Source organism: Oratosquilla oratoria, unplaced genomic scaffold (genome assembly GCF_046742065.1).
Source record: "Oratosquilla oratoria isolate Oo_2021 unplaced genomic scaffold, ASM4674206v1 SCAFFOLD67, whole genome shotgun sequence".
Taxonomy (NCBI): Eukaryota; Metazoa; Arthropoda; class Malacostraca; order Stomatopoda; family Squillidae; genus Oratosquilla; species Oratosquilla oratoria.
Genome location: NW_027467731.1, coordinates 556,217 through 627,536, shown reverse-complemented (window position 1 = coordinate 627,536; position 71,320 = coordinate 556,217). Strand labels below are relative to the sequence as shown.

General features: G+C 40.6%; 6 protein-coding genes across 6 annotated transcripts in view; 5 read left to right on the top strand and 1 right to left on the bottom strand.

Annotated features, from left to right (window-relative positions):
• Nucleotides 1-973, top strand: part of LOC143023868 (uncharacterized) — a 1,237-nt gene extending 264 nt beyond the window's left edge. The window contains exons 2-3 of the mRNA XM_076182526.1: nucleotides 66-194; nucleotides 692-973. Coding sequence (XP_076038641.1) covers nucleotides 66-194; nucleotides 692-828 — 266 coding nt within the window. The 3' untranslated portion in view covers nucleotides 829-973. The remainder of the gene's footprint in view (nucleotides 1-65; nucleotides 195-691) is intronic.
• A 7,467-nt stretch (nucleotides 974-8,440) lies between these two features.
• LOC143023867 (uncharacterized) lies at nucleotides 8,441-9,747 on the top strand. The gene is made up of 3 exons (XM_076182525.1): nucleotides 8,441-8,640; nucleotides 8,771-8,893; nucleotides 9,391-9,747. Exons 1-3 carry the CDS (start codon nucleotides 8,505-8,507, stop codon nucleotides 9,525-9,527), a joined length of 396 nt encoding a protein of 131 aa, XP_076038640.1. The 5' UTR covers nucleotides 8,441-8,504; the 3' UTR covers nucleotides 9,528-9,747.
• A 23,511-nt stretch (nucleotides 9,748-33,258) lies between these two features.
• On the top strand, nucleotides 33,259-34,465 carry LOC143023872 (uncharacterized). The gene is made up of 3 exons (XM_076182529.1): nucleotides 33,259-33,462; nucleotides 33,593-33,718; nucleotides 34,211-34,465. The coding sequence occupies exons 1-3, from the start codon at nucleotides 33,327-33,329 to the stop codon at nucleotides 34,345-34,347; spliced, it is 399 nt and encodes a 132-aa protein (XP_076038644.1). The 5' UTR covers nucleotides 33,259-33,326; the 3' UTR covers nucleotides 34,348-34,465.
• A 14,968-nt stretch (nucleotides 34,466-49,433) lies between these two features.
• LOC143023871 (uncharacterized) lies at nucleotides 49,434-50,709 on the top strand. Its single transcript, XM_076182528.1, has 3 exons — nucleotides 49,434-49,631; nucleotides 49,762-49,887; nucleotides 50,382-50,709. Exons 1-3 carry the CDS (start codon nucleotides 49,496-49,498, stop codon nucleotides 50,516-50,518), a joined length of 399 nt encoding a protein of 132 aa, XP_076038643.1. The 5' UTR covers nucleotides 49,434-49,495; the 3' UTR covers nucleotides 50,519-50,709.
• Nucleotides 50,710-56,949: 6,240 nt separating this feature from the next.
• Nucleotides 56,950-58,112, top strand: LOC143023873 (uncharacterized). Its single transcript, XM_076182530.1, has 3 exons — nucleotides 56,950-57,148; nucleotides 57,280-57,402; nucleotides 57,857-58,112. Exons 1-3 carry the CDS (start codon nucleotides 57,013-57,015, stop codon nucleotides 57,991-57,993), a joined length of 396 nt encoding a protein of 131 aa, XP_076038645.1. The 5' UTR covers nucleotides 56,950-57,012; the 3' UTR covers nucleotides 57,994-58,112.
• A 2,094-nt stretch (nucleotides 58,113-60,206) lies between these two features.
• On the bottom strand, nucleotides 60,207-61,935 carry LOC143023874 (uncharacterized). The gene is made up of 3 exons (XM_076182532.1): nucleotides 61,735-61,935; nucleotides 61,359-61,463; nucleotides 60,207-60,680 (listed from the first exon to the last, which is right to left on the bottom strand). The coding sequence occupies exons 1-3, from the start codon at nucleotides 61,877-61,879 to the stop codon at nucleotides 60,607-60,609; spliced, it is 324 nt and encodes a 107-aa protein (XP_076038647.1). The 5' UTR covers nucleotides 61,880-61,935; the 3' UTR covers nucleotides 60,207-60,606.
• Nucleotides 61,936-71,320: the final 9,385 nt, after the last annotated feature.

The window sequence follows — 71,320 nt, the reverse complement described above, 5'->3', positions numbered from 1 at the left end:
GGTTATAAGTGTGCAAATACATAAAACAACGCTTTCCTATGACGGTCTCTCTCTGGTGTCATCAGACTGGTGGACGAAGCGCGCTCTCCTGCCGACCATTGATCAGGTAGCGCCTTCTTTATCGTCGTCGTCGTCGTCTGGTCCTCGGCCCATCAACCGCCCACAGTCCAACAACGTCCCGGATATCACCGCTCGTGCGTAGACGTCCAAGCTCTGTATCTTCCTCTCCTTCCTATTATGATGATTCTCCTGTTGCTTGCTCTTTGAAAAAAAAATATATATCACCTCAGGACTTTCTACTGGAATGTCTCATTACCTTCAGTGCACTTTATTTAATCCACTTTCTCTTATTCTGTTTTTAGCATTCTTTGCCTTGAGGCATCTCCTCTTTCATTTTTTTAGCGTCCTTCATATTTACCATTCATCCAATTCTATGTATATAATCTTTTCCCTGAACTTGTTTGTTCATTGCAGCTGACGTAATTTTAGACTAACAACTTCTTCCTCTTTCATCTTTTCGTCTTTATATCCCAAACCTTGGTACATTTAACTATACACTCGCTTGTTTTGTAAGAACATATAATTTCATCCCTATCGTTTTCCGCTCTCGCTCTGACTTACATCTGGCCTTCTATGACCTTCAGTATTCTTGCAGGAGACAACTTTTGATCAATTTTTTTTTACTTTGCAGTCGACTTCTGCGAGCGTCTTGGTTACTTCGGCAGGATCCTCGGGGCCGCCGGACCGCAAGGAGGACTCAAGACGGTCCTCCTTCGCCCCAACCTCGCCTGCATCTGCGCCGATGCCCCGGGTGAAGACATGGCCTGAATGATGGTGCAGTTCAGTGTCGACCTCATCATGAAGAGAGCCATGATTTTCTTGTCCATTTGGTTTTAGTGACCCAACCTCCACACACACACAGAAAGAGAACTTAATAAAGAATTGAAGCTGGTACCTAATGTCTTTCTATATACGAGTGAAAAAAATATCGCCACAATAACTTTGCAAACTTTTAAGTCGTTACCCCCTCTACGTGAGAGCTAGGCATTATAGCCTTTATCATTATCACAAGAACTGTGTACAGTGTATCAATACTGTAATCTCTGACTATATGTTTTACACCGAATAAAAAGAGAGAGTCAGAAAGTAGATAATAAAACAAACATGGTCATATGGTTTGGGGCAGATCACTTAGCTTTGCGTTGGCAATTTTTTTTAATTGGAAAACTATCTATTTTCTAACTCATGCATAATACAAATTTTTACTAGATTTTTCATAACTCCACACAAAAATACTTCTGAATATGGGAAATGTAGCTTTGTGGTACATACATATACCAAAGGCTTTTTTCCTCCTTACACGGGAGGTAATCAGAAACAAAAAGGCATAGAAAGTACTCCCACCCATTCCATCCCCTACATACCCCACTCCCCTCCACCCTCTTCCCTCCCTCACATCTTGCCACCTCCTGGATGACGGTTCATCCCTGCATCCAGTCCACTGCCCTGGGTCAGAAGCAGTGTCACAAGGCACACCACATCCATAGCAAGGCCGCTTCATTATATCGGTGACACCCCTCTTCGTCCCCTCATGCAGAAAAGGAGAAGACGGGGAGAAATCCCTTCGGGCTGCGTCAATTTATTTTTCATACATATTCCCTCATCCCCCATCCTCCACCCCTTCACAGCATCGTCCATACACAACCCTTCTCCATTCACCCCTATCTTCTGTCTTCTCCAGTCCTTCCTCAACAGACATTCCTCTCTTTCGTAATGCACCTTATACCCCATCCATCCATCTCATCCTAGGAAACTCCCTCATATCCACTCCTTCCACCTCTGCCTTCCACACTTCTTTTACTAATCTTTCTTCACTCATTCTTTCCATGTGTCCAAACTATCCTAATACTCTTTCATCAACCCTATCTCCCAACTTCCTTTCCACTCCTGTTCTCCTCCTCACCTCTTCATTTCTCACTCTATCTAGCCTAGTAACCCCTATCATGTTTCTCAGACATTTCATCTCAAACACATTCAAACTTCTTCTCTCTTCCTCTCTTATGTTCCATGGTAATGGCTAAAACTATTGCAGACACCTGACTCGGATATGTCGGAAGTCTGTAAATGTATCCTTTGGTATATTTACACTGTTTCAAGACTTGGTGTGCTAATGTCGACTGACTGTGTGCAATATTCCAGCCTACTCTAGACATTTAGAATCCCAGAAGAGGAGGTTAAGTGGACGTTTTGAATTAGAATATTTTCTTGTGAGGCACCATAAGTCCACAGTTGACAAGTATTAGTAATCATGATTGCTTGGAAAAAGAGAACGATTAAGAAATTGATTACTTGTAGGAACCTTCTTGCAGCGCTTTCTCACAGATACCCAATAATGCCAATAACCCAGAGTTATTACAATATTTAAGAAAAATCCATTGCTCCTGAACTTGTGGTACGCGGATCCTTAGATAGTCACAGATTATCTCAAGTGGGGCCGCGGATCAAAAACTAATGGAAGTCAATGGATGCATTACGATTCAATTCAGTGTTGAAGCAATTTTCAGGAGGTTAAAGAACAGCAATATTAGATACGTGTGGTTAAAGAACAGAAATATGGGATACGTGAGAAAACATACTGAGAACCCTCGTGGAAATCAAAGTCTTTATTTATGTAAGTTTGGACACCAGAGGGGACTCCTCGTCATCGAAGAACGTTTCACTTACGTCATCGGATGTGACTTAAATTTTCTATTACAAATGAGGAATTTAATGAAATATCACATGGACTCGAATCTGCCTCATAATTTGCCGTAAGTTTACTAACATCTCTTTGATTATTGAATATCTGATCAACTTCTATATATAGCGGCCATCTCATTACCCAAATGATTTTTTGTCACTTAACTGAGTAGGTCAAGTTCAAGTGTCCTTGGTAGTAATTGTCATAAACCAATATGTGGTCTATTTACTGGTCTCGTGGTGTCAGACAAAGGTTTAATAAAAATGGGACACGGTCAAAAGGTTCCTTAATTTCTTTCACGTTGAGAGATGGACAACGATTCTAGAAGGACTCGTGGCACTAGCCCGCCAAGGAGATCGGGTCAACGTGTGAGGCCCGATATGCTGAGCTTTTTCTTTCTTTTTTTAATCCTTATTTTCAGTTTTCTATCTAATCAACTGTGACATTGAAAGTGAGATGGCTGGACGTGGGAGAGCAGCATCCTCACACGCTTTCATCACTCTCATCACATGCGTTTTCCCCATTTTCCCGTCTCTCAACCATGCGAAGATTGTCTCATAACTTTACCAATAATACTGTCTGTTACTATTCTACCAGTCTTTGGTGTTATTATATAATTCTCGCCCTTGCTACTTAGACTGTATCTCATCGAGTGCATGAAGTCATGCCAGAGTTTAGCGTTTCTTAAGTCATACAAATATAGAAAGCACGAGAAGGAAACATGAGGGATATTAAGAAAAATAAGAGTTGCGACTGGTGGCCGTTAGACTATCAGTCTTGCTTCATCACCCGTACAACCTCATGGTGGAATAAGTACAGCTTTTGCCTTACGGGTATAGTCAAGCCATTCAAACACAGTAATCATGCATTCATACAGTTATACCAATTTCTGGGGTATTGGCTGCATGTACTCTATTAAATGCAGTAGCAAGCAGCCAATACCTTAGGGACTATATGGATAAAACTACGGACTACAGCCACACATCCTTTTGTCTATGTTAGAGTAAAATCTCTACTCTTAGAAGAATGATGCTACATTTGTACTACGACTATCTCTCCGTTATGCTATTCTCTCTTAAAAGTGTCCTGTACCTCTTCTTTGAGAATACTTTTTTTTTTTTTACCTCTGTCCCCTGTGGTAGGGGGAGAAAAGAATTGTGCCTCCGTGTTTACAAAGGATTACAAAGGCGGAGCATGCCGACAGGAGACCTGACAGTTTGAGACAATTATTTCTTGTCGGATTCTCATTCAGTGTAAAATGTTTGTATTTTTTTTTGTGTCAATCCCCTTTAGAATCTTAAAGACCTGTATCAGATCACCTCTGAGTGTACTTTTTTTTTTTTTTTTTTTTTTTTTTTTTTTTTAGGGAAAACAGATTCATATGTTTAAGTCGATTTTCGTATGATTTATTTTTTATGTCTGGAATCAGTTTTGTGGCTCGCTGTTGTACTTTTTCCAATCTGTCAATGTCTTTAATGAGATTCGGTGACCATGCGGAAACAGCATATTCCAAATGTGAACGAACTAACGATTTATATAGCTTGTTAATAAGAGATGGAGTTTTGAAATAAAAAGATCACGCAATCAGTCCTAGAATCTTATTTGCTTTCTCAGAGGTTGAAATACACTGCTTAGATGACTTCAGATCGTTACTGATAATTACCCCTAGATCCTTCTCACTATCCACTTATGTTGACGAATTTCCAAATAACTTGTAATCGTACTTACTGTTATTTTTACCTATTTGCATAACCTTGCATTTATTTGTGTTAAATTTCATTAACCACTTTTCAGACCATTGCTGCAATTTATCTAAATTTTCTTGAATATCTAATTGATTTAAGTGATCATTTGCCATTCCGCATATTTTCGTATCATCAGTAGATTTGGAGGTAATAGATTTTAGTCCGTGGTCTTTATCATTTATATATACTATGAATAGAAGTAGACCAAGAACGGAACCCTGAGGAACTCCACTCGTAACATTTTTCCATTTAGAAGTTTTTCCATTTAAAACAAATCTCTGTTTTCGATCATTCAACCAATTTCTAGTCCAACTTAATAGGCTACCACTTACTCCATGTGAAGCTAATTTAGTAAGTAGCCTTTCGTGGGGGACGGTATAAAATGCTTTTGCAATATTTAAATGTATCAAATCTATATTGTTTCTTTTGTCATAATTCAAGATGACTGTGTTGTAGAATTCGAGTAAGTTAGTCACGCAAGAACGTTTCCGTCTGAATCCCTGTTGGCTATCATTTATCAAACAGTTCTTTCTAAATGATGTTCGATAGCATCTCTGATGATAGTTTCCATCCTTTTTCCTACGATTGAAGTCAAGCTTATAAGCCATGCGAGTCAAGCAATGTGACAGAGTAGGACGTAGGACTAGTATCCTGCTCTCTGCAAAATTATCCTTCAAGAAGTCAAGGCATAAGAAGATCTGGGAGGAGATTTCCAACCAGAACCATAAGATTTGGGTCATTAAATGTACGTGGGTGTGGTACAAATAAGCGTAAAAGGGAAGAGATAGAAAATATGCTTTAGAGAAAATGGATATATCAATATTAAATCAAAGTGAAAAAAGAGGTTTGATTTAGAGTTTGGGAGTGTGGTGGGGAGGGTGTTGGGAGTGATGAGGGGGCCAGGAAGGGAAAGGGTGCCTCTGCTGGCATATGATGAGATAGGCAAGAACCTGCTGGAGCAAAAGTAAGTATCTTTAAGGTTGATATGGATAAAGGTGAAACTGGGAAAGGAGATGTAGGTTTTTGTAATCGCATATGGGCCTGCTAGTGAAAAGAGCTTAGAGGAAAGGGAGGCTTTTTGGATTGATTCAAATGAGTGTTTAGAGAGTTTTCGGAGTTAAGTCAATGTAGTAATATTGGTAGATCTTAATGCTAAAGTAGGGGTTGAACCAGTAAGTTGAGTGATTGTGAAGTTTTGGGGTATAGGGTAAATATCATAGTGGAAAGTTGATAGTGGAGACGTATTTAGAGAGTTGATAATAGCTAACACAAAGTTTAAGAAGAAAACTAAGTATAAGTACACATGGGAAAAGGTGGTTGGTGAAAGGGTGATTCATAAGTCATTAATGGGCCATGTAGTGGCATCCAAAAGAAGGATATAAAGAGTTTTGGATGTCCATGTTCTTAGGGAAGAAACTGAGAGAATATCAGATAATTTTTAGTGGAAGGTAAGTTGAGAGTGTAAGATAAGTGGAGAAAGAAGAAAGGGGCGGAAGGTAGAGAAGTGCTTAGAGAAAATATTGTAAATAAGAAGGAAAAGGAGCAGGAGTACCATGAGAAGCTAAGAGAAGTGTGAGAAATGGTGAAGGAGAGAGTAGAGGTGGATGTAGAAGACGAATGGGTGTGTTTCAAGGAGGAAGTGACAAAGTGTGCAAAGATGGTATGTGGAACAAGGGAGATGGGAGGGAATAGAAGGAAAGGTAGTGATTGGTGCGATGATGACGTGAATATAGTAGATAAAGAGAAGAAGCGAGCATTTAGGCAGTGGTTGCAAAGTAAGTCTCAGGAACGATATGAGAGGTACAAAGGAAAAAGAAGATAAGCAAATTCAAATAAAGGACGCAAAAGGGAGAATGTGGAGGAGGGTAGGGAAGGATTGGTGGTAGCAGCGGGAGGCAATAAGAAGTCATGGTGATGGAAGAAGAAAATTAAGTAAAAAAAAAAAAAAATTAGGTGCTAGTAGTTTTGAAAATGATGAAAGCAGGTAAGGCACCTAGGTTAGATGGGTGTCATGCGGAGCGTCTGAAGAAATGAGGTACAGCAATAGTGGACTGTCTAGTAAGGCTGTTTAATGTGTATCTAAGGGAGGGTATGTTATCGGAGGACAAGGGAAAACGGGACAGATGTCAGTGTAAGAGGCTCGTAGATGAGGCTCGTAGATAAAGTTAGATAAGTGAGGTACATAAAGGGGTAGGTGGCGAGAATTTCATTTTCAGGAGTTGGGTGTTTGGTAAACAATTGTTCGTAGGCAAAGATATTGCACAAGCTCGCTCCCCGCCTAAATGTTTATAAACAGCCGTCGAAGACCTGATTTCATTGCTATATAATGTTCATTTTATGCTGATATAATAGTATGTAACCTAAGTCTGTGGTGCATTCATTTTGAGATTACTTGAGTAAGCAGTATTGCTTAAAGGCTTTGTAACAGCCTTTCTGATTGGAAAAAGGGTGGAGAAGGAGGAGGAGGAGAAAATTCAATTGGTTCATGAGAGTAAAGTCACGCCCTTAGGGGAGGTACTTAGATGTAAATGTAAAGATCACTGGACCAAAGAAATCATGACGTCAATGCGAAGTGACCTAGTGAACAAGTTGAGGATTCGGGAGGGGGGTTCTTGGTGTAACTCACAGAACCAAGTGTAATAGTATTCGAAAAGAAAAAAGAGAAAAAGCTCCGTTTAATTCCTCTCTCGTGGACAGAGTAAGACTATTCACTAATCCTACAAATGAAAACAGAGAGTCACTAATCATACGTAACAAGACAGTGTTGAAAAGAAAGTAGAAAGTAAGAGACGTAATATAAAAGAGAAACACAAAAGAAAGTCGGTCCATAGAGACGATACGAGAGTGGTGAAATGGAACCAAAGAAGGGGACAGGGAAACGGAGTAACAGTGAGTGTAGTAATTTCAGGGGGATCAATTTACTGAATTCAGTTGAGAAGGCTTATGGGAAGGTTTTAATTTAGAGGATGGGGAGAGGAACAGAGGGAGTAATTGAGGAAGAACAGTGTGGGTTTAGGAAAGAAACGGGTTGCGTGAAAGAAATTTTTGTGGTAAAGTGGATTTGTGAAAAGGCTTTGGCAAAATGTTTTTCTGGCCCTTTATGAATTTGGAGAAAGCTTATGGCATGTTAGATAGGAAGGCACTGTGGAAGGTATTATATATATATACATACATATATATATATATATATACACATATATATATATATATATATATATATATAGTAGATATTAATACCGAAGAACCCACAGTTGGAATAAAAGGAAACTTTAGAATAATGTGTAACTTCTATATTTCGGCTAATAGCTATAGCCCTCTTCAGGAAAATACAGATTAAACGCAGAGCTATAACAGGACGACTCGTCACGCCGGGCGGAGGCAGAGGTGAGGGGATGTGTGGGACATAATCTCACGGCTATCTGTGAGCCTCTTGGTTAAGAATTATCACCCTCCTGACCCTGCTTACCGCCCGTTTCACTCATGACCTCACACCTCCACCCACACATCCCCTCACCTCTGACTCCGCCCTGCGTGATGGGTCGTCCTGTTTTAGCTCTGCGTGTTCTCCCTCTACTCACATCTCATTGTATTTATGTCCCTGCAAATGCTTGTAATCTGTATTTTCCTGAAGAGACCTATAGCTATTATCTTTGAACTTCGTTCATATCAAATAGAAATCCTTCCTGCTGTTTTCCAAAGTGGCCTCTGATTGGTCACAGTTATTCCTATGACGTGTACTTGTGTGATTTGGCTCTACACCAACCCCAATGTTAGACAAACGTACCCTTCGAAAATCTCCGAGGTGAAAACCAATAATGAAATCCCGAAACCCTTGAGATGGAGGACTTCCTCGACATCGGTCATTATTAGGAATTCTGAAGCAAGAAGAGGGAGGGGGGGTTATCCTGTATAAAAACAGGTGACGGATGGACATCCACGCACTCCCTCACTGCTCCTCCAACACCAACAGCAGGTGCCATCCTCAGTCCTAACTCTTCTGTATTCATAATTATCCAAAGATGAAAGGAAGTGTTGCCACAAATATCCTTGTGCTAGTGATCAGCCTGTACACTGTCCTGAGTCACCACGAAGGAGTTCGAGCAGTCAAGAGCCCTGGAACACGAGGAGGTGATACGGTGGTCGCCAAAAGGAACAGTAAGTTTTGTTGCCTGGTCTCACCTCGACTGAAAATGTCAAACAGGGTCCATAGTGATCCAAGTTGTTATAGGTGTGCAAATACATAAAACAACGCTTTCCTATGACGGTCTCTCTCTGGTGTCATCAGACTGGTGGACGAAGCGCGCTCTCCTGCCGACCATCGATCAGGTAGCGCCTTCTTTGTCGTCGTCGTCTGATCCTCGGCCCATCAACCGCCTACAGTCCAACAACGTCCCGGATATCACCGCTCGTGCGTAGACGTCCAAGCTCTGTATTTACCTCTCCTTCCTATCAAGATGATTCTCCTGTTGCTTGCTCTTTGGAAAAAAAAAATCCATCACCTCAGGATTTTTTATTTGAATGTCTCATTACCTTCAGTGCACTTTATTTAATCCACTTTCTCTTATTCTGTTTTTAGTATTCTTTGCCTTGAGGCATCTCCTCTTTCATTTTTTTTAGCGTCCTTCATATTTACCATTCACCCAATTCTATGTATATAATCTTTTCCCTGTACTTGTTTGTTCATTACAGCTGACATAATTTTAGACTAACAACTTCTCCCTCTTTCATCTTTTCGTCTTTATATCCCAAACCTTGGTACATTTAACTATACACTCGCTTGTTTTGTAAGAACATATAATTTCATCCCTATCGTTTTCCGCTCTCGCTCTGACTTACATCTGGCCTTTCATGACCTTCGGTATTCTTGCAGGAGACAACTTTTGATCAATTATTTTTACTTTGCAGTCGACTTCTGCGAGCGTCTTGGTTACTTCGGCAGGATCCTCGGGGCCGCCGGACCGCAAGGAGGACTCAAGACGGTCCTCCTTCGCCCCAACCTCGCCTGCATCTGCGCCGATGCCCCGGTTGAAGACATGGCCTGAATGATGGTGCAGTTCAGTGTCGACCTCATCATGAAGAGAGCCATGGTTTTCTTGTCCATTTGGTTTTAGTGACCCAACCTCCACACACACAGAGAAAGAGAACTTAATAAAGAATTGAAGCTGGTACCTAATGTCTTTCTATATACGAGTGAAAAAAAATTATCGCCACTATAACTTTGCAAATTTTTAAGTCGTTACCCCCTCAACGAGAAAGCTAGGTATTATAGACTTTTATCGTTATCACAAGAACTGTGTACAGTGTATCAATACTGTAATCTCTGACTATATGTTTTACACCGAAGAAAAAGAGAGAGTGAGAAAGTAAATAATAAACAAACATGGTTATATGGGTTTGGGGCAGATCACTTAAATTCGTGTTGGCTTTTTTTTTTTTTTTTTTTTTCTTCAATTGGAAAACTTTTTATTTTCTAACCCATTCTAAATACAAAGTTTTACTGGATTTTTCATAAATCCACACAAAAATACTTCTGAATATGGGAAATGTAGCTTTATGGTGCATACATACATACATATACCAAAGGCTTTTTTTTTTCCTTACACGGGAGGTAACCAAAAAGAAAAAGGCATAGAAAGTACTCCCACCCATTCCATCTCCTACATACCTCACTCCCCTTCACCCTCTTCCCTCCCTCACATCTTACCAACTCCTAGATGACGGGTCATTCCTGCATCCCGTCCACTGCCCTGGGTCAGAAACAGTGTCACAAGGCACACCACACCCACAGCAAGGCCGCTTCATTAATTCGGTGACCCCCCTCTCCGTCCCCTCATACAGAAAAGGAGAAGACGGGGAGAAATCCCTTCGGGCTGCGTCAATTTATTTCTCATACATACTCCCTCACCCCCCCATCCCCCACCCCCTCACAGCATCATCCATACACAACCCTTCTCCATTCACCCCTATCTTCTGTCTTCTCCAGTCCTTCCTCAACAGACATTCCTCTCTTTCGTAATGCACCTTATAGCCCATCCATCCATCTCATCCTAAGACACTCCCTCATATTCACTCATTCAACCTCTGCCTTCCACACCTCTTTTACTAATCTATCTTCATTCATATTTTCAATGTGTCAAAACTATTCTAATACTCTTTCATCAACCCTATCTCCCAACTTCCTTTCCACCCCTGTTCTCCTCACCTCCTCATTTCTCACTCTATCTAGCCTAGTAACCCCTATCATACTTCTCAGACATTTCATCTCAAACACATTCAAACTCCTTCTCTCTTCCTCTCTTATGTTCCATGGTAATGGCTAAAACTATTGCAGACACCTGACTCGGATATGTCGGAAGTCTGTAAATGTATCTTTCGGTATACTTACATTGTTTCAAGATTTGGTGTGCGTTATTCCAGCCTACTCTAGACATTCAGAATCCCAGAAGAGGAGGTTAAGTGGACGTTTTGATTTTGAATATTTTCTTGTAAGGCACCATAAGTCCACAGGTGACAAGTATTAGTAATCATGATTGCTTGCAAAAAGAGAACGATTAAGAAATTGGTTACTTGTAGGAACCTTCTTGTAGCACTTTTTCACAGGTATCCAATAATACCAATAACCCAGAATTATTACAATATTTAAGAAAAATCCATTGCTCCTGAACTTGTGGTACGCGCATCCTTAGAGAGTCACGGATTATCTCAAGTTGGGCCGCGGATCAAAAACTAATGGAAGTTAGTGGATGCATTACGATTCAATTCAGTGTTGAAGCAATCTTCAGTAGGTTAAAGAACAACAATATTGGATACGTGAGGTTAAAGAACAGAAATATGGGATACGTGAGAAAACATACTGAGACCCTCGTGGAAATCAAAGTTTTCATTTATGTCAGTTTGGACACCAGAGGGGACTCCTCGTCGTCGAAGAACGTTTCGTTCACGTCATCGGATGTGACCTAAATTTTCTATTACAAATGAGGAGTTTAATGAAATATTACAGGGACTCGAATCTGCCCCATAATTTGTCGTAAGTTTACTAACATCTCTTTGGTTATTGAATATCTATTCAACTTCTATATATAGCGGCCTCCTTATTACTCAAATTATTTTTTGTCACTTGACTGAGTAGGTCAGGTTCAAGTGTCCGGGGTAGTAATTACCATAAGCCCATAAGTGGTCTACTTACTGGTCTCGTGGTGTTAGGCAAAGGTTTAATGAAAAGTGGGACACGGTCAAAGGTTCCTTAATTTCTTTCACGTTGAAAGATGGACAACAATTCCAGAAGGACTCGTGGCACTGGCCCGCCAGGGAGATCGGGTCAACGTTTGAGGCATACAACTATTGCGCAATCAGAAGCCCGATATGCTGAGATTTTTCTTTCTTTTTTTTAATCCTTATTTTCAGTTTTCTATTTAATTAACTGTAACATATAAAGTTAGATGGCTGGACGTAGGAGAGCATCATCCTGACACGCTTTCATCTCTCTCATCACATGCGTTTCCCCATTTTCCCGTCTCTCAACCATGCGAAGGTTATGTCTCATAACTGTACCAATAATACTGTCTGTTACTATTCTTCTAGTCTTTGGTGTTATTACATAACTCTCGTCCTTGTTACTAAAACTGCATCTTCTCGAGTGCATGAAGTCATGCCAGAGTTCAGTGTTTCTTAAGTAATGCAAACATAGAAAGCACGAGAAGGAAACATGAGGGATATTAAGAAAAATAAGAGTTGCGACTACTGGCCGTTAGACTATCAGTCTTGCTTCATCACCTTTGCAACCTCATGGTGGAATAAGTACAGCTTTTCCCTTACGGGTATAGTCAAGCCATTCGAACACAGTAATCATGCATTCATACAGTTATACCAATTTCTGGGGTATTGGCTGCATGTACTCTTTTGAATGCAGTAGCAAGCAGCCAATACTTTAGGGACTATATGGATAACCCTAAGGGCTACGGCCACACATCCTTTTGTCTATGTTGGAGTAAAAATCTCTACTCTTAGAAGAATGATGCTACATTTGTACAACGACTATCCCTCCGTTATGCTATTCTCTTTTAAAACTGTCCTGTACCACTTCTTTGAGAATATATCTTTTTTTTTTTTACCTCTGTCCCCTGTGGTAGGTGGAGAAAATAATTGTGCCACCGTGTTTACAAAGGATGGCAAAGGCAGAGCATGCCGACAAGAGACCTTTTGGTCCATAAATAGGTCGGATGCAAAAAATATATATAGGAATGATAAATAAATAAATAGAAAATAAAATAACAATTATAATATGAATAATGATAAATACATTAAATGAATGCATAGGTGTTAAATAATAAGCAAGCAGGTAAATAGTAAATAATAATAAATTGACAGATAAATGATAATAAATGAAAATCAAGCAAATAAACAAACAGACAAATAACAAACAAATAAACAATTAATATGAAATAAATGGCAGTCATTATAGCATCTTACTTAGATGTTTATCTAAACAAATCTTAAAGCTTCGAACTGAACTACATTGCACTGCCTCTGCAGGAAGCTTATTCCGTTCATTAACTACATGGTTAGCGAAGTTGTTTCTACCCACTTCCAAATCAAATCTATTTCCTGACAGTTTCAGACCATTATTTCTTGTCGGATTCTCATTCAGTGCATATTTTTTTTTACTTTTGATGTCAATCCCCTCTAGAATCTTAAAGACCTGCATCAAGTCACCTCTGAATGTACGGTTTTTTTTTTTTATGGAAAACAGATTCATATGTTTTAGTCGATTTTCGTATGATTTATTTTTTATATTTGGAATCAGTTTTGTAGCTCGCCGTTGTACTTTTTCCAATCTGTCAATGTCTTTAATGAGATTCGGTGACCATACGGAAACAGCATATTCCAAATGTGGACGAACTAACGATTTATATAGCTTGATGGACTTTTGAGATCAATAGATCATGCAATCACTCCTAGAATCTTCTTTGCTTTCTCAGAGGCTGAAATATACTGCTTAGATGATTTCAGATCATTACTGATAATCACCCCGAGATCCTTCTCACTATCCACTTTTGTTAACGAATTTCCAAATAACTTGTAATTGTACTCACTGTTATTTTTACCTATGTGCATAACCTTGTATTTACTTGTGTTAAATTTCATTAGCCATTTTTCAGACCATTGCTGTAATTTATCTAAATGTTCTTGAATATCTAATTGATTCAAGTGATCATTTGCCATTCCGCACAATTTTGTATCATCAGCAAATTTGGAGACAAGAGATTTTAGTCCGTGGTCTATATCATTTATATGTACTACAGATAGAAGTGGCCCAGGAACGGAACCCTGAGGAACTCCATTCGTAACATTTTTCCATTTAGAATAACTCTCTGTTTTCGATTATTCAACCAATTTCTAGTCCAACTTAATAGGCTACCACTTACTCCATGTGAGGCTAATTTAGTAAGTAGCCTTTCGTGGGGGACGGTATCTAAAGCTTTTGCAAAATCTAAATATATTAAATCTATATTGTTTCTTTTGTCATAATTCGAGATGACTGTGTTGTAGAATTCGAGTAAGTTAGTTACACAAGAACCTTTCCGTCTGAATCCATGCTGGCTATCATTGATCAAACAGTTACTTTCTAAATGATGTTCGATAGCATTTCTGATGATAGTTTCCATCCTTTTTCCTACGATTGAAGTCAAGCTTATAAGCCATGCGGGTCAAGCAATCCGACAGAGTAGGACGTAGGACTAGTATCCTGTTCTCTGTAAAAGTATCCTTCAAGAAGTCAAGGCATAAGAAGATCTGGGAGGAGATTTCCAACCAGAACCATAAGATTTGAGTCATTAAATGTACGTGGGCATGGTACAGATGAGAGTAAAAGGGAAGAGGTAGAAAGTAAGCTTTAGAGAAAATGGATATATCAATATTAAAGAAAACAAAAGTAGAAAACGAAGTAGGGAAGGGATAGAAAGTATGCTTTAGAGAAAATTTCTCTAAAGTATGCTTTGGAGAAAATGGATATATCAATATTAAATAAAACAAAGTGGAAAAAGAGGTTTGATCTTAAGTTTGGTAGTGTGGTGGGGAGGGTGTTAGGAGTGATGAGGGGGCCAGGGAGGGAAGGGGTGCCTCTGCCTACAAGTGATGAGATAGGAAAGAACCTTCTGGAGCAAAAGGAAGTATCTTCAAGGTTATGGATAAAGGTGAAAGTGGGAAGGGGAATGTAGGTTTTTGTAATCGCATATGGGCCTGGTAGTGAAAAGAGCTTAGAGGAAAGGGAAGCTTTTTGGATAGATTCAAATGAGTGTTTAGAGAGTTTTCGGAGTTAAGTCAATGTAGTAATATTGGTAGGTCTCAATGCTAGAGTAGGGGTTGAACCAGTAGATTGAGTGGTTGTGAAGTTGTGGGGTATAGGGTAAATATCATAGTGGAGAGTTGATGGTGCAGACGTATTTAGAGAGTTGATAGTAGCTAACACAAAGTTTAAGAAGGTGGTTGGTGAAAGGGTGATTGATAAGTCATTAATGAACTATGTAGTGGCATCCAAAAGAAGGATATAAAGAATTCTGGATGTCCATGTTCTTAGGGAAGAAACTGAGAGAATATCAAATAATTTTTAGTGGAAGGTAAGTTGAGAGTGTAAGATAAGAGGAGAAAAAAAAAGAGGCGGAAGGTAGAGAAGTTCTCAGAGAAAATATTGTAAATGAGAAGGAAAAGGAGCAGGAGTACCATGAGAACCTGAGAGAAGTGTGAGAAATGGTGGAGCAGACAGTAGAGGTGGGTGTAGAAGACGAATGGGTGTGTTTCAAGGAGGAAGTGACAGAGTGTGCAAAGATGGTATGTGGAACAAGGGACATGGGAGGGAATAATTGGTGGGATGATGACGTGAATATAGTAAATAAGGAGAAGAAACGAACACTTAGGGAGTGGTTGCAAAGTAAGTCTCGGGAAGCATATGAGAGGTACAAGGGAAAAAGAAGATAAGCAAACTGAAATTAAGGACGCAAAGGGAGAATGTGGAGGAGGGTAGGGAGGGATTCGTGGTAGCAGCGAAAGGCAATAAAAAGTCATGGTGATGGGAGAAGAAAATGAAGTAGAAAAAAATGAGGTGCTAGTAGTTTTGAAAATGATGAGAGCAGATAAGGCACCTAGGTTATATGGGTGTAATGTTGAACGTCTGAAGAAAGGAGGGACAGTAATAGTAAACTGTCTAGTAAAGTTGTTGTTTAATGTGTATCTAAGGGAGGGTATATTATCGGAGGACAAGGGAAAACGGGATAAATGTCATTGTAAGAGGCTCGTAGATGAGGCTCGTAGATAAAGTTAGACAAGTGAGGTAGATAAAGGGGTAGGTGGCGACAATTTCATTTTCAGGAGTTGGGTGTTTAGTAAACAATTGTTCGTAGGCAAAGATATTGCACAAGCTCGCTCCTCGCCTAAATGTTTATAAACAGCCGCCGAGGACCTGATTCCATTGCTATATAATGTTCATTTTATGCTGATGTAACAGTATGTAACCTAAGTCAGCGGTGCATTAATTTCAAGATTGCTTGAGTAAGCAGCATTGCTTAAGACTTTGTAACAGCCTTTCTGATTGGAGAAAGGGTGGAGGAGGAGGAGAAAATTCAATTGGTTCATGAGAGTAAAGTCACGCCCTTAGGGGAGGTACTTAGATTTAAAAGTAAAGATCACTGGACCAAAGAAATCGTGACGTCAATGCGAAGTGACCTAGTGAACAAATTGAGGATTTGGGGTGGGAAAGTTCCTTGGTGTAACTCACAGAACCAAGCGTAATAATATTCGGGAAGAAAAGAAAGAAAATTAAGCTCCATTGAATTCCTCTCTCGTGGACAGAGTACGACTATTGAAAAATCCTACAAAGGAAAACAAATAATGACTAATCATATGTAAAAAGACAGTGATGAAAAGAAAATAGAAAGTAAGAGACGTAAGATAAAAGAGAAACACAAAAGAAAGTCGGACGATAGAGACGACAAGAGATTGGTGAAATGGGACCAAAGAAGGGGACAGGGAAACGGAGTAATAGTGAGTGTAGTGATTTCAGGGGGATCAGTTTGTTGAATTCAGTTGAGAAGGCTTATGAGAAGGTCTTAATTTAGAGGATGAGGAGAGAAACAGAGGGAGTAGTTGAGGAGGAATAATGTGGGTTTAGGAAAGAAACGGGTTGTGTGAAACAGATTTTTGTGATAAGGCGGATTTGTGAAAAGGATTTGGTAAAATATTTTTCTGGCCCTTTATGAATTTGGAAAGAGTTTATGGCGTGGTAGATAGGAGGACACTGTGGAAGGTATTATATATATATATATATATATATATATATATATATATATATATATATATATATACATTTATATATATATATATATATATATATATATATATGTATATATATATATATATATATATATATATATATGATAGAGGGAAGCTGTTAAGGGAAATCAAGAGTTTTATGAGAGTAGTAGAACCTGTGGTTTGAGGTAAAGTAGGGGCTAAATCAGAACTGTGTCATATTGCTATGGCTGTTCAATGTGTACATGCATGGGGCGGTACGGGAGGTATATGCGAGTGTAGTGAGCAGAGGATTGAAGGTGGTTAGAAATAATGGAAAGAAATTGGAGGTGAGCCAATTGTTTTGTGCGGACGACACCACGATTGTGGTAGGGTCAGAGGAGGGATTAAGACAGTGACGGAGTTTGGGAAGGTATGCGATGGAACATAATTAAAGGTAAACGTATGTAAAAGTAAGGTGATGAGATGTACAAGGGGGGGGCGGCAATAAGTTGGAAGTAAGGAGAAAGGCAGAAGGAAGTTAACAGTTTTAAGTATCTGGGTGTCGCATGTGGCAGGATGTGGAGGAATGGAGTTGGAGGTAATCTGTAGACTGAGTGAAGCAAGTCTTGGGGAGTTGAAGAGTTTAATGAGAAATAGGCATCTGGGAATGGATGCAAAAAGAAGATTGTATGAAGATATGATCGTGCCTACAACACTGTATGGGGTGGAGAATTGAAATTTAAGAGAGGCAAAAGGAACTTTAAATGTGTTTGAAATGAAATGTCTGAGAAGTATGGTAGTGGTTACTAGGTTGGATAGAGTGAGAAACGAGGAGGTGAGGGGGAGAGCGGGAGTGGAAAGGGAACTGGCAGATAGGTCTGATGAAAGAGTTTTGGGATGTTTTGGACACATGAAAAGAATGAGCGAAGAAAGATTACCAAAAGAGGAGTGAAAAACAGAGGTGGATGAAGTGAACTTGAGGAGACGATCGGGGATAAGATGAATGGATGGGGTGAAAGGAGATTTGAACAAGGGGGGAATATCTGTTAAGCAAGGAAGGGAGCAGGCAGTGGATAGGCGTGAATGGAGGATGGCTGTGTATGAATGATATTGTGACGCAGTCCGGTGGGATTTCTCCCCATCCTCTCTATTTTCCGCATGATGGGGCGGGAAGGAGGGGGTGTCATCGTGTAAGTGAAGTGACCCTGCTGTGCATGTACTGCGTCTTGCTGTACTTCTTCTGACCCTGGCGGTGGACAGGGAACAGGAATAATCCTTCATTTACGAGGAACTAAGGTAATAAGAAAACAAGGATGTTGGATGGGAGTAGAATCCGTGGGAGTGGATGCGTGCCTTTCATTTGACTACATCCCTTGTAAAGGAAAAGAAGCCCTTGGTATATAGAGGGTATCTAGATAGATACAGCTATACTCATCCAGATACAAACATTTCACCTATTGAACTTTGTATGTGTAGATATAGAATATGTTAAAATATTTCCTTAACAGACATCAGAGTGAAAAGGATTCAATTTTTCAAGAGCTTGGAAAGAATCTGGTGACAGACTCAGCACATTCCATACAGTGCACCATGATGTTGCAGGTTCAACCCGTATGTGTCCAGAATTCTTCATCGTCTGGGTAAAATCGTTTGACGTCGTGTTTAACACGAGCACAGATGGCAGTGTACAGAGGGATTGCTCTTTCATAATGATGACAGGCTAAAGGCAGACATGTGATCTCATTCAATCGGGATGAAGCCTCCGGGATGAAATGGTTTTGGTAGCTAAAAGATACTTTTCTATCTTTAGTCCTTGGAAGTTGACGAAGCAACTTTTTTAATCACTTAGTCTCTTAAATATCACTTGTTGTTCAAAAGAGTGTTTTTGTTAGGTACCGCGGGTAGATGTCTGGGGTAATTTAATGAAAAAACGAGCATACGAAGAAACGTGAGGACAGAGGATACAAAATAGGTTGTTTTTAAAATAGTGATATATTTATTGTCTAGTCGGCAGCTCATTTTTTTTTTTTGTATGAAAAGCTTTTACTTGATTACTATATATGTTTATTTCTAGAAATATTGCATGAATTGTAGTCAATAGTTAATGAAAAAACGAGCATACGAAGAAACATGAGGACAGAGGATACAAAATAGGTTGTTTTTAAAATAGTGATATATTTATTGTCTAGTCGACAGCTCAAATTTTGTTTTGTATGAAAGGCTTTTACTTGATTACTATATATGTTTATTTCTAGAAATATTGCATGAATTGTAGTCAATAGACATAAACTCAATCTTCACAACACAAACGAAAATGTCTCGCATCCGATCCTCGTTATGAGACGTTGTCTCCTGAGCTGTGCGACTCGTCCGTTTATCCCTCTCCATCGTCCTGTTCCTCAGAACAGTCTTGAATTCATTAATCACTTCAAGATTCTCAAGAGAGCTTCCACGCTCGATCCGATGATGGCAGCCTTTGTATAGCATGGAATTTACTGTAGAAATATGGAAAAGCAGTGTGACCGCATTTAGAACGTGTTATCTTCAGGAAGTTCTCTGCAGACACACGGAGTGTTCCCAGGAAGAAAAAAATGTCTTCGATTTTTCACTGGCGTGGGTACTGGAGTAGTAGAGGCGCGCACAAAGCTCGACTGAAGAAGCTAATACCACAGTCATATTCTGTTTAAAATGATCAATAGAAGCAAAGAATGTAAAACCAAGTAGAAAGAAATCATATAAATATACAGAAATGTGGACCTAGTAGGTAATACCAAAGAAAAATAATTAATCACTATAAGCGAAAAGCTAATATTTACATATCTGATACACTTGTGAAAATATCCTTCTTAAGATTATATAGGAATTTTGCATTACTACTCTGCGTTAGGTCCAAATAATGTGACTCGGCCACCTCCTTTATAGGACAAAAAGGCTATTGATTCATAGTATATAGGATAAGACTGCAGATATATGTAAATTCTCAAAACTATTTCGCTTAGAGTGCTGTCATTCCTGAATTACTCAGTCTAGGTTTTGTGAGGTTAGGTTTGGCTTGAATAGGATCATGTTTTTAGTTATTTTAGGTTAGGTTATTCAAGATAAGGATAGAATACAGGTTGGGAAATATTAGCCGGAGTTTACCAAGTACTTCCATATCGACGGCAGTACTGATCGACGATACATAACGAGGGGGACATGTGGCGTAACCGTCACTTAGATTTACCCAGAGACATATGTGAGGGGAAATAAGTTTAAGGGGGTATTTAAAGGGACAACATGTTGGAAAACCATGCAGGAGGTAAGGGGAAGAGGAGACGAGTGACAATGTCAGAGGCTGTGATACTCACGTGGTCTGGCTTCTGGGACACTGGTGCCGGCGGGCCACTGATCCGGGAGAGAGGGTCCTGAGTGCCCCGGAGTCGTGGGAAGAAGGGCTCGCTTGGACCACCAGCCTAAGAATGACACAAAATGGCTTTGATGATGCAAGTGTGTGTTAAATTAAAAAAGTAAGTTTTACTATTTCTGTTTTGCATTCATGGATATAAAGTGATGTAACTCTTCACTCTGTCCTTCATGATAAAGTGACAGTTAATTACATTCTACAACGTTCATTGAGTTGTCCTGCGGCCGTTCTGTAGCTTCAGTCTCCCTTTATTCTCGGGTGACCACAAGAAACTCAATGAAGGATCTAGAATACGAATTGATATCCGGTACCACTTACTGTTTGCCTTGTATCCCACTGCAGAGCCTCCGTTCTGGCTCCTGGCCACCCGTTCTTCTTGCTGACTGCGAACAGTGCTAAAGCACGTCACTAACACCACTCCAAGTGTGATCAGGTTGAAAAAAAAGTCTGTCTTCATAAACATATTCTTTTCAAGGGCAGGAGAGTACCAAAAGCTAAAAGAATCTGTCCATTAGGCGTTGCAACTAGAAGGTGGAGCTGAATGCGTTGTGAGGATGGTCATTGCTGGGTATCCTTTAAATAGGAATTGCCACTGCGTAGGTGGATCTAGAACTGTAATCACTTCTTGTAAGTTTTTTTTTTCAAGAGTTTCGTTAATTTCACTGTTGTCAACCTGCGTCAGAAGGTCGAGGATCCTTGTTGATGACGTTGTTCCTCCCAGCAAGATTATATTAAGAACAGGCAATGTCTCCTGAAATAGGCTGGGGCTCGATGTGGGGTTGTTAACGGTTCTCTCGAAATACCTTCCTCAAGTGGTTCTTCCCTTCCTAATCATTCGTCTGATATGAGCAATGATATTTTTGTGATTTGCCCGTTTAATTCAATCTGGGGTACCTAATCAGTGCTGATTATTCTGTCATTAAGCTGCTGAACCTAAGCAGTGATTAAACTAAATTTAAAGCATCTTTAAAGAGCAGATCAAACTTATATGACACAGTCCTTATCAGAATCGGTGGTACAGCAATTTTTTCACATTAGTAGAAATATTTAGGTTTATATAAACGTAGAATGGCTTTCATGTTTTACATATTAAGCATATATATCAATGCATGCGTGTAAGAAATTAATTTTATATTTATATTTCTATAGAACATGCAACGAGGATCTAGATTTGTTTTGCTTCCAAAACCCTTCTTTTTCACTTTATTTGTTTACATTTCATTAACACATGACTATAAATTACGATCGACGAACAAATAAGAGTGTTATGACGATTGACTGAGGATGCTGAGGAAAGCCCCTCAGGGGTTAAAGTGTCTCTACTTGATTCTTGGGTTAACCTCTCACCCTTGGATTCTTCTAAGAACCGAATACAACCATGAGCTCTTGCAGAACCTGTCGACGTAAATGAACATGTTGATAACATTGTAACGTGTGTGTTCAAGGAGTTCTTCCTGGTCAAATTTATATGTATTTTTCATTGATAAGCCCCATTACGTAAGGTTTACTGCATTGATTTTGTTTGCAAGTTCTTTTTAAATGCACTACTTTCAGCTGAGGAAAGCCCTCCCGCATTTAAAGAATGATCTGCTTCGATTCATCTTTTGAGTGTAAAGATTGATAAATATTCTGAACACTGACAGACGACTTCATTCATCTCACGGAAACTTCATTTAGCATTTAGCGTTCCTGGGATAGACTATCCTACGTTCTTACACAGATCAGAAGCCAATATCCCTGTTCTTAATATAGCATCGCTGAATGAACAACGTCACCGACAAGGACCCTCGACCTTCAAACACAAGCAGACAAGGAGCAAAAAATAAATAAATAAATAAATAAATAAATGCTGCCCAGGATCGGCCTGCCATGCGCAGGGGCACTGACAGCCCGTACTTAAAGGATAGCAGGACTAAGCATCGTCATAGTGCACTCTACCCTGCCTCCGAGTGTCAATCCACACTGGACAATTTTCGGCCTGTGGCATTCTCCTACCTTTAGGAAAAAATGCTCATGAAGACAGAAAATATTTTCAGCCTAATGACACTTGGAGTGGTGTTGGCGATGTTTTTTGGCACTACCCATAGTCAACACCAGGAGGCGCGGATAGCCAGGAGCCAGAACGGAAGATCTACAGTGGGATACAAGGCAAACAGTAAGTGCAACTAGATATCAGTTCGTATTCTACATCCTTCATCAAGTGCCCTGTGGTCGACCGAGAACGTAAGGAGAGTGAAGTCACAGGGCGACCACAAGACAATTCAACGAATGTGGTAGAATATGACCACTTTGTGTGGTCAGAATGTGGCCATTTTTTATGAAAAGTTACATCACTTAATATCTTTGAATGCAAAATAATGATAATGCATACATTACAAAGGAGGTAGCCAAAGTCAAAACGCATAATTCCACTCCCATCCATTTCATCCCATCACCCTTGCATTTACCTCCTGCATCACCACATTAAAGACCCATGGCGACATAACACATCCCTGGCAAAGTCCCGCCTTTACCTCAACCCATTCGCCCTCTCCATTTCTAATTCTAACACAGGCTCTACTACTCTCGTAAAACTCTTGACTTCTCTTAATAGCTTTCCTCCTATCCCATATATCTGCAATATCTCCCACAGTGCCTACCTGCCTACCATTTCATAGAGGCCCAAAAAACATATTAACCCTTAGCTAGAGCTTTCTCAACAAACTGAAACTACTACACACACATTTGTCCCCTTTTTTCTTGTAAAGCGGAACTATACAGGCACTCCTCCAGTCCTCCAGCACTTTACCTTCTTTTAGACAAACATTAAACAACCTCACCAGCTAGTCCACCATCTATGTGCCTCTCATTTTTAGACACTCCGCATGACACCCATCTTACCTGCTCTCAACATATTTATAACTGATTTCATCTCATCTTTTCTTATTTCTCCCCCATTTTTTCATTCATTACTGCCATTTTCTTAGCGCTTCCTACTGCAGTTACCTTTCCCTCCCTATCCTTCTTCACATTTAACAAGCCTCTAAAGTACTCTGCCTTATTTTGCAACCTATCTGTGAATGTTTTTTCTCTTCTACAACCTTCTTTACCTCATCATCCCATGATGATAATAATTATAATAATGATGGTGATGATAATAATGACAATAATTATGAAAGTTGCATTTACCGTCAACATACATTTGGATCGTCAAAGCCATTTTGTGTCTACTTTTTAGGTTGGTGGTCAAAGCGAGCTCTTCTTCCCACGACTCCCGAGTACTCAGCACCACCTCTCCCGGATCAGCGGCCCTCCGGCACCAGGACTTCGGAAGTCATTCCACGCATTCCACGTGAGTATGACAGAGCGTCTGGCACTGTCACTTTTCCCTTCTCCCACCTACATTATGTATGGTTTTCCAAACTCATTGTTCCTTCAAGAGTTCCCTTCAATTTCTTTGGGTAAATCAAGACAATACTGCCATTTAAGTGCTGTCCCGTGAATGTGTGTCGTTGATCAGTACTGCCTCTGACATGGCTGTATTTTATCAATCCCAGTCAATATTTGGCAATACCTATCTCATCCTAATATAAAATAGCCTAACCTAACCCAAAATAATCTGACTCTATCCAAACGAAATCTTATCTAATCTAACATCATCTAATTTAACCTAACCCAGCCAAAGACCTAAGATGACTCTGGACGATATCGTCGTCTTAATTTAAACTTGCTTACAATCTTATCCCATATTGTACTTACTAATGGCCTTTTCCTCCAAGAAAAGGAGGCGGGCGATTTCAAACATAAATTTGCATAAAAAAACACTCTTACCCACCCGTACTTTATTGATCAAACGCAGTGCAGCGAGGCGCACTTTCCATATCATCCTAAGAGTGCTATTTTCACAACAAGACCCTGTCAGATATGTACCCTAAGCATCAGCTCTTCGCTTTCAACGTCCCACCAATTTTCTCTGTTCAACATTATTTCTTCTTTTCACTTCCTATAAGGTCATGTTTTCTTCCTACTTGTCATTTCAATTTTTATTCCTGTTGATCACGTTATGCAGAATATGACTGTAACACTTCTCTATTCAGTGGAAATTTGTGTGCGCCTCTACCGCTCCAGCTCCCGCGGTACTGAAAAATTCACGACGATCTTCCTTCCTCGGAACACCCCGTGTGTCTGCATAGATGCTCCTGAAGAAAACACATTCTAAGTGGGATCACACTGCACTTTTCCATATTTCTACATTGAATGCCACGCTACAAAAAGACTACCATCACCGGATCCAGCGTGGACGCTTTCTCGAGTGTCTTGAAAGTGATAAATGTACTCAAGACTGTTGTGAGGAAGAGGACGAAGGAGAGGGGAGACACGAACTATCCGTACATCTCAGGAAGCAACATCTGACGATGAGGATTGGATGTGAGGCATCTTGGTTTGTGCTGCTAAAACAGAGATTATGATAATTGACCACCATCCCTGCAATAAATCTAGATTTTTTCTAGTCAAGTAAGGGTTTTTCCTGTAAAAAAAAAAAAAAAAAAAAAAAAAAAAAAAAAAAAAAAAAAAAAAAAAGGAGTTGCCGACTAGACAATAAAGATATCACTCTCTCAAACAACCTACCTAACCTCGCATGTCTTCATTAACTCTTCTGAGTAGCAAACAAAATTTAAGAGGTTAATTGTAACATCATTCAAACTGACTTCAAAGCAAAATTAAGCAGAATAAATAAGATATCGTTTAGAACTGCGGTTTAGACTAAAGAAATTAGAAGAAAAAAAAAAAAAACTAGCCGAATGTATCCTAGAAAAATTACTGGACACGGTAGAGCCCGTGAGACAACACCAGAAAACATATTGATTTTGAATCTAAAAAATATATACATATACATGCATATACCAAAGGCTTTTTCTCCCTTGCACGGGGGGTAGCCAAAAAGAAAAAGACACAGAAACCACTCCCAACCATTCCATTTCCTATATATTCCAATCCCCTCCACCCTTCTCCCTCCCTTTTATCTTGGCACCTCCTGGATGACGGGTCATCCCTGCATCCTGTCCACTGCCCTAGGTCAGAAGCAGTGTCGCAAGACAGAGTACATCCACAGCAAGGCCGCTTCATAAATTCGGTGACCCCCCTCTCCGTCCCCTCATGCAGAAAAGGAGAAGACGGGGAGAAATCCCTTCGGGCTACGTCAATTTATTTCTCATACATACTTCCTCACCCCTCATCCCCCACCCACACCCCCTCATGCATCACAGCATCATCCATACACAACCCTTCTCCATTCACCCCTATCTTCTGTCTTCTCCAGCCCTACCTCTACAGACATTCCTCTTTTGAAATGCCTCTTTCACCCCATCCATCCATCTCATCCTAGGACGCCCCTCATATTCACTCCTTCCATCTCTGCCTTCCACACTTCTTTTACTAATCTTTCTTCACTCATTCTTCCCATATGTCCAAACCATCCCAATACTCTTTCATCAACCCTATCTCCCAGCTCCCTCTCCAACCCTGTTCTCCTCCTCACCTCTTCATTTCTCACTCTATCTAGCCTAGTAACCCCTATCATACTTCTCAGACATTTCATCTCAAACACATTCAAACTCCTTCTCTCTTCCTCTCTCATGTTCCATATTTCTGCCCCGTACAGTGCTGTTGTCACAATCACTCCTTCATATAACCTCCTCTTAGCATCCATTCCCAGATATCTATTTCTCATTACACTTTTCAATCCACCAAGGCATTTACTCGCTTCACTCAATCTACATTCTACTTCCACCCTCACTCCTCCCTTTCCTGCCACCTTCGCACCCAAGCATCTAAAACTATCCACTTTCTCCAGTCTTTCACCCTTTATGCTCACTTCCAGCCTCCTGTCACAATCTCGCCTTGTACATCTCATCTCCTTACTTTTGCCCACATTTATCTTCAGCTTCATTCTTTCACACACCTTCTCAAACTCTGTCACTAACTTCCTCAATCCCTCATCTGACCCTACTACAAGCGCAGTGTCGTTAGCAAACAATAGCTGGCTCACCTCCCACTTTTCTCCATTTTCTTAAATCATCTCCAACCCCTGACCCATTATCCTTTACCTCAAACCATTCACTCTCTCCATTTCTAATCCTAACATAAGCTCTACTACTCTCGTAAAAACTCTTGACTGCCCTTATCAGCTTTCCTCCTATCACATATATCCACAGTACCTCCCACAGTGCCTTCCTGTCTACCCTGTCGTAAGCCTTTTCCAGATTCATAAAAGCCCAATAAACATCCTTCCCCTTTCCTATAACTTTCTCACATATCTGTCTTACCACAAAAATCTGATCTTCACAAACCCTACCTGTCCTAAACCCACACTGTTCCTCACCAATTACTCTCTCTGTTCCTCTCCTAATCCTCTCAATCAAGACCCTCTCATAAGCCTTCCCAACTACACCCAACAAGCTGATCCCTCTGAAACTACTACACTCACACTTGTCCCCCTTTCCCTTGTAAAGTGGAACTATACAGGCATTCCTCCAGTCTTCCGGCACCCTACCCTCTCTTAAACAAACATTTAATAACCTCACCAGTCAGTCCACCATAACTGTACCTCCTTTCTTCAGACATTCTGCATGGCATCCATCCAGACCAGGTGCCTTACTTGCTCTCATCATATTAACAGCTGCTTTCACTTCATCCTTCCCTATTTTTCCTTTATTTTCCTCACTCCTCACTCTCATTTTCTTAGCGCTTCCTACTGCAACTACCTTTCCCTCCCTATCCTCCTTCACATGTAGCAACTTTCTAAAATACTCTGCCCACCTTCCTCTCATTGCCTTCTCTTCCATTATCATCTCTCCAGCTGCACTTTTTGTCTTTTCTTTTCTACTTGATTCGACTCCACTTCCTCTTTTAATTTCTTTCCAAAACATCTTTTTATTACTTTCAAAATTTTCTGTCATACTCTTACCCCATTTCACATCTGCTCTCCTCTTTGCTTCCTTTCCCTTATGCTTTACTTCTCTTCTCTTTACTTTGTACCTCTCATACGATTCCTTCATCCTAATTTGCAGCCAACCTATAATTGCCTGCTTCTTCTCTTCTAGATCCTTCATTGCTTCCTCACCCCACCACTCACTACCCTTCTTTCTATTTCCTCCCGCCTTCCTTGTTCCACACACCATCTTTGCACACCTTATGACTCCCTCCTTGAACCATCCCCATTCCTCCTCCACTCCTAGTTCTATTCTATCCTTTACTCCCTCTCACTCCTTTCTCAACTTATGCTCATTCTTCCTTTTTTCTCATTTAAGCAGTTCACTCTAAGTACCTCCCTACCTTCTGCCCTTTTCCTCTTTCTCCACCTATTCTCCATTCTCAATTTACCTTCCACCAGAAAATGATTTGATATTCCCCCACTCTCGCCCCTTAGGACATGTGCATCCTTAACGCTTCCTACCACACTCCTGGTCACCACTATATAGTCCATTAACGCTCTATCTACCACCCTTCCAACCACCACCCTCTCCCATGTGTACTTATGCCTGACTTTCTTCCTAAACACTGTATTTGCTATCATCAACTCTCTTTCAAGACACATCTCCACCATCAATTCTCCACTACAATTTTTACCTGGAACTACATACTTCCCAATCACTCCGTCTATTGGTTCATTCCCTACCCTACCATTAAGGTCTCCCAATACAACTACATTGACATTTCTCCCAAATCCCTCTATGCACTCATTTATATCTACCCAAAAAAACTCCCTTTCCTCTACGCTCTTCTCACTACAAGGCCCATATGCACTTACAAAAACTCACATCTCCCTTCCCAGCTTCACCTTCATCTTCATCAACCTTGATGAAACCTCCTTCCACTCCACTACACGCTTACTTATCTCTTCATCTCTTCTCTCCCTCGCTCACTCTTCACTCCTGAGTACCTCCCAGCTACACTCCCAAACTCGCACTCGCCCTTCCCTTTCATTTTAGTTTCACTCAAAGCCAGCACATCTATCTTTCTTCTCTCAAACATACTGCCTATCTCTTCCCTTTTACTCTCATCTGTACCACATCCACGCATATTAAAAGACCCAAACCTTACGGTACTGGTTGGAAAACTCCAAGACCCTTATGCCTTTATTTTTTTAGGGATGTCCCCTCCTAATTCCATCCCCCGTTCCGTTTTTGTCGCCTTTTACGACTCAAGTGGAAAAGGCGGTAGCATTCTCTTCCCCCACCACAGGGCAGGCGAAAAAAGGAAATGAATATTCAGAGAAATGGTACAGGACAGTAACAGGGGGTTGGGGGACAGCATAACGGAGGGACAGTCGTAGCATAAAAGTATCATCATTTCTCTATGACAGAGTTTTTTCTCTATCACAGACAAAATGATGTGTGGCTTTCGTCCGTAGGGGCGCTCCATATAGACCCTAAAGTATCAACTGCCTGCTACTTTGCCACAATAACATGCAGCCAATATGAAATATTCTGTAACCATATAAAGCATCAAAATATTTTGGAATTCAGAAAACATGAAAGACCGGAACAAGAACTTTAGATAAAATTGGGACTTTAGAAAAAGCGATACCAGAATAAATGTAAAATAGAATAATAAGGGAAATATTTATCAATTCCCTACCTATTGGGTGCTACCGAAATCAATAGAATAGTTTGAAGGCAGTTTGGATAAATGGACAAGTACTACCCTGTAAGGAAGGTGTTCATTGACATAGAAGATGTGCCACGGAGATCAATAAAATCGTTGGCACCGGCCAGAATAAAGCCAATAATATTCCCTGCAATGGGAGGAGTTAGCGTAAAAACCATTTTCTTTTTTCCAAACCTTGATTTTTTATGGTTTAATTACCCCTGAAATCTGCTGTGTTTTCTGTGTTTATTTGTGTTCCGTTGAAAGGTCTATTTAAAGGTCCCACGCACCGCAGGTCATGTGGTTTGTCACTATTCATAACTCTGTTTCCTCTCTCTCTCTCTCTCTCTCTCTCTCTCTCTCTCTCTCTCTCTCTCTCTCTCTCTCTCTCTCTCTCTCTCTCTCTCTCTCTCTCTCTCTCTCTCTCTCTCTATCTCTCTCTCTCTCTCTCTCTCTCTCTCTCTCTCTCTCTCTCTCTCTCTCTCTCTCTCTCTCTCTCTCTCTCTCTCTCTCTCTCTCTCTCTCTCTCTCTCTCTCTCTCTCTCTCTCTCTCTCTCTCTCTCTCTCTCTCTCTCTCTCTCTCTCTCTCTCTCTCTCTCTCTCTCTCTCTCTCTCTCTCTCTCTCTCTCTCTCTCTCTCTCTCTCTCTCTCTCTCTCTCTCTCTCTCTCTCTCTCTCTCTCTCTCTCTCTCTCTCTCTCTCTCTCTCTCTCTCTCTCTCTCTCTCTCTCTCTCTCTCTCTCTCTCTCTCTCTCTCTCTCTCTCTCTCTCTCTCTCTCTCTCTCTCTCTCTCTCTCTCTCTCTCTCTCTCTCTCTCTCTCTCTCTCTCTCTCTCTCTCTCTCTCTCTCTCTCTCTCTATCTCTCTTTTTTTTTGCGATATATAGTAATATAAAGCAAACTGGCAATTTAGCCACCACGATCGTCGCGCGGCTTGCACCACACCTCAAAGTCTCTCGAGACGTCCATGGGAGAAGGAGTAAGCTGGAAAGCCGCTCGTCTGACTGCCTTCCCGCCTCAATTAGTTTCCTTGTAGTACTCCCTCAGGTAAGATACTGCTTCTCCCAGGTAAATCTACAGTCTTGACGCGTCCTTCAAAACAGAAGATGCGGCAGAGGGCAAAAATTCAAGCTTTACAGAAAAAAAAATAGAGAGAAACAAGCGCAAGCTGCTTGATCACCCTTGCACGCAATAACACCACCTCTTTCTTACCGCTTAGCCTCACCGCAGTCCTCATCATCATCTCATCAACCGCCCTCAACTTCACAGCATTCACCTCCACCCCAACTAAGCGTAACAGAAATAAAACAAGTCACGAGATTAGATTTACGTAACCAACTCCTGCAAGACAAAATTCCCTCCCCCTCTGAAGATGAAGAAAGGTGTTTATTCTCACACTCCCAGCTGGAAAGCATCATAGGAAGATATTGTTATGGATATGAGAGTGAGAAGAGTATAGATGCTTTGTACAGTGCTTTTGATTAACCCATTTTTACCACCTGTAACACCTGCACAGATCATGAAGATGTATCTGTAAAGCCTCTGATACCCTCACCCGCGAGTAAATAATATCCTGTAAATTAAAAAGGAACCAGGAGCTAAACAGGCCTGAATGTGGTTGTGAAGTTTTGGGGTATAGGGTAAATATCATAGTGGAGGGTTGATGATGGAGACGTATTTAGAGAGTTGATAGTAGCTAACACAAAGTTTAAGAAGAAAGCCAAGTATAAGTACACATGGGAAAAGGTGGTTGGTGAAAGGGTAATTGATAAGTCATTAATGGGCTATGTAGTAGCATCCAAAAGAAGGATATAAAGAATTCTGGATGCCCATGTTCTTAGGGAAGAAACTGAGAGAATATCAGATTTTTTTTAGTGGAAGGTAAGTTGAGAGTGTAAGATAAGTGGAGAAAGAAGAAAGGGGCGGAAGGTAGAGAAGTGCTCAGAGAAAATATTGTAAATAAGAAGGAAAAGGAGCAGGAGTACCATGAGAAGCTAAGAGAAGTGTGAGAAATGGTGAAGGAGAGAGTAGAGGTGGATGTAGAAGACGAATGGGTGTCATTCAAGGAGGAAGTGACAAAGTGTGCAAAGATTGTGTGTGGAACAAGGAAGATGGGAGGAAATAGAAGGAAAGGTAGTGATTGGTGCGATGATGACGTGAATATAGTAGATAAAGAGAAGAAGTGAGCATTTATGTAGTGGTTGCAAAGTAAGTCTCAGGAACCATATGAGAGGTACAAAGGAAAAAGAAGATAAGCAAATTGAAATAAAGGACGCAAAAGGGAGAATGTGGAGGAGGGTAGAGAGGGGTTGGTGGTAGCAGCGAGAGGCAATAAAAAGTCATGGTGATGGGAGAAGAAAATGAAGTAAAAAAAAAATGAGGTGCTAGTAGTTTTGAAAATGATGAGAGCAGGTAAGGCACCTGAGTTAGATGGGTGTCATGCGTAGCGTGTGAAGAAGGGAGGTACAGTAAAAGTGGACTGTCTAGTAAGGTTGTTTAATGTGTATCTAAGGGAGGGTATGTTATCGGAGGACAAGGGGAAACGGGACAAATGTCAGTGTAAGAGGCTCGTAGATGAGGCTCGTAGATAAAGTTAGATAAGTGAGGTAAATAAAGGGGTAGGTGGCGAGAATTTCATTTTCAGGAGTTGGGTGTTTGGTAAACAATTGTTCGTGGGCAAAGATATTGCACAAGCTCGCTCCCCGCCTAATTGTTTATAAACAGCCGTCGAAGACCTGATTTCATTGCTATACAATGTTCATTTTATGCTGATATAACAGTATGTAACCTAAGTCAGTGGTGCATTAATTTTGAGATTACTTGAGTAAGCAGTATTGCTTAAGGGGTTTGTAACAGCCTTTCTGATTGGAGAAAGGGTGGAGAAGGAGGAGGACGAGAAAATTCAATTGGTTCATGCGAGTAAAGTCACACCCTTAGGGGAGGTACTTAGATGTAAAAGTAAAGATCACTGGACTAAAGAAATCATGACGTCAATGCGTAGTGACCTATTGAACAAGTTGAGGATTCGGGGGGGGGAGGTTCTTGTTGTAACTCACAGAACCAAGTGTAATAATATTCGAAAAGAAAAGAAAAGAAATTAAGCTCCGTTTAATTCCTCTCTCCTGGACAGAGTAAGACTATTGAATAATCCTACAAATGAAAACAGATTGACTAATCATACGTAACAAGACGGTGTTGAAAAGAAAGTAGAGAGTAAGAGACGTAATATAAAAGGGAAATACAAAAGAAAGTCGGTCCATAGAGACGACACGAGAGTGGTGAAATGGAACCAAAGAAGGGGTCAGGGAAACTGGGTAACAGTGAGTGTAGTAATTTCAGGGGGATCAATTTATTGAATTCAGTTGAGAAGGCTTATGGGAAGGTTTTAATTTAGAGGATGGGAAGAGGAACAGAGGGAGTAATTGAGGAAGAACAACATGGGTTTAGGAAGGAAATGGGTTGTGTGAAACAGATTTTTGTGGTAAGGTGAATTTGTGAAAAGGCTTTGGCAAAATGTTTTTCTGGCCCTTCATGAATTTGGAGAAAGCTTATGGCATGTTAGATAGGAAGGCACTGTGGAAGGTATTATACATATATATATATATATATATATATATATATATATATATATATATATGTGTGTGTGTGTGTGTGTATGTATATATATATATATATATATATACATATATATTAATAACCACGAAGAACCCACAGTTGGAATAAAAGGAAACTTTAGAATAATGTGTAACTTGTATATTTCGGCTAATAGCTATAGCCCTCTTCAGGAAAATACAGATTACAAGAATTTGCAGAGACATAAGTACAAGGAGATGTGAGTAGAAGGGGAACACGCACAGCTAAAACAGGACGACCCGTCACGCAGGGCGGAGTCAGAGGTGAGAGGATGTGTGGGATATAATCTCACGGCTATCTGTGAACCTCTTGGTTAAGAATTATCACCCTCCTGACCCTGCTTACCGCCCGTTTCAATCATGACCTCACACCTCCACTCACACATTCCCTCACCTCTGACTCCACTCTGCGTGACGGGTCGTCCTGTTTTAGCTCTGCGTGTTCTCCTTCTACTTACATCTCATTGTACTTATGTCTCTGCAAATTCTTGTAATCTGTATTTTCCTGAAGAGGGCTATAGCTATTATCTTTGAACTTCGTTCATATCAAATAGAAATCCTTCCTGTTGTTTTCCAAAGTGGCCTCTGATTGGTCACAGTTATTCCTATGACGTGTACCTGTGTGATTTGGCTCTACACCAACCCCAATGTTAGACAAACGTGCCCCTCGAAAATCTCCGAGGTGAAAACCAATAATGAAATTCCCGAGACCCTTGAGATAGAGGGCTTCCTCGAGATCGGTCATTATTAGGAATTCTGAAGCAAGAAAGGGGGGGGGTTATCCTGTATAAAAACAGGTGACGGATGGACATCCACGCACTCCCTCACTGCTCCTCCAACACCAACAGCAGGTGCCATCCTCATTCCTTACTCTTCTGTATTCATAATTATCCAAAGATGAAAGGAAGTGTTGCCACAAATATCCTTGTGCTAGTGATCAGCCTGTACGCTGTCCTGAGTCACCACGAAGGAGTTGGGGCAGTCAAGAGCCCTGGAACAAGAGGAGGTGACACGGTGGTCGCCAAAAGGAACAGTAAGTTTTGTTGTCTGGTCTCACCTCGACCGAAAACGTCAAACAGGGTCCATAGTGATCCAAGTGGTTATAAGTGTGCAAATACATAAAACAACGCTTTTCCATGACGGTCTCTCTCTGGTGTCATCAGACTGGTGGACGAAGCGCGCTCTCCTGCCGACCATCGATCAGGTAGCGCCTTCTTTGTCGTCGTCGTCGTCTGGTCCTCGGCCCATCAACCGCCCACAGTCCAATAACGTCCCGGATATCACCGCTCGTGCGTAGACGTCCAAGCTCTGTATCTTCCTCTCCTTCCTATCAAGATGATTCTCCTGTTGCTTGCCCTTTGGAAAAAATAATATATCACCTCAGGATTTTCTACTTGAATGTCTCATTACCTTCAGTGCACTATATTTAATCCACTTTCTCTTATTCTGTTTTTAGCATTCTTTGCCTTGCAGGACATCTCCTCTCATTTTTTTAGCGTCCTTCATATTTACCATTCACCCAATTCTATGTATATATTTTCCCTGTACTTGTTTGTTCATTACAGCTGACATAATTTTAGACTAACAACTTCTCCCTCTTTCATCTTTTCGTCTCTATATCCCAAGCCTTGGTACATTTAACTATACACTCGCTTGTTTTGTAAGAACATATAATTTCATCCCTATCGTTTTCCGCTCTCGCTCTGACTTACAATTGGCCTTCCATGACCCTCATCATTCTTGCAGAAGACAACATTTGATCAATTATTTTTACTTTGCAGTCGACTTCTGCGAGCGTCTTGGTTACTTCGGCAGGATCCTCGGGGCCGCCGGACCGCAAAGAGGACTCAAGACGGTCCTCCTTCGCCCCAACCTCGCCTGCATCTGCGCCGATGCCCCGGGTGAAGACATGGCCTGAATGATGGTGCAGTTCAGTGTCGACCTCATCATGAAGAGAGCCATCGTTTTCTTGTCCATTTGGTCTTAGTGACCCAACCTCCACACACACACAGAAAGAGAACTTAATAAAAAATTGAAGCTAGTGCCTAATGTCTTTCTATATACGAGTAAAAAAAAAATTATCGCTACTATAACTTTGCAAACTTTTAAGTCGTTACCCCCTCTACGAGAGAGCTAGGCATTATAGCATTTATCATTATCACAAGAACTGTGTACAGTATATCAATACTGTAATCTCTGACTATATGTTTTACACCGAAGAAAAAGAGAGAGTGAGAAAGTAAATAATAAATAAACATGGTCATAGGGGTTTGGGGCAGATCACTTAGCTTCGCGTTGGCATTTTTTTTTTTTTTCTTTTAATTGGCAAACTATTTATTTTCTAATTTATGCTAAATACAAAGTTTTACTAAATTTTTCATTACTCCACACAAAAATACTTCTGAATATGGGAAATGTAGTTTTGTGGTACATACATACATACATACATATACCAAAGGCTTTTTTCCACCTTACACGGGAGGTAGCCAAAAAGAAAAAAGCATAGAAACTACTCCCACCCATTCCATCCCCTACATACCCCACTCCCCTCAACCCTCTTCCCTCCCTCACATCTTGCCACCTCCTGGATGACGGGTCATCCCTGCATCCCGTCCACTGCCCTGGGTCAGAAGAAGTGTCGCAAGACACAGCACATTCACAGCAAGGCCGCTTCATTGATTCGGCGATCCCCCTCTCCGTCCCCTTATGCTGAAAAAGAGAAGACGGGGAGAAATCCCTTCGGGCTGCGTCAATTTATTTCTCATACATACCCCCTCACCCCCATTCCCCACCTCCTCATGCATCACAGCATCATCCATGCACAACCCTTCTCCATTCACCCCTATCTTCTGTCTTTTCCCGTCTTTCCTCAACAGACATTCCTCTCTTTCGCAATGCCCCTTTTACCCCATCCATCCATCTCATCCTAGGACTCCCCATCACATTCACTCCTTCCACCTCTGCCTTCTACACCTCTTTTTATTAATCTTTCTTCACTCATTTTTTCCATTTGTCCAAACTATCCTAATACTCTTTCATCAACCCTATCTCCCAACTCCCTTACCACCCCTGTTCTCCTCCTCACCTCTTCATTTCTCACTCTATCTAGCCTAGTAACCCCTATCATACTTCTCAGACATTTCATTTCAAACACATTCAAACTCCTTATCTCTTTCTCTCTTATGTTCCATGGCAATGGCTAAAACTATTGCAGACACCTGACTTGGATATGTCGGAAGTCTGTAAATGTATCTTTCGGTATACTTACATTGTTTCAAGATTTGGTGTGTCAATGTCGACTGTGTGCGATATTCAAGCCTAATCTAGACATTCAGAATCCCAGAAGAGGAGGTTAAGTGGACGTTTTGAATTAGAATATTTTCTTGTAAGGCACCATAAGTCCACAGTTGACAAGTATTAGTAATCATGACTGCTTGCATAAAGAGAACGGTTAAGAAATTGGTTACTTGTAGGAACCTTCTTGTAGCGCTTTCTCACAGATACCCAATAATACCAATAACCCAGAATTATTACAATATTTAAGAAAAATCCATTGCTCCTCAACTTGTGGTACGCGGATCCTTATAGAGTCACGGATTATCTCAAGTGGGGCCACGGATCAAAAACTAATGGAAGTTAGTGGATGCATTACGATTCAATTCAGTATTGAAGCAATCTTCAGTAGGTTAAAGAACAACAATACTGGATATGTGAGGTTAAAGAACAGAAATATGGGATACGTGAGAAAACATACTGAGAACCCTCGTGGAAATCAAAGTCTTCATTTATGTAAGTTTGGACACCAGAGGGGACTCCTCGCCGTCGAAGAACGTTTCACTTACGTCATCGGATGTGACTTAAATTTTCTATTACAAATGAGGAGTTTAATGAAATATCACAAGGACTCGAATCAGCCCCATAATTTCCCGTAAGTTTACTAACATCTCTTTGGTTATTGAATATCTATTCAACTTCTATATATAGCGGCCTCCTTATTACTCAAATGATTTTTTGTTACTTAACTGAGTAGGTCAAGTTCAAGTGTCCGTGGTAGTAATTGTCATAAGCCAATATGTGGTCTACTTACTGGTCTCGTGGTGTCAGACAAAGGTTTGATAAAAATGGGACACGGTCAAAGGTTCCTTATTTTCTTTCACGTTGAGAGATGGACAACGATTCTAGAAGGACTCATGGCACTGGCCCGCCAGGGAGATCGGGTCAACGTGTAAGGCCCGACATGCTGAGCTTTTTCTTTCTTTTTTTAATCCTTATTTTCAGTTTTCTATCTAATCAACTGTGACATTGAAAGTGAGATGGCTGGACGTGGGAGAACAGAATCCTCACACGCTTTCATCGCTCTCATCACATGCGTTTTCCCCATTTTCCCGTCTCTCAACCATGCGAAGATTATGTCTCATAACTTTACCAATAATACTGTCTGTTACTATTCTACCAGTCTTTGGTGTTATTATATAATTCTCGCCCTTGCTACTTAGACTGCATCTTATCGATTGCATGAAGTCATGCCAGAGTTTAGCGTTTCTTAAGTCATACACATATAGAAAGCACGAGAAGGAAACATGAGGGATATTAAGAAGAATAGGAGTTGCGACAACTGGCCGTTAGACTATCAGTCTTGCTTCATCACCCGTGCAACCTCATGGTGGAATAAGTACAGCTTTTGCCTTACGGGTATAGTCAAGCCATTAAAACACAGTAATCATGCATTCATACAGTTATACCAATTTCTGGGGTATTGGCTGCATGTACTCTATTAAATGCAGTAGCAAGCAGCCAATACTTTAGTGGCTATATGGATAAAACTACGGACTACAGCCACACATCCTTTTGTCTATGTTAGAGTAAAATCTCTACTCTTAGAAGAATGATGCTACATTTGTACTACGACTATCTCTCCGTTATGCTATTCTCTCTTAAAACTGTCCTGAACCTCTTCTTTGAGAATATATATATATATATATATATATATATATATATATATATTTTTTTTTTTTTTTTTTATACATCTGTCCCCTGTGGTAGGGTGAGAAAAGAATTGTGCCTCCGTGTTTACAAAGGATTACAAAGGCGGAGCATGCCGACAGGAGACCTGACAGTTTGAGACAATTATTTCTTGTCGGATTCTCATTCAGTGTAAAAATTTTGTCATTTTTTGTGTCTATTCACTTTAGAATCTTAAAGAACTGTATCAAGTCACCTCTGAGTGTACGTTTTTTTTTTTTTTTTTTTTTTTAGGGAAAGCAGATTCATATGTTTAAGTCGATTTTCGTATGATTTATTTTTCATGTTTGGAATCTGTTTTGTGCCTCGCCGTTGTACTTTTTCCAATCTGTCAATGTCTTTAATGAGATTCGGTGACCATGCGGAAACAGCTTATTCCAAATGTGGACAAACTAACGATTTATATAGCTTGTTAATAAGAGATGGAGTTTTGAAATCAAAAGATCGCGCAATCAGTCCTAGAATCTTATTTGCTTTCTCAGAGGCTGAAATACACTGCTTAGATGACTTCAGATTGTTACTGATAATTACCCCGAGATCCTTCTCACTATCCACTTATGTTGACGAATTTCCAAATAACTTGTAATCGTACTTACTGTTATTTTTACCTATGTGCATAACCTTGCCTTTGCTTGTGTTAAATTTCATTAGCCACTTTTCAGACCATTGCTACAATTTATCTAAATTTTCTTGAATATCTAATTGATTTAAGTGATCATTTGCCATTCCGCACAATTTCGTATCATCAGCAGATTTGGAGATAATAGATTTTAGTCCGTGGTCTATATCATTTATATATGCTATGAATAGAAGTAGACCAAGAACGGAACCCTGAGGAACTCCACTCGTAACGTTTTTCCATTTAGAAGTTTTTCAATTTAAAACAACTCTGTGTTTTTTATCATTCAACCAATTTCTAGTCGAGATGACTGTGTTGTAGAATTCGAGTAAGTTAGTCACACAAGAACGTTCCGTCTTAACACATGCAGGCTATCATTCATCAAACAGTTCTTTCTAAATGATGTTCGATAGCATCTCTGATGATAGTTTCCATCATTTTTCCTACGATTGAAGGCAAGATTATAAGCCATGCGAGTCAAAGAATACGACAGAGTAGGACGTGGGACTAGTATCCTGCTCTCTGTAAAATTATCCTTCAAGAAGTCAAGGCATAAGAAGATCTGGGAGGAGATTTCCAACCAGAACCATAAGATTTGGGTCATTATATGTACGTGGGTATCGTACAAATGAAAGTAAAATGGAAGAGATAGAAAGTATGCTTTAGAGAAAATGGATATATCAATATTAAATAAAACAAAGTGGAAAAAGAGGTTTGATTTTGAGTTTGGTAGTGTGGTGGGGAGGGTGTTGGGAGTGATGAGGGGGCCAGGGAGGGATGGGGTGCCTCTGTTTACAAGTGATGAGATAAGCAAGAACCTGCTGGAGCAACAGGAAGTATCTTCAAGGTTAATATGGATAAAGGTGAAACTGGGAAGGGGGATGTAGGTTTTTGTAATCGCATATGGGCCTGGTAGTGAAAAGAGCTTAGAGAAAAGGGAGGCTTTTTGGATAGATTCAAGAGAGTTTTCGGAGTTAAGTCAATATAGTAATATTGGTAGATCTCAATGCTAGAGTAGGGTTGAACCAGTAGATTGAGTGGTTGTGAAGTTTTGGGGTATAAGGTAAATATCATGGTGGAGAGTTGATGGTGGAGACGTATTTAAAGAGTTGATAGTAGCTAACACAAAGTTTAAGAAGAAAACTAAGTATAAGTACACATGGGAAAAGGTGGCTGGTGAAAGAGTGATTGATAAGTCATTAATGGGCCATGTAGTGGCATCCAAAAGAAGGATATAAAGAGTTCTGGATGCCCATGTTCTTAGGGAAGAAACTGAGAGAATATCAGATAATTTTTAGTGGAAGGTAAGTTGAGAGTGTAAGATAAGGGGAGAAAGAAGAAAGAGGCGGAAGGTAGAGAAGTTCTCAGAGAAAATATTGTAAATAAGAAGGAAAAGGAGCAGGAGTACCACGAGAAGCTAAGAGAAGTGTGGGAAATGGTGAAGGAGAGAGTAGAGGTGGATGTAGAAGACGAATGGGTGTGTTTCAAGGAGGAAGTGACAAAGTGTTCAAAGATGGTATGTGGAACAAGGGAGATAGGAAGAAATAGAAGGAAGGGTAGTGATTGGTGGGACGATGACGTGAATATAATAAATAAAGAGAAGAAACGAACACTTAGGGAGTGGTTGCAAAATAAGTCTCGGGAAGCATATGAGAGGTACAGGGGAAAAAGAAGATAAGCAAAATGAAATAAAGGACGCAAAAGGGAGAATGTGGAGGAGGGTAGGGAGGGATTGGTGGTAGCAGCGAGAGGCAATACAAAGTCATGGTGATGGGAGAAGAAAATGATGTATAAAAAATGAGGTAATAGTAGTTTTGAAAATGATGAGAGCAGATAAGGCACCTAGATTAGATTGGTGTCATGCGGAGCGTCTGAAAAAAGGAGGTATAGTAATAGTGGACTGTCTAGTAAGGCTGTTTAATGTGTATCTAAGGGAGGGTATATTACCGGAGGACAAGGGAAAACGGGACAAATGTCAGTGTAAGAGGCTCGTAGATAAAGTTAGACAAGTGAGGTAGATAAAGGGGTAGGTGGCGAGAATTTCATTTTCAGGAGTTGGGTGTTTGGTAAACAATTGTTCGTAGGTAAAGATATTGCACAAGCTCGCTCCCTGTCTAAATGTTTATAAACAGCCGTCGAGGACCTGATTTCATTGCTATATAATGTTCATTTTATGCTGATGTAACAGTATGTCATCCAAGTCAATGGAGCATTAATTTTTAGATTGCTTGAGTAAGCGGTATTGCTTATGGGATTTGTAACAGCCTTTCTGATTGGAGAAAGGGTGGAGGAGGAAGAGAAAATTCAATTGGTTTATGGGAGTAAAGTCACGCCATTAGGGGAGGTAATTACGTGTAAAAGTAAAGATCATTGGACTAAAGAAATCATGACGTCAGTGACCTAGTGATCAAATTGACGATTCGGGGGGGGGGGGATTCCTTGGTGTAAATCACAGAACCAAGTGTGATAGCATTCGGGAAGAAAATAAAAAAAATAAGCTACGTTTAATATCTCTTTCCTGGACAGAGTAAGATTATTGAATGATCCTACAAGTGTAAACAGAGATTGACTAATCATACGTAACAAGACAGTGTTGAAAAGAAAGTAGAAAGTAAGAGACGTAATATAAAAGAGAAGCACAAAAGAAAGTCGGTCCATAGAGACGACACTAGAGTGGTGAAAAGGGACCAAAGAAGGGGACAGGGAAACGGAGTAACAGTGAGTGTAGTGAATTCAGGGGGATCAGTTTGTTGAATTCAGTTGAGAAGGCTTATGGGAAGGTTTTAATTTAGAGGATGGGGAGAGGAACAGAGGGAGTAATTGAGGAAAAACAATGTGGGTTTAGGAAAGAAACGGGTTGCGTAAAACAGATTTTTGTGGTAAGGTGGATTTGTGAAAAGGCTTTGAAAAAAAAAAAATTCTGGCCCTTCATGAATTTGGAGAAAGCTTATGGCATGGTAGATAGGAAGGCACTGTTGAAGGTGTTATATATATATATATATATATATATATATATATATATATATATATATATATATATATATATACTGTATACAAGCACCTGGATTACGGTAGCCAGGGGTGCTTGGTCTTCGGCAAGTCGCTCACTTCGCTCGCAGTGTGCTCCGCGCATTTTTTTTTTTTTTTATTCCGATTGCTTTATTTATCTGAATCAGCCTTATCATCTATCTTCACACGCTTTATATGTTCATCTTCTGTCTCATCACCTTCTCTTTTCCTCTTGGGTGCCAACGATCTTCCCTCTTGAGTAGGCTCCTCACCCCTTGCCTCCAACAACTTATTTACAGCCTCGTTGATATTGTCAAGGTAGTGCAATGTAGTTCAGTTCGAAGCTTTAAGAATCATTTAGATAAATACCTAAGTAAGATGCTGTAATGATTATAATTTATCTTATATTATTTCTTTTTGTTTTGTTATCATTTGTCTGTCTGATTTTCATTTATTATTAGTTATATGTCAATTTATCATTATTTACTATTTACCTGTTTGTTTATTATTTAACTATACCTATGCATTTATTTATGTATTCTATTTGTTATTTACATTATTATAGTTTTTTTTATTGTTTTATTATTAATATGATTTTTTTTCGCATCCGACCTAGATATGGATCAAAAGGTCTCCTGTCGGCATGCTCCGCCTTTGTAATCCTTTGTAATTTACAGCCTCGTTGATATTGTCAAGTTTATGTCCAAGTTTACGTTGCATAGCCTCTATTTCTTCTTTTACAGTACTTTCAGGGGGTTGTCGGTTTCTCATCTTCTTCACTGTCATAAGTGTAGTCTGGGAGTACCATATCGATTGCCTCTTTCTCCGATATTGGAGGGATTACTACCATGGACTGATCAGGTTCTTCTTCTGCTATCGCTGCGTCGTCCGAGTGTTCGGTCACCACCCTTGATTGCTGCTCGGGCTCTACTGGCACATCTTGGGCAAAGAATAACTCTTTATATACTACGTTGGTAGGCAGTCTTCGACATTCATTGTCTTTAACCTTCTTCCAGCCAGTATAGTAGTATAGTGAATCCCAACTCGTAACACGGGAACATGCATGTTCGAAGCACTGGGTGCCATCTAGCAAAAGTCCACATTTTTCAAATGTTTGCCCTTGCGACTTGTTAACTGTCATGGCAAAACTCAACTTGACAGGGAACTGCTTGCGCTTGAATCCGTGGACTCGAGTGTTATCCTGGGGATTACGGTCTGTTCTCCTGAATACGTTCCCCCTAGAATCTTGCCAACGATAGTGTTCTTTTCAAAGTTGGTGACCATCAATCGCGTACCATTACACAACTTGGGAGGAGTAATATTTCTCATAACCATTACCACGCAACCAACCTTAACCCGCAATTTATGCAAAGGGATAGAAGGGGTGTCTATGGCATTTAAAACAGAGGTCTGTATATCCGAACCTATTTCAATCAGATTATCAATACTTAGGAATGTTTTCTCCCTTCCTTCAAACATGTCATACACAATGTCGTTGGTTGCGTCTACGCCGTTATTTGTAGGGCTTACTATCACCCTACCCTCCAAAAAACATTCGTTAAGAACATTATCGGAGAGACCCCCGTAAACTTGACCAATTAATTCTTCCCGACTCCGAGTCATTATTCCGAATTTTTTTGGTAGTTTAGTAGGGCCACTATGTCCCTGCCCCAACAACAATAAGGATCGTGCAAATTTCTTGTTTTCTTGGTCTGTAGTTTTCAGCCTCACATTTTCGGTAAGTTCGATTTTGATAAGGTCTTCCCAAAAGCCACTTGACTTGATGCAATACCCAAGTTCGTCATCCTTTCCACCACCTCGAATGACAGGTAAGATTTGCCTGAAGTCCCCAGCACACACAAACACTATTCCTCCCATGAAAGCGTCGTTACCGGTTATGTCTCTCAAAGTGATATCCAATGCCTCCAAAGTGTTCTTGTTTGCCATAACAACTTCATCCCAGACTATCAATGATGTCATATTCATAAGCTGTGCTAAATCAGTATTCTTCTTGATGCCACATGTTCTCACTTCATTGTATTCCATTAGGGATATCTTGAACATGTTATGAGCTGTTCTACCACCGTGCAAAACAGTAGCAGCAATCCCAGAAGAAGCTACAGCCAAAGCTATCTTCCCCATGGAACGGACAGAGTCCAATAAATTGTTAAGCACAAATGACTTACCGGTGCCACCTGGAGCATTCAAAAACACCCCATTATTCATGCTCTCATTAGCGTTCTTTATCCTTAACATTATGACATCGTAACAATGCCTCTGTTTAATGTTCATGATAGTCAACTTATCGTTAACTTCCTTCAAGAGTTTTTCTTTGTTGTACGACCGTTCCCGGCGAATGACGTTGCTCGACTTTTCCCGGTTTCTACTCTTGGGCAGCCCATACTCTGTGATATCTTTTCCTCCACAGTTCCAAACGTGTTCCTGTATATCGTCAAGAGCATCGAGATAAATCTCATCGTTATAGTCTTTCAAACCGGACTGATGAAGGAAATCACTTGAAAAAAGGTCCTTAGTCTCACTCCAAATCGTAGACTGATCCTCCAAATCTGAAAACACCGGCATACTCGCGTATGTTTCTCGAAGCTTTTTTCGATCATTTGTGTGATTGATGATTTCCAATATAGTTTGCCGCCAAGTCTCTTCGTCATTTATGAGACCCATAGCTTTAACCGTCTCTCGGTACGTGTCGTACCTACGACCCTCGTGAGTTCTGAGAGCTTCAAATGAAGTAGGGCCCTTTATATGCGTCAACAGTAACCTCATATAGAATAATTATACAGTCTTGGTGTTAACCGCCCTTATGCGACCCAATGTTGTCCGACATGTCTTCCGCTCTCGCCAAATGTTAAATTTTTTATCCCAAAAGAAATGGTTAGGTACCTGGTGGTAATAAAGCTCAGCTGCGAACTTATTTTGCGTACAAAGTTGAAAAAACGCAGTGAGTTGTTTATCTATGTTCGAATTTTGTTTAGGGATTCGGTACTATCCGAATCCTTGTAAAAGACCTCGTTTTCTCCCTCCAAATGAAGATCTAGTGACAGCACTGCTGGGCTATTTTCATGTATCGGGAACCTAAATATCTTCCAAGTATCCTCATTCGCATTAACGAAACGGGCCTCCTGGTAATTCTTTACCTCGTTCACCGTTTCCTCACCCTCTTTAGTGTAAAGGATAAGATCACAACCCTTGTTTAGGTACTTTGTAACATAAGCGATACACTTTATGGTGTTGGCACTCTCCACGTTAATGTGAGCATCAAAGAGTAGGCAAAGATAAGCATTGTAGGGCACAACCCACGAATTTTCGATAGTGACGTCCTTCCCCTTGACTCTCTTAACAATAGAGTTTCCTCCTTGACCTATTGATCTCCTTTTATACAGAGGGTATCCGTTATTACCAAATAGGAGTTCTTCCCTGCAAACTTTTGGGAAACCCTTACCACAGGTGTCACCTTTACTGTTTTTGCCCTGACAACAAGGTTGTTGCTCATTGAAACCCTTGCAAGGACCGTGAATCATATTACTACGTGTTACAATATCGTGTAACCTGGGCTCCTTTTCAGGGTCCGGTATCTATGCTGATATGATTTCATCAACCAACGATGCAGTTACACGTTTTTCCATCCACAACAAAATGTGTGCATGAGGAAGCCCTCGTTTCTGCCACTCGATACTGTATAAGTGAGCCTTAACACCACCGAAAACCCTTTTCTTCACCAAGTCATCTATGAGGGCATCTATTTTCATCTTGAACACCCTACTCACTAAATCTGGCCTGTCTTGAATCTGATTGTATATGGCATCGTCGCCTACGCTGGTAGCGCTAACAGCATCTTTCAACTCTTCCCAGTGAGGGTTCATCGTGAACGTAATGAAGAAATCCGGAGAACCGTACGATGTAACGTACGTTAGTGCATCTTGCTGACGCTGCTTCATGTACCTTGGTCCTCCCACGAAAGTGGGAAGTATTATCACCCTTTGACCCACGTTCTTCCCCGAGTCTGCAGCCAAAATATCGGCACGTTCTTTTCGCATTGTACTCTGGTTAAACTCTATGAACGATAACCGCAACGACTCAACCTTCACATAGTTGTCGACCACGAATTGCTGGAATAACCTTCTCATCTTTGTCAAGTAGTTAAGGCTACCTTCACGTTCCATGTAAAGAGGTGGCTTCTAATTGCTGTTTGAACGAAGGTGGTTCATCACTCTCTTTATTGTCACATTTCCCTATATTTAACTTCTTATTTTTCTTTAATTGATGACTATAGCCAAGATCCCCGTTAGGGTACAATAGTGGATACTGGAAACTATCATAAAAGAAATTCGTGTGATGGACCAAACGCGTTCTATACTTTGAACCCTCTTTTATTGAACTGATGATTATACGCATTGGATCCTTTGCAGGGTCTAACTTGACTATCGCCCCCACTTCAACAGAAGCTGTCGGGAGGTGATAGACTCCCTTATGTTCCCGGGTTTGTACACCCTCAGCTGACTTTAACGTGATTGACACGTTTGGCACACTATCATACTTCTTCATGTGAGCCTCAATCAACCCCTTTGCAGTCTCAAGCTCTTGGAGCATACCGGATAGGCAACTGTTGTGTTCAGCCATATAATCGTAGAAGAGTGTGACTATGGACTGGTTTTCTGTTATTTCCTTTTGTTCTCTTTTTCTACGGTTTACTGTTTGTTTGGAGACTTTCTCATCCGGCTTTCGTGTTACACGGACAGTTCTAATCTTTAATTGTTGGTCTCTGTCATAATAAAAGTATAGGTCCAAATACGAATTATCATTTCTCCGTTTCGGCGCCCCTGGAAACGGTGAAGATTGAATTATTTTCTGAGCATCCAACGTGGACAACCTATGATATATCCTACCCTGAATCTTGTAAGACATCACTGACTCTGCTGCATTTTCCAACTTTTTGGAAGTCGAGAAAGACGTAAATGAGAACATATTATTCAACCCCACTAAATTATTGAAAAAACGTTTAGAGAGCGGGGACTTTCCCTTGTACAGATCTTTGAGTACCTTATCCTTTATCTCGGTTGGTACAGTGAGTGGCGTCTGCCCCTGGCTACAACATATTGTCTTGAGCTCATTTTCCCACAGCAGCGCATTGCATATTTTACACTTTCTGCCCCCCAAAACCCCTATATCATTTACTCTCACTTCTATGTATGCTTCGCATAACGATCCCTTCACATTCTCATGCGCACGCCCACGCGGATTACTTTCCTCAGCTGTCTTCTTTTTGGCGATTACTGTACGTTGGTTCCTCATTTCAGTGAGAACACGGTTTTCCTGCTCTGTGTAGTCCTTCAATTCCTTTGGTGAACACTCCGACCCACCCATCCGCTTCTATTGTTGGTAGATGTATTCCGATTCATTATTTTTCATTTTTTCTAACATTGTTTTCCGCAGCTTATTATCCACTTCATTCTTTTCCGCTTGTAACCATTTTTTTTTTTTTTTTTTTTTTTTTTTTTTTATATTTTTCAGGTCTCTTCTCAACTCTACTTTCCTTTGCTCCCTCTTCTTTTCTTGCTGGCGCCTCACATTCTTCATAGCGAACACGTTTTTTCGGGTGTTTCTTTTAAATGTCTTGAACCTACGCTCTAAATAGTACAACTGGTATTGCCTGTGTCCTCTTCCACCATTACCACAAAAAAAAATTTGTAGCCTGCGTAATAGTGCTTCCTGAAATTTTCTACAACCTCGGAAGAAATATCCCCGCTATATGGTTCCAGGTCATCTATTGTACTATCACTGTACTCGTATGTTGGTGAATTGCGTAACATCTCGTTGAAACTAAGGACTATACGTTGGAATTGTTGTATAGATTGCTCCGCGACGCATGTCGTAGATTTCCGGTTTTTACACTTTTCGTAATATTCGGGGTGGCATTTCTTATGCTCTTCTGTTAACTGTGCTCTGAGAACTTTGTCAATAGTGGATTTGTCAATCTTTTTTTGTTTTGTCACCCAAGCCCAGAAATGTCGCTGTCGCCTTTTCATGGCGGCTTCACTATCACGGGGTTCTTTAACCTTTTCATCGTAAAAAGAAGGAAAATTTTCACGGTGCTCTTTCCGTAACAAACCTTTTAAAGACGCTGACATATTGATCTCCATCTTACTGATTTTCTTTTCATCCGCAACCCACTTCCAATAATGCATGTTACGTCTTTTCAACCGAGCTGCTACGGGCTGAGGCATTGTGTCCAACGCCCAACCTTGACCACGATTGGGGTACTTTCTTTTAAATGTCTTGAACCTACGCTCTAAATAGTACAACTGATATTGCCTGTGTCCTCTTCCACCATTACCACAAAAAAATTTGTAGCCTGCGTAATAGTACTTCTTGAAATTTTCTACAACCTCGTAAGAAATACGAACACCAAGAACTTCGAGATCTTCGAGACCTTCCAGAATTTCGAGACCTTCCAGAAATTCGAGACCTTCCAGAACTTCGAGACCTTCCAGACCTTCGAGAACTTCGGCACTTTCGAGAACTTCAGCACTTTCGAGAACTTCGGCACCTTCGAGAGCTTCGGCACCTTCGAGAACTTCGGCACTTTCGAGAACTTCGGCACCTTCGAGAACTTCGACACCTTCGAGAACTTCGGCACCTTCGAGAACTTCGGCACCTTCGAGAACTTCGGCGCCTTCGAGAACTTCGGCGCCTTCGCAAACTTCGGCGCCTTCGAGAACTTTGGCACCTTCGAGAACCTCGACACCTTCGAGAACTTCGGCACCTTCGAGAACTTCGGCACTTTCGAGAACTTCGAGAACCTTGACACCTTCGAGAACTTCGGCACCTTCGAGAACTTCGGCACCTTCGAGAACTCCGGCAGCTTCGAGAACTTCGACACCATGGCTTAACGATGATCGTTCTTTACTCAACGATGATCGTCCACGGCTCAACGATGATCGTCCATTGTAAAACGATGATCGTTCAGGGCTAAACGATGATCGTCCATGACTCAACGATGAGCATCCATGGCCTAACGATGATCGTCCACGGCTCAACGATGATCGTCCAAGGCTCAACGATGATCGTCCACGGCTGAACGATGATCATTCTTGACTCAACAACGTCCATGGCTCAACAATGATCGTTCTTGACTCAACGATGATCGTCCACGGCTCAACGATGATCGTCCATTGCTCAACGATGATCGTCCATTGATGAACGATCATCATTCGCGGCTCAACGATGATCGTCCACGGCCCAACGATGATCGTCAATGGTTCAACGATGATCGTCCATGGCTCAACGATGATCGTCCACGGCTCAACGATGATCGTCCATGGCTCAACGATGATCGTTCTTGACCACGATTGGGGTACAACCGCACATGAAAAATCCCTTATACCGGGCACGTCCACAAAAACTTGAATCGTCATCTGGGCACGGTTTCGAAAGCGTTTATTTTTAATAGTTATATATATATATGTATATATGTATATATATATATATGTGTATATATATATGTATATATATATGTATATATATATATATATATATATATATACATATATATACATATATTAACCAAGAACAACCTACAGTCGGAATAAAAGGAAACTTTAGAAGAAAGTGTAACTTCTATATTTCGGCTAATAGCTATAGCCCTCTTCAGGAAAATACAGATTACAAGAATCTCCAGACACATAAGTACAAGGATATGTGAGTAGAAGGGGAACACGCAGAGATAAAACAGGACCCGTCACGCAGGGCGGAGTCACAGGTGAGGGGATGTGTGGGACATAATCTCACGGCTAGCTATGAGCCGCTTGGTTAAGAATTATCACCCTCCTGACCCTGCTTTCCACCCATTTCACTCATGACCTCACATCTCCACCCACACATCCCCTCACCTCTGACTCCGCCCTGCGTGACGGGTCGTCCTGTTTTAGCTCTGCGTGTTCTCCTTCTACTCACATCTCATTGTACTTATGTCTCTGCAAATTCTTGTAATCTGTATTTTCCTGAAGAGGGCTATAGCTATTACCTTTGAACTTCGTTCATATCAAATAGAAATCCTTCCTGCTGTTTTCCAAAGTGGCCTCTAATTGGTCGCAGTTATTCCTATGTCGTGTACGTACCTGTGTGATTTGGCTCTACACCAACCCCGATGTTAGACAAACGTACCCCTCGAAAATCTCCGAGGTGAAAACCAATTATGAAATTCCCGAGACCCTTGAGATGGAGGACTTCCTCGACATCCGTCGTTATTAGGAATTCTGAAGCAAGAAAAGGGAGGGGGGTTACCCTGTATAAAAACAGGTGACGGATGGACATCCACGCACTCCTCTACTGCTCCTCCAATACCAACAGCAGGTGCCATCCTTAGTCCTTACTCTTCTGTATTCATAATTGTCCAGAGATGAAAGGAAGTGGTGCCACAAGTATCCTTGTGCTAGTGATCAGCCTGTCCGCTATCCTGAGTCACCACGAAGGAGTTGGGGCAGTCAGGAGCCCTGGAACAAGAGGAGGTGACACGGTGGTCGCCAAAAGGAACAGTAAGTTTTGTTGCCTGGTCTCACCTCGACTGAAAACGTCAAACAGGGTCCATAGTGATCCAAGTGGTTATAAGTGTGCAAATACATAAAACAACGCTTTTCCATGACGGTCTCGCTCTGGTGTCATCAGACTGGTGGACGAAGCGCGCTCTCCTGCCGACCATCGATCAGGTAGCGCCTTCTTTGTCGTCGTCGTCGTCTGGTCCTCGGCCCATCAACCGCCCACAGTCCAACAACGTCCCGGATATCACCGCTCGTGCGTAGACGTCCAAGCTCTGTATATTCCTCTCCTTCCTATCAAGATGATTCTCCTGTTGCTTGCTCTTTGGAAAAAAATCTATCACCTCAGGATTTTCTACTTGAATGTCTCATTACCCTCAATGCACTTTATCTAATCCACTTTCTCTTATTCTGTTTTTAGCATTCTTTGCCTTGAGGCATCTCCTCTTTCTTTTTTTTTAGCGTCCTTCATATTTACCATTCACCCAATTCTATGTATATAATCTTTTCCTTGTACTTGTTTGTTCATTGCAGCTGACGTAATTTTAGACTAACAACTTCTTCTTCTTTCATCTTTTCGCCTTTATATCCCAAACCTTGGTACATTTAACTATACACTCGCTTGTTTTGTAAGAACATATAATTTCATCCCTATCGTTTTGTGCTCTCGCTCTGACTTACATCTGGCCTTCCATGACCCTCAGTATTCTTGCAGGAGACAACATTTGATCAATTATTTTTACTTTGCAGTCGACTTCTGCGAGCGTCTTGGTTACTTCGGCAGGATCCTCGGGGCCGCCGGACCGCAAGGAGGACTCAAGACGGTCCTCCTTCGCCCCAACCTCGCCTGCATCTGCGCCGATGCCCCGGGTGAAGACATGGCCTGAGTAATGGTGCAGTTCAGTGTCGACCTCATCATGAAGAGAGCCATGATTTTCTTGTCCATTTGGTTTTAGTGACCCAACCTCCACACACACACACAAAGAGAACTTAATAAAAAATTGAAGCTGGTACCTAATGTCTTTCTATATACGAGTGAAAAAAATTATCGCCACTATAACTTTGCAAACTTTTAGTCGTTACCCCCTCTACGAGAGAGCTAGGCATTATAGCCTTTTTCATTATCACAAGAACTGTGTACAGTGTATCAATACTGTAATCTCTGACTATATGTTTTACACCGAAGAAAAAGAGAGAGTGAGAAAGTAAATAATAAATAAACATGGTCCTATGGGTTTAGGGCAGATCACTTAGCTTCGCGTTGGCATTTTTTTTTTTTTTTTTTTTTTTTTTATTGGAAAACTATTTATTTTTTAACTTGTGCTAAATACAAAGTTTTACTAAATTTTTCATTACTCCACACAAAAATACTTCTGAATATGGAAAATGTAGTTTTATGGTACATACATACATACATACATACATACATACATACATACATACATACATACATACATACATACATACATACATACATACATACATATACCAAAGGCTTTTTTCCTCCTTACACGGGAGGTAGCCGAAAAGAAAAAGGCATAGAAGCTACTCACACCCATTCCATCCCCTACATACCCCACTCCCCTCCACCCTCTTCCCTCCCTCACATCTTGCCACCTCCTGGATGACGGGTCATCCCTGCATCCCGTCCACTGCCCTGGGTCAGAGGAAGTGTCTCAAGACACAGCGCATCCACAGGAAGGCCGCTTCATTGATTCGGCGACCCCCCTCTCCGTCCCCTCATGCAGAAAAAGAGAAGACGGGGAGAAATCCCTTCGGGCTGCGTCAATTTATTTCTCATACATACTCCCTCACCCCCATCCCCCACCTCCTCATGCATCACAGCATCATCCATACACAACCCTTCTCCATTCACCCCTATCTTCTGTCTTCTCCCGTCTTTCCTCAACAGACATTCCTCTCTTTCGCAATGCCCCTTTTACCCCATCCATCCATCTCATCCTAGGACGCCCCCTCATATTCACTCCTTCCACCTCTGCCTTCCACACCTCTTTTACTAGTCTTTCTTCACTCATTCTTTCCATGTGTCCAAACTATCCTAATACTCTTTCATCAACCCTATCTCCCAACTCCCTTACCACCCCTGTTCTCCTCCTCACCTCCTCATTTCTCACTCTATCTAGCCTAGTAACCCCTATCATACTTCTCAGACATTTCATCTCAAACACATTCAAACTCCTTCTTTCTTCTTCTCTTATGTTCCATGGTAATGGCTAAAACTATTGCAGACACCTGACTTGGATATGTCGGAAGTCTGTAAATGTATCCTTTGGTATATTTACACTGTTTCAAGACTTGGTGTGCCAATGTCGACTGACTGTGTGCGATATTCCAGCCTACTCTAGACATTTAGAATTCCAGAAGAGGAGGTTAAGTGGACGTTTTGAATTAGAATATTTTCTTGTAAGGCACCATAAGTCCACAGTTGACAAGTATTAATAATCATAATTGTTTGCAAAAAGAGAACGATTGAGAAATTGATTACTTATAGGAACCTTCTTGTTACACTTTTTCACAGATACCCAATAATGCCTATAACCCAGAGTTATTACAATATTTAAGAAAAACCCATTATTCCTCAACTTGTGGTACGCGGATCCTTAGAGAGTCATAAATTATCTCAAGTGGGGCCGCGGATCGAAAACTAATGGAAGTTAGTGGATGCATTACGATTCAATTCAGTGTTGAAGCAATCTTCAGGAGGTTAAAGAACAGCAATATTAGATACGTGAGGTTAAAGAACAGAAATATGGGATACGTGAGAAAACATACTTAGAACCCTCGTGGAAATCAAGTCTTCATTTATGTAAGTTTGGACACCAGAGGGGACTCCTCGTCGTCGAAGAACGTTTCACTTACGTCATCGGATGTGACCTAAATTTTCTATTACAAATGAGGAGTTTAATGAAGTATTACAGGGACTCGAGTCTGCCACATAATTTGCCGCAAGTTTACTAACATCTCTTTGGTTATTGAATATCTAATCAACTTCTATATATAGCGACCTCCTTATTACTCAAATTATTTTTTGTCACTTGACTGAGTAGGTCAGGTTCAAGTGTCCGTGGTAGTAATTATCATGAGCCCATAAGTGGTCTACTTACTGGTCTCGTGGTGTCAGGCAACTGTTTAATGAAAAATGGGACACGGTCAAAGGTTCCTTAATTTCTTTCACGTTGAAAGATGGACAACGATTCTAGAAGGACTCATGGCACTGGTCCGCCAGGGAGATCGGGTCAACGTGTGAGGCATAAAACGATTTCGCAATCAGAAGCCCGATATGCTGAGATTTTTCTTTTTCTTTTTTCTTTTTTTAATCCTTATTTTCAGTTTTCTATTCAATGAACTGTAACATATAAAGTTAGATGGCTGGACGTGGGAGAGCATCATCCTCACACGCTTTCATCGCTCTCATCACATGCGTTTTCCCCATTCTTCCCGTTTCTCAACCATGCGAAGATTATGTCTCATAACTTTACCATTAATTCTGCCAGTCTTTGGTGTTATTACATAACTCTCGTCCTTGCTACTAAAACTGCATCTTATCGATTGCATGAAGTCATGCCAGAGTTTAGTGTTTCTTAAGTAATGCAAACATAGAAAGCACGAGAAGAAAACATGAGGTATATTAAGAAAAATAAGAGTTGCGACTGCTGGCCGTTAGACTATCAGTCTTGCTTCATCACCCGTGCAACCTCATGGTGGAATAAGTACAGCTTTTCCCTTACGGTTATAGTCAAGCCATTCGAAAACAGTAATCATGTATTCATACAGCTATACCCCTTTCTGGGGTATTGGCTGCATGTACTCTACTAAATGCAGTAGTAAGCAGCCAATACTTTAGGGACTATATGGATAATCCTACGGACCACAGCCACACATCCTTTTGTCTATACTAGAGTAAAATCTCTACTCTTAGAAGAATGATTTTACATTTGTACTACGACTATCCCTCCGTTATGCTATTCTCTCTTAAAATTGTCCTATACCACTTCTGAGAATAGGAGGAGAAAAGAATTTTGCCACCGTGTTTACAAAAAATTACAAAGGCGGAGCATGACGAAAGGACATCTGGCAGTTTGTGACCATTATTTCTTGTCGGATTCTCATTCAGTGTAAAAAATTTGTCACTTTTAATCTCAATCCCATTTAGAATCTTAAAGACCTGTATCAAGTCACCTCTGAGTGTACGTTTTCTTTAGGGAAAACAGATTCATATGTTTTTGTCGATTTTCGTATGATTTATTTTTTATATTTCGAATCAGTTTTGTGGCTCGCCCTTGTACTTTTTTTCAATCTGTCAATGTCTTTAATGAGATTCGGGGTAAAAATCATGGTGGAGAGTTGATGGTGGAGACGTATTTAGAGAGTTTAAGAAGAAAGCCAAGTATAAATACACATTGGAAAAGGTGGTTGAGAAAGGGTGATTGATAAGTCATTAATGGGCCATGTAGTGGCATCCATAAGAGGGATATAAAGAGTTCTGGATGCCCATGTTCTTAGGGAAGAAACTGAGAGAATATCAGATTATTTTTAGTGGAAGGTAAGTTGAGAGTGTAAGATAAGTGGAGAAAGAAGAAAGAGGCGGAAGGTAGAGAAGTGCTTAGAGAAAATATTGCAAATAAGAAGGAAAAGGAGCAGGAGTACCATGAGAAGCTGAGAGAAGTGTGAGAAATGGTGAAGGAGAGAGTAGAGGCGGATGTAGAAGACGAATGGGTGTGTTTCAAGGAGGAAGTGACAAAGTGTGCAAAGATTGTGTGTGGAACAAGGAAGATGGGAGGGAATAGAAGGAAGGGTAGTGATTGGTGGGATGATGACGTAAATATAGTAAATAAAGAGAAGAAGCGAGCATTTAGGGGTGATTGCAAAGTCTCGGGAAGCATATGAGAGGTACAAGGGAAAAAGAAGATAAGCAAAATGAAATAAAGGACGCAAAAGGGAGAATGTGGAGGAGGGTAGGGGGGGATTAGTGGTAGCAGCAGGAGGCAATAAAAGTCATGGTGATGGGAGAAGAAAATGAAGTAGAAAAAAATGAGGTACTAGTAATTTTGAAAATGATGAGAGCAGGTAAGGCACCTAGGTTAAATGGGTGTCATTCGGAGCGTCTGAAGAAGGGAGGTACAGTGATAGTAGACTGTCTAGTAAGGTTGTTTAATATGTATCTAAGGGAGGGTATATTATTGGAGGACAAGGGAAAACGGGACAGATGTCAGTGTAAGAGGCACGTAGATAAAGTTAGACAAGTGAGGTCGATAGAGGGGTAGGTGGCGAGAATTTCATTTTCATGCCTTCGGTTTTTGATAAACAATTGTTCGTAGGTAAAGATATTGCACAAGCTCGCTCCTCGCCTAAATGTTTACAAACAGCCGTCGAGGACCTGATTTCATTGCTGTATAATGTTATTTTATGCTGATGTAACAGTATGTAACCTAAGTCAGTGGTGCATTAATTTCGAGATTGCTTGAGTAAGCAGAATTGCTTAAAGGCTTTGTAACAGTTTTTCTGATTGGAGAAAGGGTGGAGGAGGAGGAGAAAATTCAATTGGTTCATGAGAGTAAAGTCACGCCCTTAGGGGGGGTACTTAGATGTAAAAGTAAAGATCACTGGACTAAAGAAATCATGACGTCAATGCGAAGTGACCTAGTGTAAAATTGACGATTCGGAGAAGGGGTATTTCTTGGTGTAACTCACAGAACCAAGTGTGATAATATTCGGGAAGAAAAGAAAGAAAATTAAGCTCCGTTTAATATCTCTCTCCTGGACAGAGTAAGACTATTGAATAATCCTACAAATGAAAAAAAAGAGTTACTAATCACACGTAACAAGACAGTGTTGAAAAGAAATTAAAAAGTAAGAGACGTAATATAAAAAGGAAACACAAAAGAAAGTCGGTCCATAGAGACGACACGAGAGTGGTGAAATGGAACCAAAGAAGGGGACAGGGAAACGGGGTAACAGTGAAGTATTAATTTCAGGGGGATCAATTTATTTAATTCAATTGAGAAGGCTTATGGCAAGGTTTTAATTTAGAGGATGGGGAGGGGAACAGAGGGAGTAATTGAGGAAGAACAATATGGGTTTAAGAAAGAAACGGGTTGCGTGAAACAAATTTTTATGGTAAAGTGGATTTGTGAAAAGGTTTTGGCAAAATGTTTTTCTGGCCCTTCATGAATTTGGAGAAAGCTTATGGCATGTTAGATAGGAAGGCACTGTGGAAGATATTATATATATGTATACATATATATATATATATATATATATATATATATATATTTATATGTATATATATATATATATATATATATATATATATATATTAATAACCACGAAGAACCCACAGTTGGAATAAAAGGAAACTTTAGAATAATGTGTAACTTCTATATTTCGGCTAAATATTTTTCTGGCCTTTCATGAATTTCGAGAAAGCTTATGGCATGTTAGATAGGAAGGCACTGTGGAAGGTATTATATATATATATATATATATATATATATATATATATATATATATATATATATATATATAACCACGAAGAACCCACAGTTGGAATAAAAGGAAACTTTAGAATAATGTGTAACTTCTATGTTTCGGCTAATAGCTATAGCCCTCTTCAGGAAAATACAGATTACAAGAATTTGCAGAGACATAAGTACAAGGAGATGTGAGTAGAAGGGGAACACGCAGAGATAAAACAGGACGACCCGTCACGCAGGGCGGAGTCACAGGTGAGGGGATGTGTGGGACATAATCTCACGGCTATCTGTGAGCCTCTTGGTTAAGAATTATCACCCTCCTGACCCTGCTTACCGCCCGTTTCAATCATGACCTCACACCTCCACCCATACATCCCCTCACCTCTGACTCCGCCCTGCGTGACGGGTCGTCCTGTTTTAGCTCTGCGTGTTCTCCTTCTACTCACATCTCATTGTACTTATGTCTCTGCAAATTCTTGTAATCTGTATTTTCCTGAAGAGGGCTATAGCTATTATCTTTGAACTTCGTTCATATCAAATAGAAATCCTTCCTGCTGTTTTCCAAAGTGGCCTCTGATTGGTCACAGTTATTCCTATGACGTGTACCTGTGTGATTTGGCTCTACACCAACCCCAATGTTAGACAAACGTACCCCTCGAAAATCTCCGAGGTGAAAACTAATAATGAAATTCCCGAGACCCTTGAGATGGAGGACTTCCTCGACATCGGTCAGTATTAGGAATTCTGAAGCAAGAAAAGGGGGGGGGGTTACCCTGTATAAAAACAGGTGACGGATGGACATCCACGCACTCCCCTACTGCTCCTCCAACACCAACAGCAGGTGCCATCCTTAGTCCTTACTCTTCTGTATTCATAATTGTCCAGAGATGAAAGGAAGTGGTGCCACAAGTATCCTTGTGCTAGTGATCAGCCTGTCCGCTATCCTGAGTCACCACGAAGGAGTTGGGGCAGTCAGGAGCCCTGGAACAAGAGGAGGTGACACGGTGGTCGCCAAAAGGAACAGTAAGTTTTGTTGCCTGGTCTCACCTCGACTGAAAATGTCAAACAGGGTCCATAGTGATCCAAGTGGTTATAAGTGTGCAAATACATAAAACAACGTTTTTTGTATGACGGTCTCGCTCTGGTGCCATCAGACTGGTGGACGAAGCGCGCTCTCCTGCCGACCATCGATCAGGTAGCACCTTCTTTGTCGTCGTCGTCTGGTCCTCGGCCCATCAACCGCCCACAGTCCAACAACGTCCTGGATATCACCGCTCGTACGTAGACGTCCAATCTCTATATCTTTCTCTCCTTCCTATCAAGATGATTCTCCAGTTGCTTGCTTTTTGGGAAAAAAATCTATCACATCAGGATTTTCTATTTGAATGTCTTATTACCTTCAGTGCACTATATTTAATCCACTTTCTCTTATTCTGTTTTTAGCATTCTTTGCCTTGAGGCATCTCTTTAATTTCTTTAGTGTCCTTCATATTTACCATTCACCCAATTCTATGTACAGTATATAATCTTTTCCCTGTACTTGTTTGTTCATTACAGCTGACATAATTTTAGACTAACAACTTCTTCTTCTTTCATCTTTTCGTCTCTATATCCCAAACCTTGGTACATTTAACTATGCACTCGCTTGTTTTGTAAGAACATATAATTTCATCCATGACCCTCATTATTCTTGCAGGAGACAACATTTGATCAATTATCTTTACTTTGCAGTCAACTTCTGCGAGCGTCTTGGTTACTTCGGCAGGATCCTCGGGGCCGCCGGACCGCAAGGAGGACTCAAGACGGTCCTCCTTCGCCCCAACCTCGCCTGCATCTGCGCCGATGCCCCGGGTGAAGACATAGCCTGAATGATGGTGCTCTTCAGTGTCGAACTCATCATGAAGAGAGCCATTGTTTTCTTGTCCATTTGGTTTTAGTGACCCAACCTCCACACACACACACAAAGAGAACTTAATAAAAAATTGAAGCTGGTACCTAATGTCTTTCTATATACGAGTGAAAAAAATTATAGTCACTATAACTTTGCAAACTTTTAAGTCGTTACCCCCTCTACGAGAGAGCTAGGCATTATAGCCTTTATCATTATCACAAGAACTGTGTACACTGTATCAATACTGTAATCTCTGACTATATGTTTTACACCGAAGAAAAGAGAGAGTCAGAAAGTAGATAATAAAACAAACATGGCCATATGGGTTTGGGGCAGATCACTTAGCTTCGCGTTGGCAATTTTTTTAATTGGAAAACTATCTATTTTCTAACTCATGCTAAATACAAAGTTTTACTAGATTTTTCATTACTCCACACAAAAATACTTATAAATATGGGAGATGTAGCTTTGTGGTACATACATATACTAAAGGCTTTTTTCCACCTTACACGGGAGGTAACCAAAAAAAAAAAAAAAAGGCATAGAAAGTACTCCCACCCATTCCATCCCCTACATACCCCACTCCCCTCCACCCTCTTCCCTCCCTCACATCTTACCACCTCCTGGATGACGGGTCATCCCTGCATCCAGTCTACTGCCCTGGGTCAGAAACAGTGTCACAAGGCACACCACATCCACAGCAAGGCCGCTTCATTATATCGGCGACACCCCTCTCCGTCCCCTCATGCAGAAAAGGAGAAGATGGGGAGAAATCCCTTCGGGCTCCGTCAATTTATTTCTCATACATACTCCCTCATCCCCCATCCCCCACCCGCTCACAGCATCATCCATACACAATTCTTCTCCATTGACCCCTATCTTCTGTCTTCTCCAGTCCTTTCTCAACAGACGTTCCTCTCTTTCGTAATGCACCTTATACCCCATCCATCCATCTCGTCCTAGGATACTCCCTCATATTCACTCCTTCCACCTCTGCCTTCCACACTTCTTTTAATAATCTTTCTTCACTCATTTTTTATGTCCAAACTATCCTAATACTCTTTCATCAACCCTATCTCCCAACTTCCTTTCCACCCCTGTTCTCCTCCTCACCTCTTCATTTCTCACTCTATCTAGCCTAGTAACCCCTATCATACTTCTCAGACATTTCATTTCAAACACATTCAAACTTCTTCTCTCTTCCTCTCTTATGTTCCATGGCAATGGCTAAAACTATTGCAGACACCTGACTTGGATATGTCGGAAGTCTGTAAATGTATCCTTTGGTATATTTACACTGTTTCAAGACTTGGTGTGTCAATGTCGACTGACTGTGTGCAATATTCCAGCCTACTCTAGACATTTAGAATCCCAGAAGAGGAGGTTAAGTGGACGTTTTGAATTAGAATATTTTCTTGTGAGGCATCATAAGTCCACAGTTGACAAGTATTAGTAATCATGACTGCTTGCATAAAGAGAACGATTAAGAAATTGATTACTTGTAGGAACCTTCTTGTAGCGCTTTTTCACAGATACCCAATAATACCAATAAACCCAGAGTTATTACAATATTTAAAAAAAATCCATTGCTCCTGAGCTTGTGGTACGCGGATCCTTAGAGAGTCACAGATTATCTCAAGTGGGCCGCGGATCGAAAACTAATGGAAGTTAGTGGATGCATTACGATTCAATTCAGTGTTGTAGCAATCTTCATGAGGTTAAAAAACAGCAATATTGGATACGTGAGGTTAAAGAACAGAAATATGGGATACGTGAGAAAACGTACTGAGAACCATCGTGGAAATAGAATCGTTTGACGTCGTGTTTAACACGAGCACAGATGGCAGTGTACAGAGGGATTGCTCTTTCATAATGATGACAGGCTAAAGGCAGACATGTGATCTCATTCAATCGGGATGAAGCCTCTGGGATGAAATGGTCTTGGTAGCTAAAAGATACTTTTCTATCTTTGGTCCTTGGAAGTTGACGAAGCAACTTTTTAATCTATTAGTCTCTTAAAGATGATTTGTTATTCAAAAGAGTGTTTTTGTTAGGTACCGTAAGTAGATATCTGGGTATGTTAATGAAAAAACGAGCTTACGAAGAAACGTGAGGACAGAGGATACAAAATAGGTTATTTTTAAAATAGTGATATATTTATTGTCTAGTCGGCAGCTCGATTTTTTTTTTTTTTTGTATGAAAGGCTCTTAATTGATTACAATACATGTTTATTTCTAGAAATATTGCAAGAATTGTAGTCAATAGACATAAACTCAATCTTCACAACACAAACGAAAATGTCTCGCATCCGATCCTCGTTATGAGACGTTGTCTCCTGAGCTGTGCGACTGGTCCGTTTATCCCCTCTCCATCGTTCTGTTCCTCAGAACAGTCTTGAGTTCATTAATCACTTCAAGATTCTCAAGAGAGCTTCCACGCTCGATCCGATGATGGTAGCGTTTGTGTAGCATGGAATTTACTGTAGAAATATGGAAAAGCAGTGTGACCGCATTTAGAACGTGTCATCTTCAGGAGGTTCTCTGCAGACACACGGAGTGTTCCCAGGAAGAAAAAAATGTCTTCAATTTTTCACTGGCGTGGGTACTGGAGTAGTAGAGGCGCGCACAAAACTCGACTGAAGAAGCTAATATCACAGTCATATTCTGTTTAGAATGATCAATAGAAGCAAAGATTGTAAAACCAAGTAGAAAGAAATCATATAAACATACACAAACGTGGACCTAATAGGTAATACCAAAGAAAAATAATCATTACAAGCGAAAAGATAATATTTACATGTCTGATATACTAGTGAAAATATCCTTCTTAAGATGATATAGGAATTTTGCCTTACCACTCTGCGTTAGACCCAAATAATGTGGGTAGGTACTTTGACTTGGCCACCTCCTTTATAAGGGAGAAGGCTATTGGTTGTTACTATATAGGATAAGACTGCAGATATATGTACATTCTCAAAACTATTTCGCTTAGATTGCTGTCATTCCTGAATTTTCTCAGTCTAGTTTTGTGAGGTTAGGTTTGGCTTGAATAGGATCATGTTTTAAGTTATTTTAGGTTAGGTTATTCAAGATAAGCATAGAATACAGGTTGGGAAATATTAGCCGGAATTTACCAAGTACTTCCATATCGACGGCAGTACTGATCGACGATACATAACGAGGGAGACATGTGGCGTAACCGTCATCTACATTTACCCAGAGAAATATGTGAGGGGAAATAAGTTTAAGGGGGTATTTAAAGGGACAACATGTTGGAAAACCATGCAGGAGATAGGTGGGAGAGGAGACGAGTGACAATGTCAGAGGCTCTGTGATACTCACGTGGTATTGCTTCTGGAATACTGGTACCGGCGGGCCACTGGTCCGGGAGAGGGGGTCCTGCGTACCCCGGAGTCGTGGGAAGAAGGGCTCGCTTGGACCACCAGCCTAAGAAGACGATACAAAGTGGCTTTGATGATGCAAGTGTGTGTTGAATGAAAAAAGTAAGTTTTACTATTTCTGTTTTGCATTCATGGATATAAAGTGATGTAACTCTTCACTCTGTCCTTCATGATAAAGTGACAGTTAATTACACTCTACAACGTTCATTAAGTTGTCCTGCGGCCGTCCTGTAGCTTCAGACTCCCTTTATTCTCGGGTGACCACAAGAAACTCAATGAAGGATCTAGAATACGAATTGATATCCCGGACCACTTACTGTTTGCCTTGTATCCCACTGCAGAGCCTCCGTTCTGGCTCCTGGCCACCCGTTCTTCTTGCTGACTGCGAACAGTGCTAAAGCACGTCACTAACACCACTCCAAGTGTGATCAGGTTGAAAAAAAATTCTGTCTTCATAAACATATTCTTTTCAAGGGCAGGAGAGTACCAAAAGCTAAAAGAATCTGTCCATTAGGCGTTGCAACTAGAAGGTGGAGCTGAATGCGTTGTGAGGATGGTCATTGCTGGGTATCCTTTAAATAGGAATTGCCACTGCGTAGGTGGATCTAGAACTGTAATCACTTCCTGTAAGTTTTTTTTTTTCCAAGAGTTTCGTTAATTTCACTGTTGTCCACCTGCGTCAGAAGGTCGAGGATCCTTGTTGATGACGTTGTTCCTCCCAGCAGGATTATATTAAGAACAGGCAATGTCTCCTGAAATAGGCTGGGGCTCGATGGGAGGTTGTTAACGGTTCTCTCGAAATACTTTCCTTAATTGGTTCTTCCCTTCCTAATCATTCGCCTGATATGAGCAATGATATTGTTGTGATTTGCTCGTTTAATTCAATCTGGGGTACCTAATCAGTGCTGGTTATTCTGTCATTAAGCTGCCGAACCTAAGCAGTGATTAAACTAAATTTAAAGCATCTTTATAGAGCAGATCCAACTTATATGACGCAGTCCCTATCAGAATCGGTGGTACAGCAATTTGTTTACATTAGTAGAAATATTTAGGTTTATGTAAACGTAGAATGGCTTTCATGCTTTACGTATTAAACATATATATCAATGCATACGTGGAAGAAAGTAATTCTATATCTATGTTTCTCTAGAACATACAACGAGGGTCTTGATTTGTTTTATTTCCAAAACCCTTCTTTTTCACTTTATTTGTTTACATTTCATTAACACACGACTATAGATTACGAGCGATCAACAAATAAGAGTATTATGACGATTGACTGAGGATGCTGAGGAAAGCCCCATAGGGGTTAAAGTGTCTCTACTTGATTCTTGGGTTAACCTCTCACCCTTGGATTCTTCTAAGAACCGAAGACAACCATGAGCTCTTGCAGAACCTGTCGACGTAAATGAACATGTTGATAACATTGTAACGTGTGTGTTCAAGGAGTTCTTCCTGGTCAAATTTATATGTATTTTTCATTGATAAGCCCCATTACGTAAGGTTTACTGCATTAATTTTGTTTGCAAGTTCTTTTTAAATGTACACAATATATTTTCAGCTGAGGAAAGCCCTCCCGCATTTAAAGAATGGTCTGCTTCGCTTCATCCTTTGAGTGTAAAGATTGATAAATACTCTGAACACTGACAGACGATTTTATTCATCTCACGGGAACTTCATTTAGCATTTAGTGTTCCTCGGATAGACTATGCTACGTTCTTATACAGATCAGAAGCCAATACCTGTTCTTAATATAGCACCGCTGCATGAACAACGTCACCGACAAGGACCCTCGACCTTCAAACACAAGCAGACAAGGAGCAAAAAAAAAAAAAAAAAAAAAAATGCTGCTCAGGATCGGCCTGCCATGCGCAGGGACACTGACAGCCCGTACTTAAAGGGTAGCAGGACTAAGCATCGTCATAGTGCACTCTACCCTGCCTCCGAGTGTCAATCCACACTGGACAATTTTCGGCCTGTGGCATTCTCCTACCTCTGGGGAAAAATGCTCATGAAGACAGAAAATATGTTCAGCCTACTGACACTTGGAGTGGTGTTAGCGATATCTCTTGTCACTACCCATGGTCAATACCAGGAGGCGCGGATAGCCAGGAGCCAGAACGGAAGATCTACAGTGGGATACAGGGCAAACAGTAAGTGCAACTAGATATCAGTTCGTATTCTAGATCCTTCATCGAGTGCCCTGTGGTCGACCGAGAACATAAAGAGAGTGAAGTCATAGGGCGACCACAAGACAATTCAACGAATGTGGTAGAATATGACCACTTTGTGTGGTCAGAATGAGGCCATTTTTTATGAAAAGTTACATCACTTAATATCTTTGAATGTAAAATAATGATAATACATACATTACAAAGGAGGTAGCCAAAGTCAAGACGCATAATTCCACTCCCATCCATTTCATCCCAATACCCTTGCATTTACCTCCTGCATCACCACATTAAAGACCCATGGCGACATGACACATCCCTGGCCAAGTCCCACCTTTACCTCAACCCATTCGCTCTCTCCATTTCTAATTCTAACACAGGCTCTACTACTCTCGTAAAACTCTTGACTTCTCTTAATAGCTTTTCTCCTATCCCATATATCTGTAATATCTCCCACAGTACCTACCTGCCTACCATTTCATAAGCCTTTTCCAAATCCATAGAAACCCAAAAAATATATTAACCATTTCCTAGAGCTTTCTCAACAAACTGAAACTACTACACACACATTTCTCCCTTTTTTCATGTAAAGCGGAACTATACAGGCACTCATTCAGTCTTCCAGCACTTTACCTTCTTTTAGACAAACATTAAACAACCTCACCAGCTAGTCCAACATCTATGTGCCTCTCATTTTTAGACACTCCGCATGACACCCATCTAACTCATGTGCCTTGCCTGCTCTCACCATATTAATAACTGCTTTCATCTCATCTTTTTTTATTTCTCCCCCATTTTTTCATTCATCACTGCCATTTTGTTAGCGATTCCTACTGCAGTTACCTTTCCCTCCCTATCCTTCTTCACATTTAACAAGCCTCTAAAGTACTCTGCCCTATTTTGCAACCTATCTGTGAATGTTTTTTCTCTTCTACAGCCTTCTTTGCCTCATCATCCCATGATGATGATGATGATGATGATGATGATAATGATAATAATAATAATAATAATAATAATAATAATAATAATAATGATAATAATAATAATAATAATAATGATAATAATAATAATAATAATAATAATAATAATAATAATAATAATAATAATAATAATAATAATAATAATAATAATAATAATAATAATAATAATAATAATAATAATAATAATAATAATAATAATAATAATAATAATAATAATAATGATGATGATGATGATGATGATGATGATGATGATGATGATGATGATGATGATGATGATGATGATGATGATGATGATGATGATGATGATAATAATAATAATAATAATAATAATAATAATAATTATAATAATAATAATAATAATAATAATAATAATAATAATAATAATAATGATGATGATGATGATGATGATGATGATGATGATGATGATGATGATGATGATGATGATGATGATGATGATGATGATGATGATGATGATGATGATGATGATGATAATAATAATAATAATAATAATAATAATAATAATAATAATAATAATAATAATAATAATAATAATAATAATAATAATAATAATAATAATAATAATGATGATGATGATGATGATGATGATGATGATGATGATGATGATGATGATGATGATGATGATGATGATGATGATGATGATGATGATGATGATGATGATGATGATAATAATAATAATAATAATAATAATAATAATAATAATAATAATAATAATAATAATAATAATAATAATAATAATAATAATAATAATAATAATAATAATAATAATATTAATAATAATAATAATGATGATGATGATGGTGATGATAATAATGACAATAATTATGAAAGTTGCGTTTAACGTCAACATACATTTGGATCGTCAAAGCCATTTTGTGTCGACTTTTTAGGTTGGTGGTCAAAGCGAGCTCTTCTTCCCACGACTCCCGAGTACTCAGCACCACCTCTCCCGGATCAGCGGCCCTCCGGCACCAGGACTTCGGAAGTCATTCCACGCATTCCACGTGAGTATGACAGAGCGTCTGGCACTGGCACTTTTCCCTTCTCCCACCTACATAATGTATGGTTTTCCAAACTCATTGTTCCTTCAAGGGTTCCCTTCAATTTATTTGGGTAAATCAAGACAATACTGCCATTTAAGTGCTGTCCCGTGAATGTGTGTCGTTGATCAGTACTGCCTCTGACATGGTTGTATTTTATCAATCTCAGTCAATATTTGGCAATACCTATCTCATCATAATCTAAAATAGCCTAACCTAACCCAAAATAATCTGACTCTATCCAAACGAAATCTTATCTAATCTAACATCATCTAATTTAACCTAACCCAGCCAAAGACCTAAGAAGACTCTGGACGATATCGTCATCTTAATTTAAACGTGTTTACAATCTTATCCCATATTGTACTTACTAATGGGCTTTTTCTCCAAGAAAAGGAGGCGGGCGATTTCAAACATACACTTGCATAAAAAAACACTCTTACCCATCGGTACTTTATTGATCAAACGCAGTGCAGCGAGGCGCACTTTCCATATCATCCTAAGAGTACTATTTTCACAACAAGAGCCTGTCAGATATGTAGCGTAAGCATCAGCTCTTCGCTTTCAACGTCCCACCAATTTTCTCTGTTCAACATTATTTCTTCTTTTCACTTCCTATAGGGTCATGTTTTCTCCCTACTTGTCATTACAATTCTTATTCCTGTTGATCACGTTATGCAGAATATGACTGTAACACTTCTCTTTTCAGTCGAATTTTGTGTGCGCCTCTACTACTCCAGCACCCGCGGTAGTGAAAAATTCACGACGATCTTCCTTCCTGGGAATATCCCGTGTGTCTGCATAGATGCTCCTGAAGAAAACACATTCTAAGTAGGATCACACTGCACTTTTCCATATTTCTACATTGAATGCCACGCTACAAAAAGACTACCATCACTGGATCCAGCGTGGACGCTCACTTGAGTGTCTTGAAAATGATAAATGTTCTCAAGACTGTTCTGGGGAAGAGGACGAAGGAGAGGGGAGACACGAACTATCCGTACATCTCAGGAAGCAACATCTGACGATGAGGATTGGATGTGAGGCATCTTGGTTTGTGCTACTAAAACAGAGATTATGATAATTGACCACCATCCCTGCAATAAATCTAGATTTTTTCTAGTCAAGTAAGGGTTGTTCATGTAAAAAAAAAAGGAGTTGCCGACTAGACAATAAAGATATCACTCTCTCAAACAACCTACCTAACCTCGCGTGTCTTCGTTAACTCAATTTCCAGTGACCTTACTCAGAAATCTACATGATAGCAACACTCTTCTGAGTAGCAAACAAAATTTAAGAGGTTAAGTGTAATTTACCTACCCTTCCCGTATCTTCTTGGAATTACAGATACGATCTTGAGTTTCCTTCACTTTATTGATTAATCTTAAGGAGAGTTCACTACACTTTTCTACACACCTTTGCACAGAGTTTCCAGTATAGCATTATACATCGTTTTACACAGAGTTTGCAGTACACTATTATACATGGTTTTACACAGAGTTTGCAGTACACCACTTTACACAGGGCACGTCTATCAGACCGACGCTCTTGGAGCTGTACGCCGGGTTTTTGTTGCCGGAAGTGCCTAACTCAGCAAATTTTTTAGGTGCGTTTTATCCTTTTGTTTAATAATTCCACCTTGAAAGTCCGTCGCCCCACATGGCTGGGGCAACCCACTAATTACCTACTATATTTTTTGTACAAGTCGTAATATATACATATCCAGGGGGGTGGCTCGTTAATATGTAATGTTTCCGTGTGTTATGTGGGTCGTGTCTAATGGCATCCATTATGTGTGTGTGTTCGTGAGTCCGTGTGTGGGCGCCCGGGGAGGTACGCTCGGCTGCTAAAATGCAGAATCAGCGATTTGAGCGGATATGGTAGGCGCCAGAGTCTGGTTGGTGATTGTGACATCGTTCACAATGCATGGGAAATGGTGGTGATGTAGGTGGTGTATACAGTAACATCATTCAAAGTGACTTCAAAGCAAAATTAAGCAGAAAAAATAAGACATCGTTTAGAACTGCGGTTTAGACTAAAGAAATTAGAATAATGAAAAAAAAAAAAAAAACCTAGCCGAATGTATCCTAGAAAAATTACTGGACACGGTACATACATATACCAAAGGCTTTTTCCCCCTTGCACGGGGGATAGCCAAAAAGAAAAAGGCATAGAAACCTCTCCCACCCATTCCATTTCCTATATATTCCAATTCCCTCCACCCTCCTCCCTCCCTCTTATCTTGGCACCTCCTGGATGACGGGTCATCCCTGCATCCTGTCCATTACCCTAGGTCAGAAGCAGTGTCGCAAGACACAGCACATCCACAGCAAGGCCGCTTCATAAATTCGGCAACCCTCCCTTCTCCGTCCCCTCATGCAGAAAAGGAGAAGTCGGGGAGAAATCCTTTCGGGCTGCGTCAATTCATTTCTCATACATACTTCCTCACCCCCCCATTCCCCACCCACTCCCCCTCATGCATCACAGCATCATCCATACACAACCCTTCTCCATTCACCCCTATCTTCTGTCTTCTCCAGCCCTTCCTCCACAGACATTCCTCTTTTGAAATGCCCCTTTCACCCCCTCCATCCATCTCATCCTAGGACGCCCCCTCATATTCACTCCTTCCATCTCTGCCTTCCACACTTCTTTTACTAATCTTTCTTCACTCATTCTTTTCATGTGTCCAAACCATCCCAATACTCTTTCATCAACCCTATCTCCCAGCTCCCTCTCCAACCCTGTTCTCCTCCTCACCTCCTCATTTCTCACTCTATCTAGCCTAGTAACCCCTATCATACTTCTCAGACATTTCATCTCAAACACATTCAAACTCCTTCTCTCTTCCTCTCTTATGTTCCATATTTCTGCCCCTGTATACGCCTCATATACATGACGAGTAGTATCGCCCAGTCATATTACCCACTCACTCCCTCACTCACTCACCAGACTACCACCAAACACCCCCAGCCGACGACCAGGCGCCTGCTGACTAAACAATTTCAACCACCGACACACACGCACGCACACACGAACACACGCGATCACTCAAGTAACCACACAGTACTAAACACATTATTACGTATACTGACGAACCTCCCCTGGATATATATATATTTGAGATGTTAGACTACATTATATAATGTAACCCCAAGATAGTAATAAGAAGAAATATTTGTAATCTTGCTCGCATAAACTCTTAAGCTTATACGAGCGTGGGACCTCCAAAAATGCTGAATCCTAATTTCCGGCCTTTTTAACGGGATGCACAGAGCTCGAGACGGAGTCGGTCCGATGATACGTACAAAGAAATAATAGAGTGCATTGTGATATAGAACCAGGAGGTGATTGACTTAGTGTAGAACCATAGAAGAAATTGTGAACCAATAAAGGAAAGGAACCAATAGTGAGTTTAATATTGCCGCCTTAAAAACAGTGTTATGTATCTACTCATAGCCAGTTGAGGATACACCCCGTACAGTGCTGTTGGCACAATGACTCCTTCATTTAACCTCCTCTTAGCATCCATTCCTAGATGTCTATTTCTCATTACACTTTTCAATCCACCAAGGCATTTACTCGCTTCACTCAATCTACATTCTACTTCCACCTCCATTCCTCCCTTTCCTGCCACCTTCGCACCCAAGCATCTAAAACTATCCACTTCCTCCAGTCTTTCACACTTTATGCTCACTTCCAGCCTGCTGTCACTCTCTCCCCTTGTACATCTCATCTCCTTACTTTTGCCCACATTTATCTTCAGCTTCATTCTTTCACACACCTTCTCAAACTCTGTCACTAACTTCCTCAATCCTCCTCTGACCCTGCTACAAGCGCAGTGTCGTCAGCAAACAGTAGCTGGCTCACCTCCCACTTTTCTCCATTTTCTTTAATCATCTCCAACCCCTGACCCATTTCCCTTGCATTCACCTCTCGCACCACCCCATTCATGTAAAGATTCAACAGCTAGGGCGACATAACACATCCCTGATGAAGTCCCACCTTTACCTCAAACCACTCACTCTCTCCATTTCTAATCCTAACACAAGCTCTACTACTCTCGTAAAAACTCTTGACTGCTCTTAACAGCTTTCCTCCTATCCCATATATCTGCAGTACCTCCCACAGTGCCTTCCTGTCTACCCTGTCGTAAGCCTTTTCCAGATCCATAAAAGCCCAATAAACATCCTTACCTTTTCCTATAGCTTTCTCACATATCTGTCTTACCACAAAGATCTGATCTTCACAAACCCTACCTGTCCTAAACCCACACTGTTCCTCACCAATTACTCCCTCTGTTCCTCTCCTAATCCTCTCAATCAAAACTCTCTCATAAGCCTTCCCAACTACACCCAACAAGCTGATCCCTCTGAAACTACTACACTCACACTTGTCCCCTTTTCCCTTGTAAAGCGGAACTATACATGCACTCCTCCAGTCTTCCGGCATTCTACCCTCTCTTAAACAAACATTAAATAACCTCACCACTCAGTCCACCATAACTGTACCTCCTTTCTTCAGACATTCTGCATGGCATCCATCCAGACCAGGTGCCTGACTTGCTCTCATCATCTTAACAGATGCTTTCACTTCATCCTTCGTTGTTTCTCCTTCATTTTCCTCACTCATCACTCTCATTTTCTTAGCATTTCCCATTGCAATTACCTTTCCCTCCCTATCCTCCTTCACATGTAGCAACTCCCTAAAATACTCTGCCCACCTTCCTCTCATTGCAATCTCTTCCATTATCATCACTCCATCTGTACCTTTTACCTTTTCTTCTCTATTTGATTCGCCTCCATTTCCTCTTTTAATTTCCTTCCAAAACATCTTTTTATTACTTTCAACATTTTCTGTCATACTCTTACCCAATTTCATATCTGCTCTCCTCTTTGCTTCCTTTATCTTATGCCTTACTTCCCTTCTCTTTACTTTGTACCTCTCATACAATTCCCTCATCCTAATTTGCAGCCAATTTATGAATGAATGCTTCTTCTCTTCTAGATCCTTCATTGCTTCCTCACCCCACCACACACTACCCTTCCTTCTATTTCCTCCCGCCCTCCTTATTCCACACACCATCTTTGCACACCTTATGACTCCCTCCTTGAACCATCCCCATTCCTCCTCCACTCCTAGTTTTATTCTATCCTTTACTCCTTCCCACTCCTTTTTCAACTTCTTATACTCATTCTCCCTTTTTTCTCATTTAAGCAGTTCACTCTAAGTACCTCCCTACCTTCTGCCTTTTTCCTCTTTCTCCACCTATTCTCCACTCTCATTTTACCTTCCACTAGAAAATGATCTGATATTCCCCCACTCTCTCCCCTTAGAACATGTACATCCTTAACGCTTCCTACCATACTCCTGGTCACCACTATATAGTCCATTAACGCTCTATCTACCGCCCTTCCATCCACCACCCTCTCCCATGTGTACTTATGCCTGACTTTCTTCCTAAACACTGTATTTGCTATCATCAACTCTCTTTCAAGACACATCTCCACCATCAATTCTCCACTACGATTTTTACCTGGAACTCCATACTTCCCAATCACTCCGTCTATTGGTTTATTTCCTACCCTAGCATTAAGGTCTCCCAATACAACTACATTGACATTTCTCCCTAATCCCTCTATGCACTCATTTATATCTACCCAAAAAAACTCCCTTTCCTCTACGCTCTTCTCA

Coding starts and splice junctions, on each gene's coding strand:
- LOC143023872 (XM_076182529.1), top strand. CDS start 33,327: ATGAAAGGAAGTGTTGCCACAAATATCCTTGTGCTAGTGATCAGCCTG. Junction 33,463..33,592: donor GGTGGTCGCCAAAAGGAACA/GTAAGTTTTGTT, acceptor TGGTGTCATCAG/ACTGGTGGACGAAGCGCGCT. Junction 33,719..34,210: donor CGTCCCGGATATCACCGCTC/GTGCGTAGACGT, acceptor TTTACTTTGCAG/TCGACTTCTGCGAGCGTCTT.
- LOC143023874 (XM_076182532.1), bottom strand. CDS start 61,879: ATGTTTATGAAGACAGAATTTTTTTTCAACCTGATCACACTTGGAGTG. Junction 61,464..61,734: donor AGTGGGATACAAGGCAAACA/GTAAGTGGTCCG, acceptor TCGTCTTCTTAG/GCTGGTGGTCCAAGCGAGCC. Junction 60,681..61,358: donor TATTCCAGAAGCAATACCAC/GTGAGTATCACA, acceptor CATTCTAAACAG/AATATGACTGTGATATTAGC.
- LOC143023871 (XM_076182528.1), top strand. CDS start 49,496: ATGAAAGGAAGTGGTGCCACAAGTATCCTTGTGCTAGTGATCAGCCTG. Junction 49,632..49,761: donor GGTGGTCGCCAAAAGGAACA/GTAAGTTTTGTT, acceptor TGGTGTCATCAG/ACTGGTGGACGAAGCGCGCT. Junction 49,888..50,381: donor CGTCCCGGATATCACCGCTC/GTGCGTAGACGT, acceptor TTTACTTTGCAG/TCGACTTCTGCGAGCGTCTT.
- LOC143023873 (XM_076182530.1), top strand. CDS start 57,013: ATGAAAGGAAGTGGTGCCACAAGTATCCTTGTGCTAGTGATCAGCCTG. Junction 57,149..57,279: donor GGTGGTCGCCAAAAGGAACA/GTAAGTTTTGTT, acceptor TGGTGCCATCAG/ACTGGTGGACGAAGCGCGCT. Junction 57,403..57,856: donor CGTCCTGGATATCACCGCTC/GTACGTAGACGT, acceptor TTTACTTTGCAG/TCAACTTCTGCGAGCGTCTT.
- LOC143023867 (XM_076182525.1), top strand. CDS start 8,505: ATGAAAGGAAGTGTTGCCACAAATATCCTTGTGCTAGTGATCAGCCTG. Junction 8,641..8,770: donor GGTGGTCGCCAAAAGGAACA/GTAAGTTTTGTT, acceptor TGGTGTCATCAG/ACTGGTGGACGAAGCGCGCT. Junction 8,894..9,390: donor CGTCCCGGATATCACCGCTC/GTGCGTAGACGT, acceptor TTTACTTTGCAG/TCGACTTCTGCGAGCGTCTT.